Source organism: Lampris incognitus, chromosome 19, assembly GCF_029633865.1.
Source record: "Lampris incognitus isolate fLamInc1 chromosome 19, fLamInc1.hap2, whole genome shotgun sequence".
Taxonomy (NCBI): Eukaryota; Metazoa; Chordata; class Actinopteri; order Lampriformes; family Lampridae; genus Lampris; species Lampris incognitus.
In genome coordinates, this window is record NC_079229.1 from 12,220,768 (window position 1) to 12,292,856 (window position 72,089).

At 44.9% G+C, this 72,089-nt stretch overlaps 2 protein-coding genes across 3 annotated transcripts; both read right to left on the reverse strand.

The window, feature by feature from the left end:
* Positions 1–9,922: 9,922 nt before the first annotated feature.
* Positions 9,923–27,857, reverse strand: cnn3a (calponin 3, acidic a). 2 transcript variants are annotated; one of them, XM_056299154.1, is made up of 7 exons: positions 27,600–27,857; positions 15,334–15,455; positions 14,740–14,806; positions 14,321–14,458; positions 14,066–14,182; positions 11,766–11,912; positions 9,923–11,109 (listed from the first exon to the last, which is right to left on the reverse strand). In XM_056299154.1, exons 1-7 carry the CDS (start codon positions 27,654–27,656, stop codon positions 10,768–10,770), a joined length of 990 nt encoding a protein of 329 aa, XP_056155129.1. In that variant the 5' UTR covers positions 27,657–27,857; the 3' UTR covers positions 9,923–10,767. The 2 variants fall into 2 exon arrangements, with proteins under 2 accessions (XP_056155129.1, XP_056155130.1); XM_056299155.1 differs by lacking the exon at positions 27,600–27,857 and adding an exon at positions 26,557–26,686.
* Positions 27,858–37,131: 9,274 nt separating this feature from the next.
* Positions 37,132–53,315, reverse strand: alg14 (ALG14 UDP-N-acetylglucosaminyltransferase subunit). Its single transcript, XM_056299655.1, has 4 exons — positions 53,161–53,315; positions 51,021–51,172; positions 50,013–50,135; positions 37,132–39,024 (listed from the first exon to the last, which is right to left on the reverse strand). The coding sequence occupies exons 1-4, from the start codon at positions 53,303–53,305 to the stop codon at positions 38,794–38,796; spliced, it is 651 nt and encodes a 216-aa protein (XP_056155630.1). The 5' UTR covers positions 53,306–53,315; the 3' UTR covers positions 37,132–38,793.
* Positions 53,316–72,089: the final 18,774 nt, after the last annotated feature.

A 72,089-nucleotide genomic window follows, 5' to 3' on the forward strand; every position in this document is an offset into this window, starting at 1 on the left:
GAACCTTTTGAGGGAGGTCCCATTAAAAGAGTTCATAGGTCAGAGTTGCGACCTTGTGCGAAACCAGTTCCCAAACCAAGAACTAGAACTAGGTTACAGACCACTACACAGCCTGTAGCTGAGGATGAGCCTGAGTCACCTGAGGCTGATTTTGTTATTGTTGAGGAAGTCATCCCTCGCCGGCTTGTGCAAGTACCTAACCTGCCTCTTGCAGCAGAAAGTGTTAGTTTACATGTGACAGCACCCACAGATGAGAGTGACGGTGAAGGACCTGAGGAAGGTTATTCAGATATGAGAAATTGTGGCACAGAAACAGAATGTGTTAATGATGTGCATCCAGACGTTAGCAACAGTGACTTGCCCATTATTGAAAACAGGGACAGGCCCGCACTAACAGATGATGCTGGTGGAGCAGGACGTAGAACCTATGCACCTAAACCTGCCATTAGGAAAAGCAAGCGGAAAATGGCTGGATCTCATTCAAACCCATTTCATCTGCCAAAGTCAGCCTGTAATGCAGTCTCAGTCAGCACAGACATGGTCTCTAAGGTTTTGACAAGCCTGGGTGCTGCTCTCTTTGAAAAGGCCTTGCAGGGAGTATTTGAGTCAGTTCATGTTTCGTAGTCACCGAGGACGTTGACTATATTTGCAGGGGAGTATGTAGCCGGGTGGTAAATCTGTTAAATATGTTAAATGATTTTCCACTTAAATTTAGTATAGTTTAACTGTTAATATATGTAATTGTTACACTGTCAAGCCATGTAAAATGTCATTTGATGTAGTTAAATTGTGAAGCAGATTGTGAGTGTATTTTTATAGTTTTGGTTGTCATTGCATGTTTTGACTAGTAAGTGGCAGTGTTGCGGACTTTTATTGTAACTCCGTGCAAGTTATCCAAGTGCATCTTGGGTATTCTTTTTTTTTTTCTTGTGTGGAGCACCTGAAGATTGCGGTGTGACGGTGCTCTGACTCCGCAGTAAGTAAGGACGCTGCTGGAGTTGATGTTCGGTGATTTTGGGCGCGAGCCGTCGACCACTGTTCGCCATTGCAGGCATGACAAGGTAATGTTGGCGTGAATAAAGCCACACCATGCCATTGTATTTGGGATGTAAAGGTTTTATATGCATTTTAATTCTGTTTAAAGGTAACTGACAGAGTGAGAAGTTGCGCGATCTTCAGGAAGTTCCACATGTCTTTGTTAAACCCTGTTTAACATACATAGTCCACTGCCGTATTTTGCACCGTATGTTGTATGTTGTATTTATTTTCCTTTTAAAATCTTTTCTGTTAAACTTGCCACATCTGTGAACATTTATGAGCTGTTTGCTCGAAAGACACCGGAATTTATGCACTCAGTAAAACGATCTGCATTCGAAGGTTCAAACAATAAAATTAAAGCTACAAGAACCCCGGAAGTCATTGTGTCCTGTGTGGTATCTAATTCCACGGGCTACACATATAACATAGCTGGTCTCACAACCATCTTGTAAACCTTCCCTTTAACTCTTGCTGGTACCCTTCTGTCAAAAATCACTCTTGACACTCTTCTCCACCCACTCCACCCTGCCTGCACTCTCTTCTTCACCTCTCTCCTGCACTCCCCGTTACTTTGGACAGTTGACCCTAAGTATTTAAAGTCATATGCCTTCGTCACCTCCACTCCTTGCATCCTGACCATTCCACTGTCCTCCCTCTCATTCATTCATAGGTATTCCGTCTTCCTCCTACTGATTTTCATTCCTCTTTTTTTCATTGCATACCTCCACCTCTCCAGGCTCTCCTCAACCTGCACCCTACTCTCGCTACAGATCACAATGTCATCCGCGAACATCATCATCCATGGAGACTCCTGCCTGATCTTGTCCGTCAACCTGTCCATCACCATTGCAAACAAGAAAGGGCTCAGAGCTGATCCTTGATGTAATCCCACCTCCACCTTGAACCCATCTGTCATTCCAACTGCACACCTCACCATTGTCATACTTCCCTCATACATATCGTGCACCACGCCTACATACTTCTCTGCAACTCCCGACTTCCTCATATAATACCACACCTCCTCTCTCGGTACCCTGTCGTATGCTTTCTCTCAATCTACAAAGACACAATGTAACTCCTTCTGGCCTTCTCTATACTTCTCCATCAATATTCTCAAAGCAAACATCACATCTGTGGTGCTCTTTCGTGGCATGAAACCCTACTGCTGCTCGCTAATTGTCACCACTCCTCTTAACCTATCCTCTATTACTCTTTCCCATATCTTCATGCTGTGGCTGATCAACTTTATACCTCTGTAGTTGCTACAGTCCTGCACATCACCCTTACTCTTGAAAATCGGTACCAGTAGGCTTCTTCTCCACTCCTCAGGCATCCTCTCACTTTCCAAGATTGTGTTAAACAATCTAGTTAAAAACCCCACTGCCATCTCTCCTAAACATATCCATGCCTCCACAGGTATGTCATCAGGACCAACTGCCTTTCCACTCCACATCGTCTTCATAGCTGCCCTCACTTCCTCCTTGTTAATCCACTGCACTTCCTGATTCACTATCCCTACATCATCCAACCTTCTCTCTCTCTCATTTTCTTCATTCATCAGCCCCTCAAAGTACTCCTTCCACCTTCTCAGCACACTCTCCTCACTTGTCAGCACATTTCCATCTCTATCCTTGATCACCCTAACTTGTTGCACATCCTTTCCAGCTCGGTCCCTCTGTCTAGCCAATCGGTACAAGTCCTTTTCTCCTTCCTTAGTGTCTAACCTGTCATACAACTCACCATACTACTTTTCCTTTGCCTTTGTCACCTCTCTCTTTGCTTTATGCTGTGTCTCCTTGTATTCCTGTCTACTTTCTTCATCTCTCTGACTATCGCACTTCTTCTTTGCCAACCTCTTCCTCTGTATAATTTCTCTGTCCAACCACTCATACAGCTCGCCATATGGCTTTTCCTTTGCCTTCCCCACTTCCCTCGAATCTCCTTGTACTCCTGTCTGCTTCTTCATCTCTTTGACTATCCCACTTCTTCTCCACCAATGTCTTCCTCTTTATACTTTGCTGTACTTCCTCATTCCGCCACCAAGTCTCCTTGTCTTCCTTCCTCTGTCCTGATGACACACCAAGTACCTTCCTAGCTGTCTCCCTCACTATTTCTGCAGTGGTTGCCCAGCCATCCGGCAACTCTGTCTTAACTCCTGCCTGAACTCCACACAACAGTCTTCCTTCTTCAACTTCCACCATTTGATCTTCAGCTCTGCCTTCACTCACTTCCTCTTCTTGGTCTCCAAAGTCATCCTACAGACCACCATCCGATGCTGCCTAGCTATGTTCTCCCCTGTCACCACCTTGCAGTCTCCAATCCCTTTTAGAACATGCCTTCTACATAATATATAGTCCACCTGTGTGCACTTTCCTCCACTCTTGCATGTCACCCTGTGTTCCTCCCTCTTCTTGAAATATGTATTCACCACAGCCATTTCCATCCTTTTCGCAAAATCCACCACCATCTGTCCTTCCACATTTCTCTCCTTGACACCATACCTACCCATCACCTCCTCATTACCTCTGTTCCCTTCACCAACATATCCATTGAAGTCCGCTCCAATCACCACTCTCTCCTCCTTGGGTACCCTCTCCACCAAGTCATCCAACTCACTCCAGAATTCTTCTTTCTCTTCCATCACACACCCAACTTGCGGGGCATATGCGCTGATAACATTCAGCAATACACCTTCGATTTCCAGCTTCATACTCATCACTCTGTCTGACACTCTCTTCACCTCCAGCACACTCTTGACATACTCTTCCTTCAGAATTACCCCCACCCCATTTCTCCTCCCATTCGCACCATGGTAGAAGAGTTTGAACCCACCTCCGATACTCCTGGCCTTACTCCCCTTCCACCTTGTCTCTTGCACACACAGTATGCCTACCTTTCTTCTTTCCATCATATCAGCCAGCTCTCTCCCTTTACCAGTCATAGTGCCAACATTCAAAGTTCCGACTCTCAACTCCACACGCATACCCTTCCTCCTCTCTAGCTGCCTCTGGACATGCCTTCCCCCTCTCCTTCTCCTTTGCCCAAAAGTAGCACAGTTTCCACCGGCACCCTGCTGGTTAACAGTACCGGTGGCGGTCGTTGGTAACCCGGGCCTTGACCGATCCGGTATGGAAATCTTATTTATGATCCGCATATTTGATTTGGCAAAGATTTTACGCCGGATGCCGTTCCTGACGCAACCCTCCCCATTTATCCGGGCTTTGGACCGGCACTAAGAATGCACTGGCTTGTGCATCCTCAGTGGCTGGGTTAGCTTAAAATGTAACTCTAGGTCGTAATAAGCTGCTTGTACAAACGACCTATGGGGTTAGTTTTTTGTTTGGGTGGAGGACAGTCTCTACAATCATTAGCAAACGTCGCCTTCTCTCACCCACTGTCCACATGCACTGGAATAATAGGGTGTAATAGAGACGGTGAAACAAGTCATTTTAAGATAGTGGAGTGTGACTTCCACCTAAAGGACCAGCAGGTTTAGATCACAGCGGACTCTGACCACAAAGTGAGAACGCAGCTGAGTAGGTATGTGTAAAGCCTGGATAAGATTGGAGAAACATCATTTTACCTGTGTCTTCGAGCATACCTTTGGTAAACTGGTATGAAAATAAATTCCAGAGTTTTCCTAAGGCACCTTAGAATGGTGAATGGGGAGGTGTACAGTTCCACAATCCATTAACACCTCTGCACAACACAGTAGGACACAGTAGGCCCCTGTGAGCGGAACATTGCTTATGTCACTCTACATCCACCCCTATCTATGTCCCGTTGTCATACAATACGGTTTTGTACATGTTTATGTTTTGTTTGGTTCGGTTTTTATTACTTGCGGTTTAACAAGTGCATAGTATTGCTGAATCACGTTTATCTCCAGGATATCTCAAGGAAGATGGCGGCCCAAATTCACGTTTTTAGCGGCCTCACCCAGTACCATCCATGCAGTGTCTTTGTCTACATCTGTGTTTAAGTTTTGTCTTCGTTTGATGTCTGGGAGAGCTGGTGCTGGATCAGCTGGGAGAGCTTGGTCTGCTGCATCCTGTGGGCCCAAGGACCACGGCCCTGCCTGGAGCTGCGCCCGAAGAGGGAACACCAAGGGCGGTCTGACAGGACGTGGAAGCGGGGCAGGCTAAGCTAACTGCTAGCCCATGCAGACTGGCAGTTCCGATAACACCGAGGGTGGTCTGGCAGTGGCCTCGCCTGGCGTTGACTTTGTTTTTAGTGTCGTCGTGTGGAGTGCAGGGAGGTGTGTCGTAGGTGTCTGGCTGGGAGAGCTAGCGTAGGATCGGCTGAGGGAGCCTGGTCTGCTGCGTCTAGTGGGCCCAAGGAACACGGCCCTGCCTGGGGCTGCGCCCAAAGAGGGAACACCGAAGGTGGTCTGACAGGACGCGGAAACAGGGCAGGCTAAGCAAACTGCTAGCCAATGCAGACCAGCAGTTCTGACAGTCATCCTGACTGGCGTTCGTTCTCTTGGACAGTGATTTTTTTTTTAGATATATGTGTTAGTTTGGATATGTGTGTTCTTGAAGTTCTTGTAGTTTTTTGGATATGTGTTTTTGGCTTTGTGTTAAACTGCTGTGGGCTGGAGGAAACGATGTTTCGTTTCATTTTATGTACTTCCGTACATAAAATGAAATGACAAAATGTTCCTGATTCCTGATAAGGGCTTATTAAAAATGGGATTTAAGTGCACCAAGAGTCCAAAAAGGAGTAAATTGTGCTTTAAAGTTCAACAGACCGGATATATTTCCATGCTGGGATGGAATAAAAAAAAGTGTAGACACCCCTGTAAGAAACCATTACCTTTTCCACATATAAAGTCAAGTTAATAACCTCGTACAGCCTTATTAAAGACCCGGGGTTGGTGAAACCGGGTGGCCATTTTGTGTCAGAATGCAGTCGGTTTGAGATGGAAGCTGTGCCGAAGCCTCGCAGCTCGCTCCCAGCACCCCCACTGCTCCTGGACAGGGGCCACATCTCACCCAGCAGGGCTTGTATCTCAGGATGATCAGCGGCCTGTCAGCTGCAAGAAACCCCACACCACCACCACCCCTCTCCATGTGCCTGCCAGAAGCCCCTATGCACTCCCACCCATCCCCTTGAAAACACACACACACACACACACACACACACACACACACACACACACACACACACACACACACACACACACTCCTCCCCGTGCAGAGATGCACTGAGCTCTGGCCCGAGGAGGAGAACTTGAAAACTCACAGCTGCTAATAGAGTCCAGGCCTCCCCCAGCTGACAGTGTTTCCAGAGACACTGGATGGCTGGTGGGGAAGGATTTGTGGATTTATTGTCTGTCGCTGAGTCCGAGCAGTCAGGATCCATCGCTGCAATAAAAACACATGTTGCTGACAAATGATGTTGTTTTAAGTCTCATAATGCTTATTTCATGATATCGCTGGTAAGATTTTCATATCCCACTGGCAGATATCATCACCAGATAGCATCCGGATGTACGGCACTGATGGCCTTCTTCTAGTCCTGACAAAATGGATGTGAGGCTGAAGTGGCCCACATGTATAATAGCAAATATAGCCCAGATATGCCAAGTCAAATGTGGGCCTTTTTTGGAAAAGATGCGGTGCTCTCAGCAACATGTAATCTGGATGTGACCCTGAAGTGGCCTGTGTGGTAAATGATGAATATGGCCCAAATATCACAAAACAAATATGGGCCACCTTTGGCAAATATGTGGCACATGCAGCATTGCTATGTTTGGTTCTGGCCCAGAGCTGGCAAACAGGAGCAGACTGCCCAAGTGCCATCATTCCACGTGGTATGTGGGCCGGATGAAAGTGTCGGGAGGGACGGGTCCGGGCCACAGTAATTTTGCTATCTGGGGGGGGGGACTTAAAAAAAGAAGCTTAATTTGAGGTCATCTTTCTGTTTTTAGAGTAAATTTCTTGAAATAAGACCCATAAACACAAAACAAGTTCAATTTTTCAAAATGAGCAATATTATCTATCACTGGGGGTAATAGAATTTTGTGAGGAATATCTCAAAATAAGCATTATGAGACTTAAAATGACACAAAATACCTAGATAAGCTGATCTTTCTTGGAGTGATCAGGGGGACACAGTTTTAAAACCCTTCCACATAGTATGTGGTCATCATATGGAGGAACAGTCCAAACTCTGGGTGTCTCTATAGGAGGGGAAATTGTACAGCAGCTATTGTGGTGTGAAACATAGCTCACAATGTCAGCACAAACCGTCAGACCCTCAGACTTTCACCTCATCAATCTGGTCCACATGGAGCCGTGTTATTAACTGTTTAAAGCAGGGCAACCTGACTCCACACACATCTCTGCCACCGCGCTACAGCTATCCATTACCATAATGAAAGTTATACGGTGCATCGTTTATCAAATGACTTTCACACAAACACACACACACACACACACACAAAAGGCTGTCTGACATGTTTTTGGCCCCCGGGTGGCATTGTGCTGTGCTGCGGCTGCTGGGAGTGGGTGGGCATTAGTGGGTTGATCTCTGGTTGCAACACAACCACGCTTGCAAGACGGATTGGCTTTTGCCTTCCCTTTAAAAAGACCCTGCGTGGTTGCTGCGGTTGCCCTCGCTTTTCTGGACTCGCTCTCTATAATTGAGTCTTGCGTTTGTCAGCCTGCATTCCACGGGGCCCGCACAAAGCAGTGATTATTCCTAAGCAGTGGACTGGATTGGGGGAGGGGGGGGGGACAAGCTCTTGAATGAATGCCATGGCATTCTCATGAATGCCATTGGTTGCTCACTCGCTGTCCTCGCTATTGTGAAATCCCCTGGCGCTGCGACTGAACAGACGCGAGCTTGTCTGATCGACTCATCACATTACACTCCCCAACGAGAGGCGACCAAGTTCAACCTCCAGGTTGCCGTGCCCCCATCAGCAAAAAAACCCTCGATCAGAATCAACACTGGTTTTTCTGAGCTGTAGGCCGAACAGCGTGAAAGATCAACAGGCCCTATAAGGCAACAAAACAAAACATCTCGACATACCCCAGATACATTAATCCTGTTTCTGTGCCAGAGAAAGAAATGGTTCGATGGCATGATGTAGTGAGACGAGTTTCGAGGCCGCAAAATGTCAGTGAACCCTTTCGCAACTCTTAAAATTCTTCCCTGATTGAGACCTTGAGTTGAGTTATTGTCGCTCCATGGCCCGTGTCCAACACAAACGGAGGGGCCCTCAGAACTAGCTCAGTCATCCATCTCAGTAAACAGTGTTGGGTTTTCTCAACACAACTCCTCTCTCTGACCGTTTGGGGAAAAGGACAGAAAAAGAAATTAACTTGTGTGGTTCTGCGTGTTCGGTACAAACAGCATTCAGGAGTTCAGCTGGAACGGTTTAAGTGCCGTTCCCAGTCTCGTAGAGGCTGAGGCCTGTGGAGGCCTGCAGGCCTGCTGCTGGGATGAGGCGCAGTACGGGTGGGGGGAGCTGCAGGTTCATTAGGTACAATAGATGCATTGTATCCCTTTTTAGATCCAAACGGCTTCGACTGATGTAACCGAGACACCTGTTACAACAAATAGTCACACAACATTTTGCGTCAACCGTGATCGTTCACTGAAATGGTAAAACTGAAATCAAAGTCTAGCTGATCTGGTGTTCATTTATATGCTGACACCATGACAAAGAGCCACCTTTTGACTTTTCCGTGCACTGGAATCTCACAGCAAACGCTGTCATTTATTTTCCAGTGGCTTGTAGATGTAGAAAGGAAATAAACAGAAATTCTCTCCACTTGAATTTCTGTTTGGCCAAATTGTTCCAACTTTCAAGCCCAGTTTAGCAGACGTGTGTTTGAAAAGCAATCAGAGCAGATGGACGTCCGCTAAAGGGCCTGCTGTCCAGAGATGCCTCACATGGGCTCCCTTCCAGATGGAAGATTTACGAGCATATTTCCATACCTACTAAATGGTGTCAGGGGTTTGCTTACCAGGTAAGGCTTCAAAACACCTAATGGCTGTGACACTGACATATGTGCTATCTGCCAAGAAAAATTGTTCTCCATGATATCCTCTTACCCATACAATGACAATGTCAGCGGTGTTACCCACTTCCTGAGTTTCACCCAGTTGCATTTGCAAAATAGCACAAAAATGTAGTAATCCACTATAACGCAGTGTGACATGGGGAGTGTTGTATAGATAAGGCATTTTCTTTTCTTTTTTTTCCTCCCTTTTTCTCTCCAATTGTACCTGGCCAATTACCCCACTCTTCTGAGCCGTCCCGGTCGCTGTAGCACCCCCCCTGCTGATCCAGGGAGGGCTGCAGACTACCACATGCCTCCTCCGATACATGTGGAGTTGCCAGCCACTTCTTTTCACCTGACATTGAGGAGTTTCACCAGGGGGACATAGTGCGTGGGAGGATCACGCTGTTCCCTCTCCCCCCTCAAACAGGCGCCCCAACCGACCAGAGGAGGCGCTAGTGCAGCGACCAGGACACACCCACATCTGGCTTCCCACCCACAGACACAGTCAATTGTGTCTGTAGAGACGCCCGACCAAGCCGGAGGTAACGCGGGGATTCGAACCGCTGATCCCCATGTTGGTAGGCAACAGAATAGACCGCTATGCTACCCAGATGCCCGGCATTTTCAAACAGCCATGTAACATCAATTCTATTTGCCCCATACCAGATGTTAAAATACACTATAGTTATCATAGTACTTCCTGGTTAGGTTTTGAGAGTAAAGATAAACACTATGTGTGGGTAGAGGAGTAACTGGTTGTGACAGTTAAGACCCCATATCAAAAGCATCTGTGAAGGTGTGCACCCATGTACACCCAGCATGCGGCAGTGTCTGGGAGACATATATACTGTACAGACATGCTTTGAGAACAGAAACTTAAGGCTTTATTCATAACATACACATGAATCCCAGAAAGAGACACTGGACAGTGGACTGGTTCAGAATAAGAGGCATGGCAATAAATACAGTTTGGGAATGCAAAGGGATATGATCTGAAAATATAACATGAGACGCTACAGATTAAACAAGACTAGCCCTTGGTGATGAAAAGCAGAAAGGTTTAAATTGCTGTTCTTGGAACGGCCATCAGGAAGTACACGCTCTTCACTTCAGGAAATGTAAAAAAAAAAAAAAGAAAAAAAAGGCAACTTTCCAGTGACATGGAAAATAAAGATGTGATGGCCACTGGTTCAACCTAACCTGACTCTAGAGACACATCAGAAATTATGGAATGAAATGGGGGGGGGGGGGTAACACATGATCAGTGTAGTTTGCAAAAAGTTGAGGATTGGTACATGAGACTTTAACGGGGATGAGTCGTCGCAATGTAACTTAGAATAAAAATGCTGGATTGTAAGTTTGCTGTCGCTAACGTTGGTCAGCAGTTATTGCTACTTCAGTGTCCCGTGATTTATTAAGACTTAAAAAACAGATTTAAAAAGGAATGTTCTCATGCTTTAAAAAAAAAAATCTTCAACACTTTATCTCACCATCCTATGCTTATTACTACCACTCATAACCATCGCTGCTCATATGGAAGAGTTGGAGAGGAAAAATGCACTCGAGGTGATATTTCTCTTTATGCTTTAATTAATAAAAATAGATAGACTAGCAAGGATAGCAAAAGACTTGCTCTGTTGTGTTGTCGATAAAATACACTTGTTAATACTGCTCCGACTAGCGGTAAGGTAAGGGTGGGGACGCGTGGCTGCTAATAGTCAATGCCCTGGTCATTGTAATGGGCGCTGTAGTCATCGTGGTAGCTTCCCTGGTATTCCTCCTCTTGGAACTCGGCCTGATAGTCACTGTCGCTGATTTCTGAGCCGTTGGTGCCCGTGCCCTGGCTACCATTTGCGTGGATAGTGGGCTCTGTTGGGCTGGCGCAGTACTTGGGGTCATAGACCTGGCGGCCCAACCCGTACACGCTCATGCCCTTCTGGGATGCCACCTTGTTGGTGCCCATCTGGAGGGATATGGTAGAGTTGTCCAGAGGCTGCACGGCCACCTTCTGGTCAAAGATGTCTCTGCGGGTACCTGGTGCGGACATGCCCGCCTGTAGGAACAAGCAAAACAAGGCACTTTTAGGAATACACTCACGCACACAAGCATTTTGAGAACAAGTAAGTAATCACGCTTCGGTTCTGTTAATTGGTCCAGTTACATTCAAAGTGTGGAATCCTATTAAACAAATAAAGTGTCTTAGACTTAAAATCAAGAGTCAACAATTAACTCTAAATGCAGTTAGCGATAGAGTAAGACATAACATTCCTTTTGCTTTTGAAAGGAGCTTTTCTTGACCATGTCAGAGCAGTTTAGGGCCCAGACACACCAAACCGACTAGCTGCGAGCCAACTTGCGTCACCTCACGTCACCTGCTCTCTGGGCCAAAAAGTAGCACTTGAACACACCGCAAAGACTACAGCCGATGGCCAACTAGCATGTATGTTCTGCACTGATTTGCTAAGCTGAAAAGCCAGTCAGAGTGATCTCTCTCACTGACGGGCTCCGCTGATTCAACATGCTTAATCGGCCGAAAAGCTGCCGACAGGGGTCCAACTAGTGCGGGACACACCGCAAAAACTAGGGTCACAGACGCCCACTGACGGCCCAGCATTGGCTGACGGCCGACCGTCGGCTTGGTGTGTCAGGGCCCTTAGGTTCACTGTGTAGGGAGGAGCAGTCGGGAAAAAAAGTAGAACTGGCTTTCACCTGGCTGGCTCCTTTGTTGGTACCCATCTGAAGGCTGATGGTGGTCTGGTCATATGGTCTGTCCGTCTGTGTCTTTGGGTCGTAAAGATGCCGTCTGGTTCCATAGGCAGTCATACCAGCCTGACTCGCACATTTGTTTGTTCCCATCTTGGCAGAAAAGACACACAGTGCAATCTAATTAGTGACAAATCACATGGGAATGGAAACTGGAGTAGAGCAAATACATTTTTTTTAAATAATACTTTAATGCTCCTTAAATTTCTAGAGAAAAAAAAAATGTGCACGCTTGTGGAATGATTCTCCTGCTTGAATGATGTAAACTGGATTTGAGAGCTTTGACGAGTTCAAGGAATCCTTGGCAAAGGCATGCGTGCAAATAAATAAAACATTCGAATATATTGTAGAGAGGAAATGAGCATCTCCAGTAATGACACACTGGTGTTTAGTGTGGTTGTGGCAATTCTTATTTTTAGGAAGATGATAGTACATCATAAATAACAGCTATATTTAACACTAGAATGACCGGGATGTCACTCCTACCTAAAACGCCCATGGGCCATCAAAATGACGGCCAGTTTTTATTAAACTCTATATTCTGTCAAGATAAATACACAATTGAGACATTAATACACTGCATGTTAGTATGTCTGTTAGGAAACAACTGACACCAAAATTAATATTTTAACAATACTATTTTTCAAACAATTTAAAATGGTCGCTGTCCAACGCCTGTAAATACTGCAATGCCTCGGTGGTAGTCATGGTGCGTCTGTAACGGCGTCTGTAACCAGACATGTTGACAATAATCAGAAATCAAGTTTAGACTATTACTCTGCACTGGAGAACACTAGTGTGTTTCTACGACAGAGCAATGAACTTCACGAAGGAAATGACACGACCAACACACTTCATAAATAGTGACATGACGCACACGATCACGCGCAAATTAGAAAGCGGTCATTTTGACCACTCATGGTTGTTTTAGGGTAGATCTTATAACTTTCGTGCAGTTGATCCAAAACTTGTTTTAAATGCAAATATATGGAGAATTCAGGGAGTGGCAGGTCTGTATCTTTTTTTTTTCTTCACAAAATTATTAAACTTTGAATACCCAAAATGATCAAAATGACCGCCATGGTGGTTCTAGTCATGCCATACAACACACATAGTAGCAAACATACACACAGCTCCTCCTCGCTCCCTCTCTTTGCTGTATACACATGGAGATAGTAGGTCTGTGCATGTCATGCAGGTCTTAGCAGGTTTTGGTGTCACAGCTGTGTTGAGTCTGCTCAGAATGAGTTTGGACGGGCGGTCTCCGGGATGCAAGAATGAAATATTGAGCCCTCTTAACAAAACATCAGTGAAAGGGAAGTGTCGACTTGGTAACCCCCAATGACATGGCTGCACTCACACACTCAACCCCAACTGTAAAGTCACACTGGAAGCATCAGAACTGCTTGTCACCACTTCCACCTGCTACTGTCTGCCATCTCTAGGGGGTCACCTAGTTGACAGACATTACCTGTTGTATAATTTCATGCCCTGTTAAATAAAATAAATGAAAATAACCTATGTGAGATCAACATCTAACCAAGAGATATTCATGGCATGTAGATAAGATCACGCTGCACGTCATTTTTTTTTTTTTTACACAACAGACATCTGGCATTTTTCAACAAACAACTTTTCTATTGTCTATGTCCCTGTGCATCTGCAGAAGTGAGTCATACCGCTTGGGAAACTCGACATGGTTCATTACTTTCTCTTTCATGATGCTGGGAATTGGCAAACTTATGGTCAAGTCAGTTTTATTTGTATACCCCAAAATCACATGGTAATCGCCAAGGGCTGCGTGCCAGGGAGGAATTTTCAGGGCCGACCTTCCCCCGAAATTTGATTGGGTGTCCCCAATTTGAATGTCTCACATGGCAGGGTCAAAGTTCACCTTAGTTCAACTTTTACGTGCCGCACTGCCAGCCTGCGCATGCTGCCAGGTATCCCATCATGCACTGTGCAGTGGTTAGCTGCCTCTCTTTCAAATTGAATGGAGGCAGCCATTCACCGCTTCCAGTGTACCATCACCACAAGAAATTGTTGAGACAGCCGAGATGGTTTAGTAAACGGGGCTGCCCGTCAGATGGACCTATATATTTGTAACTGCATAGCCTGGAGTCTTCGATGTAAAACACCTTTGAGCTGAATTTGATTAGACTTTGGTATGAGACTTTTGCCAGGGGTAGGGCTCAAGGACCTTACTTCAATTCCAGTGCATTGCTGGGCAAGTGATCAAGACTTACCTGTAGTCCAATGACACACTGGCCGGCCTTGATCTTCTCATCGTCAAAATTTCTGGCTTGTTTGTCTGCGTATTTCACACCGATATCAATCTTTGTGTCAATACCTTTGGTCTTTGCCTTAAAAAAAAACAACAAACAAACAAACAAAAACAAATAAAAAATGCACCTAAGTTTTTCACAGCTCTAGTGTGACAACAAATGACTTGCTGCTAAGTAGACAATGATTTTCTATGTGGATGACGAGCCGCTACATACCATGCTTGCCAGTGCTAGCAGTGTGGTCTGGACTTGAGTCATGTTTCCATTTTCAAACAGGTCATTGGCCTCAAAGATGTCATTGGGTTTTAGGCCATAGGCCAAGATAGCTTTGATGAAATTCCCAAGGTTTTCCAGCTGGAGAAAACAACAAAAATGAGTGAGGAGGTGGAGCTTCCTCTAAGACTCACCAGGGAGCAGTAATGGCGTAAAACCAGGCTGTTACTGGAGTGGCGAAAGCTTAATGAATGAGTCCATTTCATCTCAGCGCCCGACATGCTGCGGCAGGTCTTAAATGGAGTGAATATTCCCCTTTATGACGTAGACTTAGTGCCGTCTCTGAGAATTGTGCCTGTTATCAGTGCAGGGTGTGAATACTTGTCACTTTAAGTTGGTTTAGTTCTGAGAACAAGGCTTACCTTGTGCCAGTTCAGTTGCGAATTGTTGATTTTCTTCACTGAACCAGACTGCAATTTGTTTATCAGCCTGAGAGACAGAAAGAGACAAAGAGTGAGAGAGAGAGAGACGAGAGACAGAGAGAGAGACAGAGACAAAAAGAGACAGAGACAGACAAAAACAGAGAGAGACAGACGGCAACAGAGAGAAACACAGACAGACACAGAGACAAAGAGACAGACAGACAAAGAGAGAGAGACAGGGAGACAGAGAAACAGACCGAGACAGACAGAGAAACAGACCAAGAGAGACAAAGAGAGAGAGACAGACAGAGATAGAGAGGGGGAGAAACACGCCACAAACCGATACACTGTAATCAGTGAAGTATATGGTGGATGGTTTCAACAGAAACAGGTCTAAACTTTCACCAGTGTGATATAAAGTCTTATCACAGAGACAAAGCCTGCCACAGATCTCATGAGCAACATACACGAATGTCAGCATCACCTACACACCTGTGTACAAGGACACACACCTCTGCAATGTCACATATTTACACTGTCAGCATATGCAGTCCCCTGGGACACACACACACACACACACACACACACTCTTACTCGCACAGGATGACTCCATCTTTCAAGCCTCTCTGGAAGTTGTCCCCGATAGCCATCCCTGTCACCTCCTCGATCCAGTAGCGAAGCTCCTCCTCCTTGACCAGGTCATATTTCTGAGCAATCTAAAAAGACAACACACCACCATAAAAACCTCATCCTTGAAAAGTCTAGAAATGTTGAAATAAGTCCGGCTTGACCCACTATTATGGTACTTTGGTCAATGTCCCACAGCTACGGAGCAGCTGCCTGCACCAGTCTTCTACACGTTTTCTTGTGTTCGAAGTGTTAACCTTATTCATGTTTGATCTGCATGTGATGGCACAGCATTACACTAGAAGTTGCATAATGGTATCTTGTCAAACTACACAATCAATAAAATAAATAAACCTCAAAATGGTTTGAAACATGACATCAAAACAACTTGTTTTTAGAGTACCCACAGTTGGAGGAGTAAAAAGGAGGGGGGGGGGACTCAAAACAGTTATAGCACACAATTTACAGCGTGAATACGGATCCATGACTTTTGTTGGTTGGAATAAAAAGAACAAGGGCATCTGGGTGGCGCGGCGGTCTATTCCGTTGCCTACCAACACAAGGACCGCTGGTTCAAATCCCTGTGTTACCTCCAGCTTGGTCGGGCGTCCGTACAGACACAGTTGGCCGTGTCTGTGGGTGGAAAGCTGGATGTGGGTATGTGTCCTGGTCACTGCACTAGCGCCTCCTCTGGTCAGTCGGGGCACCTGTTCGGGGGGGGGGGGTAGCGTGATCCTCCCACGTTCTAGGTCCCCCTGGTGAAACTCCTCACTTTCAGGTGAAAAGAAGCAGCTGGCGACGCCACATGTATCGGAGGAGGCATGTGGTAGACTGCAGCCCTCCCCGGATCAGCAGGGGGGGCGGACCGGGATGGCTCGGAAGAGTGGGGTAGTTGGCCGGACACAATTGGGGAGAAAAAGGGGGGAAATTCCAAATAAAATAAAAGACAAAAAAGAACAAACAGATTTTGTTCATTGTCCAGAATCCCATCGACAAAATGAAAAAGTTGCTCCAACGGTGAAGAAGATGAATGAAAAGAATAGATTGAGCTTTGACCCGGTACCAACATCTGCTGCTTTAATCTGCTCAACCCAGTCATTTGTTACCCAACCCACACTCACATAAATCTTGTGTAACCGTGTGTCAACTCTTGGTTGACACACAGGGCTGCACGGCATTATGAGAAGAAGCATGTGTCAAACCGAGGTTGATTGAGAGACCTTCTATTGCTGCTCAGGGAGCCATTTCTCAGATGTTTTGAAATCCCTTCTTTACCTTTTGCAGAACCCACCCCTTCCGTTCTTTTGGCCCCAACATTCCTCCTATTGTGATGGGAAGATGAAAAGGCAGAAGCCACACCTCCATCCACGTTTCAAGCTTTGGTTGAGCAGGCAATGATCTCATCACTGTGCATGTACTTTCTCACGTGGACACCCCAGGTGAAGTTGTTACACTTTTGATGACACATTACGTGGCCTGCTGGACCCCTGGAACATCTCCCCTTGACGCAATTTAAAAAAAAAAAACACATCTGTACTGAAGCCCATACACAGAGAGCTAAATTTAGCAGATGCAACGCCACTAAAAAGGCGACCACATCAAGATAAAACGGTGCCGGAGAGCTTTCCCAGCCTGTCAGTAGCAGATAAAATGAGCCGGTGTACAGCGCTGTACTTGACATTCACTGGCTCAGCAGCTGCAGACTCCCCCATTAGCTTGTTGGCCATTGTAAGCAACACTTGAGTATTGGCAAACGCAGTATAAACATGCCGCTTTAACAAGCTAACTCCACAGACGGCTCTCCTCATACCGAGCAGGACAAGCCCAGCACTATGAGGATGCAGTTGGAGGGGGAACACCGCAAGAGGGATAACATCTGGAGTGGACTCCTCACCACAGTCTGGTCTTTGTTTTCCAGAGATCAGGCTTGCACTGTGACATGTTAACCCCGTTTATTCCAAAATATGACTGTTCTAAACAATTTCCCCAGTGAAAACTCTGCTTACAGCTTAGCGGCGTTTTGGGGGGACCCTGGCCTTTAAAGATCTGTCTCGGATGGTCACATCAACATCCGGTTTGCATGGTTCCTGGTAGTCGTGCTTTGTTCACGCATTTCTAAAATGTATCTAATAATGAATGATATTGAGGAAAAAAAACACAACCTATTGTGATTGTTTGGGGGTTTTTATGATAGTAATGCAATATTGAAAGAATAAAATAGTGACAATTTCCCCAGATATATGCAACCATCAACTTCACAACCACATAATTTGTCACTCGGAATAATTGGGGTGATTTTTAGAGGGGAAATAAGGCAGTTTTCCAATGCTTTGTGTGATGCACTACAATTAGGGATGGAACAATACTGATACTGAATACAGGGCTGATACCAGTATAAAATGGATTATCTGTATCTTTTGGCACATAGAAACTTATATTTCCTCAATGACAGGGAAAAGCTGAATCTGTTTCAGTTATTTTGCCCATTGACCCCAAAGTAATGGTTTTAGTCTGCACTTTCAAGCAAGTGTAATGGATCAGTACTCGATACCGGCAAATACTTGAAGATTCATACTTTGAATGAGTATCGGCAGTGAAAAAGTGATATCGGTGCATCCCTAACTGCAATATTTTTCTTCAAGATTACTCATAAAAAGCAGACCTTGCTGAATTTTACTTGCCTTTTAGCAGCAACGGTTGGAGTCTAACTTGACTGACGGGCCCAATTTGCCATACACGGCATCCTTTGCGGTGTGACCACTGCACATGTGTACAATGAGATATAGATTGTGAAACAATATGTTGTTCAGCCCTACTACCTAAGGCTAAACACAAATATTAAGTCATTGATGGTTTTACACATTATTTGTAGTGGAAAAGTGAGCGCACTGTAGTAAAACAGTCTATTAAACTGCATATATATATATATATATATACATACACTACCGTTCAAAAGTTTGGGATCACCCAAACAATTTCGTGTTTTCCATGCAAAGTCACATTTATTCACCACCATATGTTGTGAAATGAATAGAAAATAGAGTCAAGACATTGACAAGGTTAGAAATAATGATTTTTATTTGAAATAAGATTTTTTTTACATCAAACTTTGCTTTCGTTAAAGAATCCTCCATTTGCAGCAATTACAGCATTGCAGACCTTTGGCATTCTAGCTGTTAATTTGTTGAGGTAATCTGGAGAAATTGCACCCCACGCTTCCAGAAGCAGCTCCCACAAGTTGGATTGGTTGGATGGGCACTTCTTTGAGCAGATTGAGTTTCTGGAGCATCACATTTGTGGGGTCAATTAAACGCTCAAAATGGCCAGAAAAAGAGAACTTTCATCTGAAACTCGACAGTCTATTCTTGTTCTTAGAAATGAAGGCTATTCCATGCGAGAAATTGCTAAGAAATTGAAGATGTCCTACACCGGTGTGTACTACTCCCTTCAGAGGACAGCACAAACAGGCTCTAACAGGTACTATTTAATGAAGATGCCAGTTGGGGACCTGTGAGGCGTCTGTTTCTCAAACTAGAGACTCTAATGTACTTATCTTCTTGCTCAGTTGTGCAACGCGGCCTCCCACTTCTTTTTCTACTCTTGTTAGAGCCGCTTTGTGCTGTCCTCTGAAGGGAGTAGTACACACCGGTGTAGGAAATCTTCAATTTCTTAGCAATTTCTCGCATGGAATAGCCTTCATTTCTAAGAACAAGAATAGACTGTCGAGTTTCAGATGAAAGTTCTCTTTTTCTGGCCATTTTGAGCGTTTAATTGACCCCACAAATGTGATGCTCCAGAAACTCAATCTGCTCAAAGAAGTGCCCATCCAACCAATCCAACTTGTGGGAGCTGCTTCTGGAAGCGTGGGGTGCAATTTCTCCAGATTACCTCAACAAATTAACAGCTAGAATGCCAAAGGTCTGCAATGCTGTAATTGCTGCAAATGGAGGATTCTTTGACGAAAGCAAAGTTTGATGTAAAAAAAATCTTATTTCAAATACAAATCATTATTTCTAACCTTGTCAATGTCTTGACTCTATTTTCTATTCATTTCACAACATATGGTGGTGAATAAGTGTGACTTTTCATGGAAAACACAAAATTGTTTGGGTGATCCCAAACTTTTGAACGGTAGTGTATACAGTGCACCCGGAAAGTATTCAAACCCCTTCACTTTCCCCACTTTTTGTTATGTTACAGCCTTATTCCAAAATGGATTAAATTCCTTTTTTTTCTCATCAATCTACATACAATACCCCATAATGGCAAAGCGAAAAAGGTTTTGTAGAAATCTTTGCAAATTTATTAAAAATAAAAAACTGAAATATTGCATGTACATAAGTATTCACACCCTTCACTCAGTACTTGGTTGAGGCACCCTTGGCAGCGATTACAGCCTCAAGTCTTCTTGGGTATGAAGCTACAAGCTTGGCCCACCTATATTTGGGGTATTTCTCCCATTCTTCTCTGCAGATCCTCTCGAACTCTGTAAGGTTAGATGGGGAGCGTCGCTGCACAGCTATTTTCAGGTCTTTCCAGAGATGTTCAATGGGGTTCAAGTCTGGGCGCTGGCTGGGCCACTCAAGGACATTCACAGACTTGTCCCGAAGCCACTCTTTCATTGTCTTGGCTGTGTGCTTAGGGTCGTTGTCGTGTTGAAAGGTAAACCTTCGCCCCGGTCTGAGATGCTGAGCGCTCTGGAGCAGGTTTACATCAAGAATCTCTCTGTACTTTGCTCCATTCATCTTTCCCTCGATCCTGACTAGTCTCCCAGTTCCTGCCGCTGAAAAACATCCCCACAGCATGATGCTGCAACCACCATGCTTCACTGTAGGGATGGTATTAGCAAGGCGATGAGAGGTGCCTGGTTTCCTCCAGATGTGACATTTGGCATTCAGGCCAAAGACTTCAATCTTAGTTTCATCAGACCAGAGAATCTTGTTTCTCATGGTCTGAGAGTCCTTTAGGTGCTTTCTGGCAAACTCCAAGCGGGCTTTCATGTGCCTTTTACTGAGCAGAGGCTTCCGTCTGGCCACTCTACCATAAAGGCCTGATTGGTGGAGTGCTGCAGAGATGGTTGTCCTTCTGGAAGGTTCTCCGATCTCCACAGAGGAACGCTAGAGCTCTGTCAGAGTGACCATCGGGTTCTTGGTCACCTCCCTGACCAAGGCCCTTCTCCTCCGATTGCTCAGTTTGGCTGGGCGGCCAGCTCTAGGAAGAGTTCTGGTAGATCCAAACTTCTTCCATTTATGAATGATGGAGACCACTGTGCTCTTTGGGACCTTCAAAGCTGTAGAAACTTTTTTGTACCCTTCCCCAGATCTGGGCCTCGGTACAATCCTGTCTCGAAGGTCCGCAGACAATTCCTTTGACTTCATGGCTAGGTTTCTGCTCTGACATGCACTGTCAACAGTGGGACCTTATATAGACAGGTGTTTGCCTTTCCAAATCATGTTCAATCAATTGAATTTACTACAGGTGGACTCTAATCAAGATGTAGAAACATCTCAAGGATGATCAGTTGAAACAGGATGAACCTGAGCTCAATTTTGAGTGTCATAGCAAAGGGTGTGAATACTTATGTACATGCAATATTTCAGTTTTTTATTTTTGATATAATAATAAGAATAATTGGCAAAAATGTCTACAAAACCTTTTTCACTTTGTCATTATGGGGTATTGTGTGTAGATTGATGAGGAAAAAAAAGGAATTTAATCCATTTTGGAATAAGGCTGTCACATAACAAGATGTGGGGAAAGTGAAGGGGTGTGAATACTTTCCGGATGCACTGTAGGTATGTATGAATGTATGTATGTATATATATATATATATATAGTTTTTTTCTGAAACTGTCAATGGTGTTGTAAGTGCTCAACTAATGAGGAGCGGATGTATGAATGTATGTGTGTGTGTGTGTGTGTGTATGTATATATATAAAATAAATAATAAATCAGACTTTTATAGCGCTTTTCTAACACTCAAAGTCGCTTTACAATAAAACATATATGTACGTTAATGGTAGCTTTTCCAATCTACACAAAACAAGCACCAAAGACAACGGATTTCATTGTTTTCTGTACTCCTGGCCTTCATAGCAGGGAATGGATGGATTTATTTCCACAGTGCGCCATCACTCCTCTCCTCATACTATGGCCTGTCAGCTACACAAGGTGAGCAGTCACACCATGAAAGGGTCTTTTTAAAGTACTTTGTGCCGTTTTCAACAGAGCGAGCCAAGTTCAAAAACTACGGACACGTCCTCATTCCCATAATCAATGGACAATGAAGGAAATCCTCAAATACAATCCTCCTCATCTTGTTAAAGGGCAAAGAGGATGTTGTGTTCCAAAGTATGACTCAATGGGAGGTTGGGCTGAAAAGGTTAGAGTGGAACTTTTGGGTTCATAATATCAGGCTTGAAGGCACTGTCATTTAGGAATTAATCAGAGGCTTTCTGTGTCACTGGAGTTTTGAAGCCATCTCTAGGAACACAGAGAAACCACAGAGAGACAGATAGAAGCCTACGATGATTAGAGAGAAAAGATTTTTCTCTTTTCACATCCCCCAGCAGTTACTTTCTAGGGAAGGCTGCCAAGAACTCCCCCTCTGAAAAAAAAAAGCAGACATCAGGAAAAAAGGATCCAGTTCACTTCATCTTGATGGAGTCATTAAAATGAGCTTCTGAGGGGAAAAACTTTGGACAGCTATGGTTAAACCCCACTGGAACTGAACCCCAGACAAATGCCCCCCCCCCCCCATTCATTTCTGCAGCAGAAAGCATTCCCTGATGACAGTGCAAAACTGCAAGCATTTGGCTGTCAAAAAAATAAATGAATATTTTTAAAAAATTCTGACAACCCAGTGGGTACAAACAAATGCACAACCACCCCCAAACCTAAGAATTCAAGGCATCTAACACCTAGTTACGAAAATATTCAATGTGATACCAAAACTGTTTGACTACACCGCCGATCACCTTCACACTGATTAACCATTAGTTGAATCATACACACGGCCGGGTACTGAACCAAGGCTGAGCAAACAATCCAGCTGGTATTCACTAATATTTAACCATCTCTTGGCTTGGAAGATGCTCAGCAGTCCACATAATGCGGTGGATTTGTCCTGGCATCAGTGGGAAGTATCAGTATAAAATCCGTTGGCAGGTGAGAACAGCAAATAACCATCGCAGTAAACGTGACTTTCAGGAGCTCCGTGCCAAAAGTATAATTAAAGACATGAAGATCAAATTAACTTGGTTACAATCTCTATTAAAGTTGGTAATGTAAGCTGGATAAAAGCCTAGCTTAGAATTCTGTAAAACCAAATATTCTTAGTTCATTAGTCAAACAGCAACTTCAGATGGCATCACATAATCTTAAATAGTTAATTTTAAGACAAAAACAGACTTTCTGTGTTCTTTGAACGCTGCCAGTTAGTGATTGCAATGTTTTCAAATCAATGTTGACTTTGTTTATAATGGAGAACTTAGCAAAAACAAATGCAGGTATGATTAACGTTCCTCTGATTCTGGGATGATGGACCACCACACCAAACAAAAGAAACCAGCAACGGCCTTGTTAAAAGAGCTGCGGTGGAAGAATAGGACTGATGACCCTACCCGTATCTTGCTGGAGGCGACAAGATGAGCTGAACAATAGTATCAGGAAGGTAATCCTTCCTGCCCATCTAAAAATGGAAACCTTTGGTTAACCACAGAGAAGAGTTTGGGAATCACAAGGGACTAAACCAATGCTAATCTACTGGAACTCAATGCCATCAGCACTTTGTATGGGAACATGGCATGCATCGCCTCCCACAACATGCGCCCTATCTGGGGGAGTAGTACTGTAAATACAGCAGGTTGAACAAGGCACCAATACCTTGCATGGTAAGAGCACACAAGTAATCAGCTTGACTGCACAAGGCTGCCCTGTTCACCCTCTCCCTGGGTAACCTCGAATGAAGCATCAGCCATCAAGACCCCAAGCTTACCCCCAGAAAAAAAAGACACCCTCCCCCTCCAATTCCCAAAGTTTAGAAACCCTGTGAATGCACACTCCAACTGGAGATGGCTACCGGCTGGCAGAGTCAAAACAAAATCAAATAAATACAGTATCGTAATTTATTCTTCTAGGGGTGAAGCAAACACTGAAAATTATCCCCCACAAAACCAACAGGGCAAACACCTCCGCGATGAGAACATCATCTTTGGGACAACATGGAGAAAACCACAAGACAAGGAAACCTGCATTTGAGAAAAAGCAACATTAAACTACCTGGCTGAAATGGTGCTTTAGCCAAACAGCTGGGCTGATCTGGATGAGACCACACAAGCCAAAATAGCATGCTATAATCAAGCCTATAGAAAGTATGAAACCCCTTTCCTCTGGGGGTCACTGACACTTGGCTTGTGTAAATAAACATGAATACCCTCCTTTGTCAACCTGGTGATGCTCCTGCCATTAATTTGCTTCATAAATCGTTATCTACACTTGTGAAACACCTGTCATTCAGGATGAGACTTGTGGTCATGGTTCACCACTGAGCACTGAAAGCATAACACATTTCCTATTCACAAAAATTAAAATAAAAAAAAATGCCCATTGGTGCATTTTTTGGCATTTGATTACACTGCATCTACCTCTGTCCTGCCCGTTTCCAAAAAAATCACATCAGATTAACTATTTTGGGCCCAGAGCTCCAGGTGGAGGGATTTCCTGGGGTTGGTTTGCCAGGCCTGGTTTGTATACGTCCATCATTTGGCTTCAATTGGATGTCTGCCTTCATGCATTCCTGTCTACCAACTCTGCAGACACAAACACAATCAATCTCTGTTTGCTTGATGCAACGGCAACACGCCTACCGCAGGGCAAGCTAAACATAAAGGGGGCGAAAAACAAACCAGACTGAACACCCTTTAGGATCATGACCTTTGGGGGGAAGATGATGAATGGAGTGGCTCACTATAACGGTTCTTTACTAGTGTGCCTTGGGGCAGGCTCAGGTGTGTTTCGTGATTTGGTTGAGCGAATGAGAATATTCTCATCATCAACGTTAAACTTGGCTCGTGTTCACACACAGTTTTCCGACATTTACATGTGCTCCTCCCATTGCAATAAAGCTCGAGTGACATTCTCCCCGAACGCCAATATCAACATGCTTTATTGGCATGATAAAACTGACATTTGGGTTGCCAAAGCATTTGAAATGCATTTATTTGAGAACAAAATCATGAGAAGGCAAGTAAAGTGATCTGAACATTTGTATAATGGGGGACTACATACACAACTTATTCTTTCCAGTGGGTGAGAAGGAACACCTTGAGAGGATGTGACAACTTTTTTTTTAAGACTTACATTTTGTTTACCATATGATGCTCAATCATACAATATCCACCTGCAGAAACACACACACACAGACAAGCATGGTGTAGACCAGTGAGGAGTAAATCCCCGTTTCTTGGTGAAATGACCACACTGCTGTGAAATGGAGGAGAAGGGACTGGGGCTGTAGCCTTTTACAAGTTTTTGGTCAACATCCATTAGGAATGGATAATTACATCCATAAGTAATTATGAAGCTCATGTAAACAACTTTAAAAAAACACTGCACTTCAAAAAAAAAAGGACCTTGTGGCCTACAAAAGGTTGAGATCTTAAATCTCTCTTCACTCAATCTGCTAGAGAGAGAGAGAGAGAGAGAGAGAGAGAGAGAGAGAGAGAGAGAGAGAGAGAGAGAGAGAGAGAGAGAGAGAAAGCACTTCTATGAAGCCTCAGAGGAAAGTGGGATCAAATTTTAAGTAGGTGATTTTATCTGTTGGTCTTGTTAGACACCTTGTTAACATAAGATTCAGTGATTCTAAGTAGCATCAACTGGCAGAACCAGAAGAACAAGCCATCAAAGTTCACCCCTGCAACCTCCAGACAAAAAAAAGGGGGACTTAGCATTCCTACTTGGACACCAAGGGAGGTTGCTTTCTAGTCACCGATCAAAGATCTTGAGAGGGCTTGTTGGTTGGCCTGACTGCAAGGATCTACTTATGTTTAAGGTTTCCCTTTTCCTTTCCAAAGGAGATGTCTTGTTTTTCCCGATGACCTTTGGAAAAGCCAAAGGTCACCATAAAGATAAGACAACCAGAGGGATTAGCAGGCGTTGAACGGGAAAGCTTCAGGTTTAGGAATGGTACAAGGGACAGACACGGAGCTGCAAATGTTTAGACTTTGACCAAACGTCGACCCTTTAAAAATGCTGCCGACTGACAGCTGGCGATTATCTTACGAGGTTAATAAGCAGATACAATGGAAACCAAGCTGTTTCCATATCCTGTCAAAACCTCTTGGATATGGATTGCGAGCAGTCCAATAACAGCCTGGGTGTTGGCAGTCGCCATGGAAAAATAAAATAAAAAAAAAAATAGACCGAATGCGACTACCAGAATTATGAGCATAAATATTTTCGTACTTTCTTGGCTCTGCTTCCAAGGCCCGTCTGCCCTAGCTGCTCTGCAGATTACCTCACAAGAGGTTTTTCCACACCAACATGACAAGGAAAAGTACAAAAGCAGGGAAAGAATAAAGGACATTGAAAATAACCCTATCCTGGTAAAAATTAAGAGCATCGGGTCCTTGACATCTGATGCTGTAATTCCAGTGGTCTGGAACCAGAAGTCCCACAGGAGATGAGACAGACCCTGAAAAACATGGCCATGTATTTTAACAGATTAACTTTAATCCAAAACTGGTGTTCCCAACTCAGTCTCGAGAATAGCGGGAACTATACTCAACTGCAAATAAGTGTAATGGGAATTACAGCGGGTAATTTGTAAACTTTATTTTGAGGCCGAGAAAGACTGAACCATTAAGAGACAACACGGTCAAATGTGGGGAAAAGGGGATATCCAAGACCCACAGAGGAAGGGCTCTTCATCGAGGGATTCTGCGGTGGAATTCAAAGCATTTAATGTATGCAGCTTACAGCGTATAGCCTTCAACACCTTCAGCAAAACAAGAGGAGCCCAGATGGGCCCCTACACTTCCACATTCTTTTGTTCATGTGCAATGTCTGACAAGTCAAGTTTAACTTTAAACTGAGCCTCCACAAAAGGACAGTAGGACAAATTGAAGAGCTGTCGCCTTTAAACAGGCGGACAAGAGCTGATGGACTGTTGGGTGGAGCAGAAGTACTTACCACAATTACTCAGGTGTGATTATTTCAGAGTTGAAGTGAGGGTCATGTCTAGGGGCCAAAGGGAAACTGTTTGGACAACGGGGAACGCTGCATCAGTCTAGTTATTAGGGATCAGAGGAGGGGGTATACTGGGTGATGTAAAGGCACACCCGCAGGGGGAAACATTTCGCAATCGAAAGACTTAAAAACTCTGCGTCCGGAGTGACATTAACCTCGACGCGAGGTGGCCCCGCGCAGTGTCCCCAATGACGTCATAATTGAGCTAGTTTCTACCCCAAACAGCAGGAAAACGCCAAACTGTTTGTAGGAGGCGACGGGGCCTATCTAACGAGGGTCTTCTCTCCACGCCGCCGATTAAAAAAAATGTGCGCACATTCAAAATCAACCACCCCCCCCCCTTCAGAAACGGAGTGCAATCGTGTGGCGCGCTAGTGTTATTTTGCAACATGGCGTATTTCGTTTTTGTAAAACCGTAAAAAAAAAACTCCACTTTTAAAAACACTTAAAACCCGCGACCGTTGTGCAGACGCGCCGAGGATGAATGAGTCAATGGAAACTCCTCCGCAGAGACACAATGAGTCGGTTCGGATTTGCATCGGATTCGACCTCTTACTTAAAAGCCTCGCTGAACAAGGTTCTTCAGAATAAACTGAACAAGGTTCGTCATAATAAACGCCATAAAACCAGACGTCGGCCGTTTCTCTGCATTATAAAAGGGGAAGGGACGCGGGTTCGGACAAAACAAGAACGGATTTAGTCAAGAGTTTACCATCGTTCAAAGAAAAAAAAGTGCCACTAGTTTAAATGGGGTCTTCATTTAAGATTAAAATGTAATGATCTCTGAAGGGGTCTCAGAATGGTGTAGCAACATTGCTGTTTTGAGATAAACAATTTTGCATACTGTCCATTATGAATGTGACAAAAATTGTTTATAAAATGTTTAAAATGATAATTTCTCAAAATCAGCTGACAAAATGTTCAATTTTATGCAAATCTGATTTCCAGTGAGTCTTGAATAGGAGGAGGGGGACTCGTGGACTTACTTTGCTTTTCACCTCTGCTGATAATCCATAGGCTGGTCCCTTATTGAACTGAGTCATCTTTGTTTTGGCGTCCAACAAACGAGTCTCTATGCTGGACTACGACGTAGCGAAAGCGGTTCCACGGCGAAACTCCGTATTAGACCACAAACTGCCGTTTTCGGGAGTCCTGTAATACGAAGGCCGGGGGAATAAATCCGGTTTTATGCGGTGTGGGAAAGTAGAGAGAACTTGCAACCAGATTCCAGAAACAACTCGCCTCAAACGTGTTATTTGCAGGGGGGGGTGGCTAACGTAATGATTGACAGATGATGGGAACCAATCAGAGCCGCCTCCTTCCCGCGGGCTACGCCTCTCTCACCGCAGGGTGCTGTGACGTCCTAATTTCATGATGGGAATTCTGGTGCGGCCTTCAGAGACAGACATCTACCCTGGTAAATGACCCTTTCCTTCTTTCAGTATAAACCTTTAATGTGTTCTTTTTGCACGGATTAAACTGAAACTGCACACCAATTCTGTAATTGTTATCCAACTATCAGTCTGTTTTGGTCAGAACCAGTCCAATGGGACTATGGCAGCTGCAAACTTTACCATAAAACATGTCATCTTTGGCAACAAAGAAGTCCCTACACTGTAAATTCTAACTTGAAAAATAAGGAAACCGGTTACACTTGGGAAAAGTAAGTAAATGAACTTGTGTCAAGTTATGTGAAATGATTTTTATGTGAAATGAACTTGACACACTGTGATGGACTGGCGGCCTGTCCAGGATGTCTCCCCACCTGCTGCCCAGTGACTGCTGGGATAGGCTCCAGCATCCCGCGACCCCAATTGGGATAAGCACCTTGGATAATGGATGGATGAACTTGACACAATTAAGTTCATTTACTTACTTTTCCCAAGTGTAATCAGTTTCCTAATTGTTTTAAGTAAACTCAACTTTTAGAATTGACAGTGGTGTATAAATACAATAATCATCCTGGCAAGATGATTGGTTCACGAAGCCATTATTCCCCCCCCCCCATTCTCTATCGTCAAGGAAGGACTTCGTGTATTTTGTAAATTCCACTTTTATACAGATAAAAATGGCACATAAACTAGAATGTACGGTGTGGCCTGTTTGAAACAACCCCACAGATGGCTTCATATGAGTCAGTATTTAGCATATTTAAAAAACAAGTCAGTCCTGAAAAAATTAATTCACAGTTTTGAAACTAGTGACAGCCCCTACCTACCCCCCACCCGGCCAATAAAATACCTTGGCCTTGTTCCATGGGTCTTGTAGGTGAGTTGTCGCCTGAATAATATTACACCTGTGTCGGCAAAAGGCCTACATGGTTCCCTGGCCCGTTCAAGGTGAATGGAAGTTGATGCAAAGAAAGAACAGCAAAGTCAGCTCGTGTGTGGTAAGACAAGTCTCCCACATCTTCAAACACTGCTCAGCTATCAGTTTCAGTCTGGTCTGTAGACTCATCACCTGCCTTATTTACTGCTGCGTTCGTGGACCTTTACACCATGCCCGATGGTCACTTTTTTTTTTAAAGTGTATGATTATGTCATGTTAGGTATCAACATTTTTACAAATTAAACACTCCACTGATCTACCTTTATGACAGCGAACGTTTTGTTAGACAAAGTGACACCTTTCAGGTGTCTCAGGGAATTCCTCATGCTAAAATGAAACTATACCTACAAACATGAAAGCTCAGTACGGCCTTGGTTCAGTTAACATGAGCACGGAGGAAAATGAAACCTCTACAAGAAACCTCTGAAGAAAGAGGTTTCCTCAGTATTGCAAAATAATTCATCAATATTCATCGTACTTTGCAGAAGTATTCCCAATTTTCCTCTAAGTCTAGAACTGTGTTCTCTTGAACACAACTAATGTCCCCCCCCCCCCACACACACACACATTTTGTCTTACACATATTGAGTGTGGCGGCACGGTGGCGCAGTGGTTAGCACAGTCGCTTCACAGCAAGAAGGTCCTGGGTTCGAGCCCCAGGTGGTCCAAACCTTGGGGGTCATCCCGGGTCGTCCTCTGTGTGGAGTTTGCATGTTCTCCCCGTGTCTGCGTGGGTTTCCTACGGGGAATCCGGTTTCCTCCTACAGTCCAAAGACATGTAGGTCAGGTAAGTAGGCCGTACTAAATTGTCCCTAGGAATGAATGTGTGTGTGTGGGCTATGTGATGGACTGGTGGCCTGTCCAGGGTGTCTCGCCACCTGCCACCCAATGACTGCTGGGATAGGCTCCAGCATCCCCTCGACCCTGAGACCAGGATAAGGGGTTGGGATAATGGATGGATGGATGGATATATTGAGTGCGGTTCCCTCAAATGAAGCGATGAAATCTGAATGGATCAGAAACACTTGATACGTTTTGATGAAGTCAATTATAAAACATAGTCTTATTAATTCAGACCTGCAGTGTAGCCAGTTGTAAGTTGGTTTTATATACAGGAAGTCCCCGGGTTACGACCGAGTTCCGTTTTTGAGTCTGTTCTTAAATCGAATTTGTATGTAAGTCGTAACAGTTACGTACAGTTCACATCTAGCGTGAGTTAGTCAAACATTACCCTCGTGTTACCTCCAGCTTGGTCGGGCATCCCTACAGAAAATAAATAAAAAAATTTAAAAAGGGTTTGCATACTGTGACTTAGTAAAAGGTGCTTTTAGGTTGGTACGAATGAATATGAAGGCTGCTCTCTAGGGTAGACTGGACACCCACCTCACTTGTTAGACAGTCTACCTTGCCAAATCAGGAATCCATCAACAGTATCTATCCATCCTCTACACCCGGTTAATCCAATTTAAGGCTATCCCTGCAGATACTGGACAGAAAGCAGGGAGACACCCTGGACAGGTCATCGGTCTCTCTCTCTCTCTCACACACACACACACACACACGCACACAAAACCAGAGGGGGCCGTGCCTATAGTCCCCGGGTCCTATATTCCCCGGGTCGGGGAACATAGGAGCCTTTCGAAAAAAAAGGGTCCCATATTCCCCGTTTTCCCCTAAAAAGGTCCTATAATCCCCGTTGCAATAGACACCGGGGAACATAGAACCCTCTTTTGGAAAAAGGGTCCTATATTCCCCGCTGTTTCCAGGGGAACATAGGACCTTTTTCCAAATAAAGGGTCCTATATTCCCCGCTATTGCCAATCGAGGAACAAACCGGGGAACTTAGAACCCTTTTTGCAAATTATTTCCTTAACGGGTCCAAAATAATAAAAACTGGGGTCATGGCTGAGTTGTAGGCTACGATAATCTATTCCTCCGCTGATTAAATTAGGCCGTATTACCATTGTTGTATATCGCAGGCCACCTTGAGTGCGTATCCAAATTCGGCCTAGAGGAGGCTGTAATTTGCTTTATTGTTATTTCTTACCAATATTTACTGCAGTAGGCCTAGTTAGTTGGCTCTCCGGCTCAGCATGGACAGTCGGCAATCAACGCAAGTTTGTCTTGCAGTAGGCCCGCCTACCAGTATAACCTAGCCATTTCCACCTTCGCTCAAAGTTCAATTTGCACAGCACTGGACACTTCAGCCACTTTCTTGTTACTTTGCAGTTCGTTTTCCATATTACATCACTTGGCAGACTTTCTTTCAAAAAGACTTTAATGATGAACTTTTTAGGCAGAGAACTTAGACCAGGACTTGGGAATTTAGGACCAGCACAAAGTATCCATCAACGGGGGCCGCCTACCTTACACAATAGGCTAATTGCCTAATAATAATAATATGTGCTTCTCAAAAAACTAAAGGCTTGTGGAGGTGCTAAACCAAAAACATGAATCAAACACGAACATCAAAGGATGTAAGGTAACACTCACCAAATGGTAAAAAAAATAACACAGGCAGTCCTCTATTTCACCATTTTATTGTTTGGCATCAGTCATTAAGGTTTCTGAAGAAGACCACCCGGCCAAGTTATTGACTGATGCCAAACAATGAAATGGTAAAATAGAGAATTGTGTCTTTTTTTTCATTTGATGAGTGCTACCTTACATCCTTTGATGTTCTTCTTTAATAATAATAATAATAATAATAATAATAGCCTAATTATAAAAGAGGCCTAATAACAAATAACAATTACAGGCATAATACTATCAATAGTAACACTGATAATAGGCTATTAATAACAAAATGCTTCTAGTAAAAGCTTGGCTGAAAAAGGGTTGGTCTATGGCAGAAGCCCCCCAGAAAAGACATGGTCTAAAACAAAAATCTCCAAGGCCTAACTAGCCTAACGTTAAGGCTTTTTTCTTCTTCAAAAAAGCAAAATGAGTAGTCCTAGCCCATTAGGCTACTCAACAAAGAGGGGCTAAAACCTCTACTCAGCCTATCTGAAAATGTGGTGGCTTACAGCCCTCCAATATGATTCCAAATCTCTGTGACCAGCATCCAGTTGACCCTTGAGCCGCAGGAGACGGGCCTCCAACCTCCTCCACTTGGGCTTCCGCCTTGGGGGAGCATCTCCTCGCTCCGCTATCTCCAGCCTTTCCTCTGCCAGGGTTTGCTGGTCCTTAATGTGGCGCAGAAACATCCAAAGGGATGGGTGGCGCACTTGGACCGCATCATTTAGAGTGCGATGATAAGCTACAAAAACAAAAACAAGAGGTTATTCATGTAAACTGTTAAAGAAATGTGAATATGCTGAACACGTTGACAGTGGCTTGATAAACATGAATGCATAATACAGCTTTAGGACTGTAGGCCTTTGTGTGATGTAGACCTCCAAAAATTATGCTGGATTGTGTTAAACTGAGTTTTAAAATGAAAGTTAAACACATAGCCTATGGTGAATTCCACAGCTAATTGATGGAAACAATGTAGATTCATCAAGCTTTAAGAGTATCTAAAGCAATGGTTGACTGTGAGTCCTACACTGATGCTATATTATTTTTTTAAATAATGATACAAATAATCGACTAAAAACAGTATAGCCTAATTTACACAACCATAATCATACAATAGGCCTACGTTATCATAGCCTGCACGCTTCTGTGGTGTCACATGAAAATGTTAAGCGTGTTATGGGCCACACATCAAAAATAAAGTCTGTTCGCTGATTATTCAATAAATCAGAAAATAAGTCTTAGTCACTTACACTCAACGTGGTTGTTGGTCCTTTGCTCCATGTTGCGTGCATAGACGTTCCACATTGGATGTGGGAAGAGGGCTCCATCGTGGACGTATGTGTTCCCGACATACTGCAGGAAGTCATGCAGCTCTGGATGGTCCCGCTGGACGCGCCTCGTGTCTGGGTGGTGAACGAGCAGGGCGAAGTTGCCTTGAACTGTGTCCAGTGGTAGGTGGCCGAGTGCCATCACCTTGCGGATGACTGCTGCCAACTGAAGGTCATCCCGGAATGCAGTAGTCAGTCCAAGTCTTTGCACCCTCTTCCACAGGGCTTGACTGAAATGGAAGTAGCATCCACTCACTTGTGCCCTTGGAAGTTCTGTTTCCAGCGCATTGATAAGCGCCTGTTCAAAGTCGCATATGACCTTTTGAGGTGCCCAGTGGTGCTGCGTAATCCTCCTGGTTTCCCGTTTGATGCAATTTGAGCACCTGCCGGTAGTGCCCAATTGTGCGCTGGCCCATCAGCGCATGCACAAGAGGGATAACGAAGCCATGCATGTTTCCAAGTACTGTAAAAACTTGGCTGAAGGGGCGGGGGCACGTTCTGAACGTTGCATCCATATATATGGTTCCACAGCCTCGCAGCTTCCTGATGTTTCCCTCTGTGGCAAACACAGCGATAGCCCACTCGTTGTCTTGGTGCAGGAGGAACTGTTCCCTGTCCCATGTTTCAGCCCATGTACCTTCGATGACGACATCCTCAAGTGTAGCTTGAATCGGGGGCGTGACTGCTGCGCGTGCTCTGGCCATAACAGTCCTTACAGACTGGAATCCTTGTGTTGGTGGTCTGTCGCCGCCACGTTGGATTTGACGTTGCCGATGCTGCAGGACCCTTTGCGCATTATAGATCCTTCTGATTGGGACTGTTGGCTCCCTCGCAACTTCTGCACGGTGCACCATTTCTCCGTCAGGGGGATGCACGTGTTCCCCAACATCGTGCACAATAATGTTAGCATCCACGTCCTCCACTTCAAATCTATTTGTGATCAGTGGCACTCTACAGTTCCACCTCCAGCACCTCCATCTAATGGTGTCTTGATTTGTGCGGTGCTTCTGATATCTGAAGTTCTCATGTACCAACACTTTGCCCCCTCGATCACCATCCATAACTATCGCCATTGTTTGTCTTCTTGTAGGCTAGTAAGCACATGACAGTGAGTCCACGAGTTATCACCGATAACAACCGATTGTTGCAAATTGTTGCAAGTTGGCGAGCGGTTTAGACATTGGTGAATTTTGATCATGTGGTTTAGAACGCCAGGAAACTTGCGTGCAGATGACCACACATCCACGACAAGTTTTAAATATTTCCAAACTCGAAATCATGTGTGCATTTGGCTATTTATAAATTATTTTTCGAGCAATATGTGTTTTGTGATTCAGCTTTAGCGTTGTTGATTAGCCTTTCATTCATATTTTGTCAAAAAGGCGTATTCATTAGCCTAGGCCTATGTCCCGTTATTTCTGTAGCATACAGCATCTTAGAATCTTAAGAGACCAGGCAGATATTGTTATTATTTTGTTATTACCATGCTATATTAGCCTACTTTATAATTATAAATATTTCAATTTTAATTGTTATTATTATTATTATCATCATCATCATCATCATTATTATTATTATTATTAGGCTATTATTATTATCATTATTGTCATTATTATTATGTTATTATTATTATCATTACAATTATGATGCTTAAAGGGCCTTACTGAGCAGATGGTTTCTATCTAATATCTGTCAGATGCTTTTCCCAATAAGCTGATGTGGTTATGATGGGAACAACGGCTTTCTAGCGAACATAGAAGAAGTGGGTCGGAATTGGCCTATTGTCGATATCAGCTAGCTTTCGCAGGAGTCTATCCCTGGTACAATGCACTAGACCTCTGGGAGATGGACTGCTGAGGACGGAACACAACACCTATCCTCAGCTCCCAGCACTTCTCGCACAATGTGCTACTCATACGCTGAGTTGGCGGCACCCGGGATCGAACTTACAACCTTGCGATCCATAGGCGAGAGCTCTACCGACTGAGCTATGCCCGGGTACAGTTGCTCAAGGAGCATAGGCTTACTATATTACATTCAGACACAGACGAGCCAGCTCACCTACTCGGCGAGGCGCATTTTCCTCGATAAGTGACACATTTCACGCATAAATATCAGAGAACTACCGGGGTGGGTTATGCGCCCAAATATAGGCTATAGCCTAATAAGTTGAAATTGGTTTAGTGTCGAAAGTTTCCACATACTTTAGCCAACCTGGACTTTGTGAATTCGTTTTTGTGATATAAAAATAGAAATCGTATGATTCATTGTCTTCTTAATAATCTGCCCTAAATAATGCATCATTGAAAATGCACTTTTTGCGCCAAACAGCGTCAAACCTGCTGACCGGGGAACATAGGACCTTTCTTTATAAAAAGGGTCCTATGTTCCCCGGGTGCCCTAGGGGAACATAGGACCCTTTTTATAAAGAAAGGTCCTATGTTCCCCTGCACATACAAAACGGGGAACATAGGACCCTTTTGGGGAAAAGTTGGGAATATAGGGCCCTCTGTATACAAAAAGGTCCGATATTCCCCGGTCTCATACAAAGCGGGGAACATAGGACCCGGGGACTATAGGACCCGGGGACTATAGGGAGGACCCCAACCAGGGTACCTGGAGGAAACACATACAAACAAGGGACCATCCAAACTCCACACATATGGACTGGTCTCAGACCCTCTTGCTGTGAGGCCACAGTGCTAACCACTGAGCCGTTCTGCTGACCAGTGATACGTTCTCCAATATAAATGCAGTGCAATTCATGACCATCTTGTCATGTATAAGCTACAACCTTTGTAGTGAGGGCAATCCAGCCTTTGCTTGTTGAGACAATGACACAGAGCCTCATCTAGCACTGGCCTTGGCATGATTCCAACCTCATCCACATGGTAGATGTCTTCTATATTCACTAAGTTCACCTTCCCTGTTGGAAAACTGCCATGGTGGGGCTTCGGTACTCCTCAGCTCATTCCCATCAATTTAATAAATCATGGGAGATCGCCAAGATCAACAGAAGGGCCTCGCCAAACAGCCACAGATGAGGGGTTGGGTGGCCATCGTTGTGCGCCTGCAGCCCGAGTCCACGCTGGTTGTGCTGTGGTACCAGTTCATTGCATGGTAAATGTAGCCCTGCTCTTAGGAAGGGTATCATTTATGGTTTTTTACGGGATCGGGCTGTGTTCATCCCGCTACAAATGTTTTCTGTGAACTCGCGTCCCATTCCCGCGGACTACGCTTCGGTTGGGTTGATCATTACCACACAGCAAAGGCGTGCTCATCAAATGTAAAGTAACATGTGTGCCCAAATTTGTAAAATTAACCGTTCAGTTACACGGAGGCTTCAGAGGGTGTTCAACCCCCACTGATCATCCCCACTGATCATGTCTTGTTTTGCTGCGCTGCTAAGAGAAATATGTTCACAAGAGATTTCTTTTGGACTCCTGCAGAACTCACTCTCTGTGTCAAAAACCAAAACCTGACAATTAAACTTGAAAAGTATTCACTCCCTTTGCATTAACAACTTAAATTGAGCCAGGTGTGGGGCGTCCGAGTGGCGTGGCGGTCTATTCCGTTGCCTACCAACATGGGGATCGCCGGTTCGAATCCCCGCGTTACCTCCGGCTTGGTCAAGCGTCCCTGCAGACACAATTGGCCGTGTTTGCAGATGGGAAGCCGGATATGGATGTGTCCTGGTCGCTGTACTAGCGCCCCCTCTGGTCAGTCAGGGCACCTGTTCGAGGGGGAACTGGGAGGAATAGCGTGATCTTCCCACGCGCTACGTCCCCCTGGTGAAACTCCTCACTGTCGGGTGAAAACAAACGTCTGGCGACTCCACATGTATCGGAGGAGGCATGTGGTAGTCTGCAGCCCTCCCCGGATCGGCAGAGGGGGTGGAGCAGCGACCGGGATGGCTCGGAAGAGTGGGGTAATTGGCCAGGTACAATTGGGGAGAAAAGGGGGGGGGGATCCAAAAACAAAAAACAGTTGAGCTCTGTGACCTGAAAGCAAAGCAGTGTTTGGCACAAACCCAGGTCGCACCATCCCTCCCGTCCAACATGGAGGCAGCATTGTGTTATGGGGTTGCTGGGGAGCTTGTCACCATCAAGATGAATGGAGTCAAACACAGGTAGGTCCTTGTAGAACCTGTTTCAGTCAGCAACAGAGCTGTTTTTAAGATGAAGATTCACGTTCCAACAGGAGAAATGACCCAAAAAGCACACACAAAAAACTACCACGCCAAGGCTTGAAAACAGAAAGTTAATATTCTGGAATGGCTTAAATCACACCAAGTCTGTGGTATGAACTGAAAACTGATGTCAGCTGACACATTGCATTTTAATTTGGCACAGTTGGAACAAATGTATGTGATGATGAAATAGGCAAAAATTCCAGTCTTATTGTACAACGCTCACACAGACATACCTGAGGAGACTGGTGGTGGCAACTACTGTCACTGGCCTGTCTTCAAGGTATTTAATCCATGGGGGTGAATACGTTTTTGTACATCCGAAATTCTTTACTCTGCTCATTTTTGAATAAACAAAGTTATTGAATAAAGTATTTTTGCTTCTAATTTGTCTCAAGTGAAGAAAAAAAATCCCTCAATGCATTAAAATCTGAAGGTGCAACAGGGAAAAATCTTTGAAAAAGCACGAGGGGGTGAATACACCCTAAAGCCACTGCATTCAAGGGCATCCGGGTAGCATAGCGGTCTATTCCATTGCCTACCAACACAGGGATCACCAGTTCAAATCCCCGCGTTACCTCCGGCTTGGTCGGGCGTCCCTACGGACACAATTGGCTGTGTCTGTGGATGGGAAGTCAGATGTGGGTATGTGTCCTGGTCGCTGTACTAGCGCCTTCTCTGGTCGGTCGGGGCGCCTGTTCGGGGGGAGGGGGAACTGGCTACGCCCCCCTGGTGAAACTCCTCACTGTCAGGTGAAAAGAAGCTTCTGGCGACTCCACATGTATCGGGAGAAGGCATGTGGTAGTCTGCAGCCCTCCCCAGATCGGCAGAGGTGGTGGAGCAGCGACTGAGATGGCTCGTAAGAGTGGGATAATACGCCGGATACAATTGGGGAGAAATGGAGGGGGGGCACTCACTGTATTCCAAAAGTTTACAGCACCTTTGTAAAATTGTGAGGCAGATGCAGCATGTGTGTGGGTTTCTTACCCAGATCCTCAGAGAGCAGTCTTATAAATAGCCCCAGATGTCAGGCCACAGCACAAACTTTTGCCCTTTTCTTCCCCTCCTTCTCTTATTGGTGCAGTTTTAAACAGTTTGCCCTCCATTTAGACCATGTTCTTCCTGCCTACTGAGCCACATCCAGGAACAGGACATGGATCACAAAGGAAACATAAACAGAGGGGTAACAATGCTTTGTATTTTACACCCAATCTGCACCCCCCTCCCCCCCGGGTGACTTTTACAAACAAAATATATGTTACCAGACCAACAGAAACAACATACCACCAGCATCATGGAATACTACCTTTTCTCTAATGCAAGGGTGATAATTAAGAGCACATAAAACATTCTGACAGGAATTCTTTAGCACCTTGCTATTTGCTGACGACACTGTGCTATGTTGCCCGTCATTACTACAACCCTGCTCGAAAAGAGACAACTATCACATGTCCATGTGACACGTGACCAGCGTTTTGAAGGCCTTGACATTCAAGCATGGTTTGTTTTCTTCTTTACCTTGCCATGTGACTGTTTCAAAGTTTCTATGGAAAACTGGAAAATCAAGTTGATCTAATGCTAGGAACATTTATTTAACTGTAGGTTTCATACACAGACTCTTGCCAGGTGAAGAAGGTTCTCTTATGCGGAAAGTTTTTCTGGATTCCTGTTTTTGAACAGCTCTTGCATGGCAGAAGCTGCTTTCTTTACAGTCCCTACAATAACAAGTTTTGTTTTTTTTGCAAAGTAATTTCAATACGTTGTTCCCTTCCAAACACTGTTCCCTGTTGTACCATTAAGGGAAAAAATACATGGTCAAACTATTCTTCCAAGGAAAATGGATTTGGGGTATTTGTCCCTCAGAGCTGCCCACTGCACAAAGAAGTAGGTGGAGAGCGGGTAGAGGATCTTTCCAGAGAGTGACAGAGTCTCTACTCGACATATGCTCTCAACATAAACAATCAGGACTTTCTTCAATCCCAGAATTCCGAGTAGGAGTCCTGCGGCACATATGGGGATGCAGGTCCCTGGGCCGTTGCACAGCACCTAAAACAACACACAGAAAAGACACATTCAGAGAGGATGGGTGGGCCGGGGGTGGGTGCGTAGCACATATACAAGACAGCGAGACACCCCAAAGCTTTTCTTTTCACAAGCGAAGAAGATCAGCAGGCTGGGCCTCGGCTCAATCGCTCTCAGAGAAAAGGAATGTGCTGAACTCTGCTGGGCCTGGATAGACAGTCTGAGGATAAAGGGAGGGAGGGCAGCGAGACAGACACAGGAAAAGAAAGAACCGTTAAGAGGGGATTCACAGCGAGGGTACAAGAGGTAAGGCACAGACCAAGGGGGTAGAGGAAGAAACAGAAGGGAAAGAAAAGGAGAGGAGAGCGATCCTAGAATTTCCAAATGCCTTCTGGGCAGAAAGAGTGCGAGGGAGTGGAGGTGAGGGGAGTGGGGGATTTACGGGAAAGCAGACAAAAACGGCTGTGGAATTGTGGGTCCACTGGGTCTGGAGAAGTCATCATAAAGTCGTGCCATACAGACGCAGCAGTCTGGACACACACGCACACACACAGACAGACACACACACAGTAATGTCCTCTCCATGCTGCTCTGGAAATTAAGGTATTAGGCTCCGTAGAGCGTATGGAAAAGTCATGACACTTATACAATTCTCGTACGGAGTCAGGAAATATAAATAGGTCGACACTTAAAATGTAGAACAATCATCCAACAGCCAACAGAGTGACTGCGGGAATACGGAGAGTAAAAAAGAGCAGGCAGACAGCCTTGCACAACAGCAGAAGCTGGTGGTAGTAGTTATTATTGGTAGAAACCACAGAGCTCCCCCAACCACAATAATATATTTTGAAATTGTGTTAAAATGTAGTTATGTCCAAAACTTTTGACACAGTTAAGGGTGAAAAGGTTAACACTGGTGGTGAACTGTGGGCAGCTAAATGTTAAAAGGTGGCAAAAAGGCATTGTATGTCACTCGGGTGTCTGCTGTTCTGTTAACCAACAGGTTGTGTCAAAGTCACCCCTCAGATACAATTAACTGCAAAGTTGACAAAGTAGGGGCGTCCGGGTAGCATGGTGGTCTATTCCGTTGCCTACCAACATGGGGATCGCCGGTTCGAATCCCCGCGTTACCTCCGGCTTGGTCAAGCGTCCCTGCAGACACAATTGGCCGTGTTTGCAGATGGGAAGCCGGATATGGATGTGTCCTGGTCGCTGTACCAACCCCCCCCCCCCCGGTCAGTCAGGGCACCTGTTCGAGGGGGGGGGGGAATAGCGTGATGCTCCCACACGCTACATCCCCCTGGTGAAACTCCTCACTGTCAGGTGAAAAGAAGTGGCTGGTGACTCCACATGTATTGGAGGAGGCATGTGGTAGTCTGCAGCCCTCCCCGGGTCGGCAGGGGGATGGAGCAGCGGCTGGGACGGCTCGGAAGAGTGGAGTAATTGGCCAAGTACAATTGGGAGAAAAAGAGGGAAAAATACCCCCCCCCCAAAAAAAGAAGCCTTATTTTGCTCAGCCAATTGATCGTTCGCCTACTAAAGTAGGATTAGGCCTCAGAAGCGGTATGAGTATGGCACCAGGAGGCAACAGCCACACATCAAAATGAATTGTCTCATATCAATTGTTGATATTTCACATATCACTGTCGGTCCAGTTCCTGGCGATGACACTGTTGTCAGCTACCAGCAGAACTGTGCCTCTTTGTCCCTACGGTTGCACTTTCAGCAGCCACAGGGTTTTTATGGGACGCCGTCTGTTTGCTGCCTGGTTCTAACCAGAAAGACACAGCACCCATCCTTCTTCGTGCAGGCGCTGAAACTTTTCCCACACAAAGTATGCTTTCAACACAGAATAAATCACACAGGTACACATAATTACTGCTTAGCTGTACAGTGACTTCTTTTTTTATTGTTGGATCTCTCTTATGGCATGGTGGTGCAGTGTTAGCGCAGTTGCCTCATAGCAAGAAGGTCCTGGTTTCGAACCCCGGGGTAGTCCAACCTTGGGGATTGTCCCGGGTCGTCCTCTGTGTGGAGTTTGCATGTTCTCCCCGTGTCTGCATGGGTTTCTTCCAGGTGCTCCGGTTTCCTCCAACAGTCCAAAGACATGTAGGTAAGGTGAATCGGCTGTACTAAATTGTCCCTAGGTGTGAGTGTGTGTGTGTCGGTCCTGTGATGGCCTGGCGACCTGTCCAGGGTGTCTCCTCACCTGCTGCCCAATGACTGCTGGGATAGGCTCCAGCATCCCCTCGACCCCAATTGGGACAAGCAGCTTGGATAATGGATCCATGGATAGATGGATGGATGGCTCTCTCTTGTCTCCGGATGGCATGGTGTTATGTCATTGTTAGGACGGTGCCATGTCCTGGATGGCCTCACAGGCTGGGCTGCATTCAGTGCACTTGGCAGGGTTTTTGTGTTCAGCTCCTGAACATTGTTGTGTGGTCTTTTCTGTCCCCCTACCGTTGCATGTTATGTGCAGAGGAGCCAGAGAGAACTGTTTGTCAGCTTCAATATGAGAGTGTTTCAAACAAAGCAGACATGAAACACACAAACTACTTTTATATTTACTTTATAATAGTGGGTAGGTAACATTCTTTATATGCTCAGTGACATACAAGCTGGTCAACAGGTATCAGATAGATATATATATATATATGTATATATATATATATATATATATGATATTTGATATATATATAACAATTATATATATGATATTTGATATATATGATATATATTATATCTATTAAATATAATATTCAATATATGTATATTTTATCCATATATATAATATATATAACAATAATATATATAATACATAATAGATTTTATATATCATATTCACGATTTTTTTCAGCTTCTTCACAGATCAATGAAATAAGAAGTTGAGTAGTAGTTTGCAGATAGCTGATAACCATTTTTTAAAAATAAAATTGCCCATGTTACCAAGCACAGTGCCAATATAAAACTGGCTGCTGCTCTGGTATAGCCGACTGCTGTTTTCTCCTGATTTCCTACATTAAATGCACTTATTGTAAGTCGTTTTGGATGAAAGCATCAGCTACATGACTGAAATGTAACGTAACGTAATGTAATGTAATGTAATGTAATGAAACCCACGTTTTAGTGGTTTGTGATGGGTGGGGACAAATCCAACTTTGCCACACAAGTTCATTATTGCACCTTGTCTATAAAACATGCAACCTGACATACTGGTCGGCAGTTTAGTTTGTCGTCTCTCGTCAGTACAAAACAAGTGTACAAGCTGAAGAGCGCTTTTTTCCCCCCGTGTCCTGTAAAAAGCGGCGTTTTGTGTAAAGCCGATCTTTAGCGTCTCTGCATTCATAAACTTGGCTAGAACATTCCTGGCGTGCCTCTCCTGGCACTCCCTCCATGGTAACGTATTCTAGCATACGCTGACAGACCACCGCCTATCCCCCTGCAGTTTTCCACCATGTGTATGTGAGCGTGCCCTGGAGAGCCGCGACGACATCCAGATCACCAAAGCCCTCCATGTGTGTGTGTGTGTGTGTGTGTATATATATATATATATATATATATATATATATATATATATATGAGGTTAGAGACGGCATTGGAAAAACTCATTAATGAACACAACACACACACACATACACACACACAAACACAGTCCAGGCTCTCTATTTTATCAGGAGTGGAAACCAAGTAAGGAATGATGCTTTCTGGGAAGATGATTGCCATGTGTTTTGAGGATTCATCAGCCAGCACTCCACCAAAATAACAGGAACCACGGCGGTGCCAAGGCTGCGGCTTTGACAATCCCCAAGTCCGCCTCGGCACACTGAAACATCAGTGGAGGGAGATCAGACGATGACGTCCACCCTCAACGTCCACAATGGCTAAACTCAAACCAGTGAAACGAATCAACCGACCAGGACGAGCAGCCTGGGTGAATGTGAATCTATCAGCAAGCAGCCCCCACCCCCACCCCCAACACACACACACACAGCAGCCACCTACAAGCTGAATCACCATCACTCAGCCGGCTGAACGGCAGGTGTTAAAGAGATCAGCTCAGGCAGGGGGACGTCAGCGCTGCAGGAAAACAGTTTGGACTCAGAGCCACTTTCGACAAAGGCACCTGAGACGGGAACAGTTAAGAAGGAAACTCAACGCAGACACTTAGTGTGGGCAGGCGGGTGGGTGGGTTGCTTGTTTTGGCACCTTCTTATACAAATGGACTCTTAAAGTTGTCTTGATGCATGCTCAATAATCCAGGTGAGGAAATCACAGAGAGTTGAATCAGTTCATCTGAACACAACGTCCGAGGGAAACAGTTCCTCACTCATCTAGGTGACCTCTTCCATTTGAACCGACTGCAGGTATCCCCATCCTTTAACAGCACAACACCATCCTCTTGGCCAACGTCTGTTTGGTTTCCCCGATGTACAAGTCAAGTCACGGCAGTCCTCCCATACACTATATTGCTCCATTTATACTGGCGGACCTGATCCTTGGGCGGACCAAGTTCTGACAACTCTCATCATCCACTGGAGCACAAACTAGGAGTCATCAGGATGCTGTACCACTGAGCTGACAATGTCCCCACCGACACAGCGGCTGGGGAAGGGGAGAAATCCCATATTAAACAGGCCCTGGTTAAGTGTGGTTATCCTAACTGGGCATTTGTCAAAGCCAGGAAAACGTCCAAACAGTGCACCAGCCGATCTAAGAGGAGAAGGACAACAGCTGCCTAAGAGTAAACCAGTGGCGATTCTGTACGTGGCGGGAGTGTTGGAACAGTTGAGATGCATATTTTCCAAACACCGCGTCTTAGTTGCTTTCAAACTCCAAAACACACTGCACAAGAAGCTGGTCCACCCCAAGGATCAGGTCCCCCGGCACAAACAGAGCAATATAGTGTATGCTGTTAAGTACCAGGAGGATTGCCATGACTTGTACATTGGGGAAACTAAACAGACACTGGCCAAGAGGATGGCACAACACAGGAGAGCTAAAACATCAGACCAGGACTCCCCAGTCTACACTGTCTACAGTCTATACCATCTATAGGCCAGTGGCCACTCTTTCAAGGATGAGGATGTAAACATCCTTGATAGGGAGGAATGCTAGTTTGAACAGGGAGTCAAAGAAACCATCTATGTGAAGAGGGAACGGCCACCCCTGAACCGGGGGGGGGGGCTGCTAAGATAACATCTGTCGCCATCTTACAATGCTGTGATTGCAACTATTCCCCAATCCTCTGTGAATAGTACACATGGCCGTTGCAACTCTCGTTAATGGTCACAGTAATTTGCATATGAAACTGGTCGTTGGTTTGGGTCGTTATGATACTGTATTGTTTATAAGGGTGGGCCATCTGCAGTCAGTTGAGACTGAAGAGGTCACTTAGATGATGATGAAACGTTTCAATAAACTTGTCCAGATGAACTGATTCAACTTTGTGTGATCTTCTATGGTTGGTTTTCATTTTGCTGCGGTCCGTTTGACGGTGCACCTGCACTACTGTTCTGTATGAAGGTGAACTCTCAGGGTACATTCAGCGTTTCTTCAGGTTCCACAGGAATATGAATTCGCCGAGAGAGCGTTTTACGAGGAGCTGACCCAGGTTCAACTCGTTTTATTTGTCGGATCATTCAGCAAGCATACTTACATGCGTGAGGTGGGCACTTCTGCTGAAGAACCGGTGGTTAGCACAGCTGCCCCCCCCCCTCCTGACACAAACATCTTGTTAAACGTGACAGATTCTGAAAGCTGAGACTGGTCTATGGCTCTGGATACAATAGAGGTGTCTGTTGAGACTTTGTTGAAACTGATGGCATGATAGAGACAAAGCCCCCCCCCTCCCCTCCCACTACCCTCAGTGTGAGGGGGAGATGACGCGAGTGACATTTCTTCAGCGACGTCATTTATCTGGGCCTGTTTTCCATTTTTCCCTACAGAAAAACTCAAAAAGACTAACGATCAGGTGTCCGGGTAGCGTAGTGGTCTATTCCGTTGCCTACCAACATGGGGATCGCCGGTTCGAATCCCTGTGTTACCTCCAGCTTGGCCGGGCGTCCCTTTAGACACAACTGGCCATGCGGGTGGGAAGCTGGATGTGGGTATGTGTCTTGGTCGCTGCACTGGCGCCTCCTTTGGTAGGTCGGGGCGCCTGTTCGGGGGGGGGGGGATAGCGTGATCCTCCCACGTGCTACGTCCCCCTGGTGAAACTCCTCACTGTCAGGTGAAAAGAAGCGGCTGGCGACTCCACATGTATGGGAGGAGGCATGTGGTAGTCTGCATCCCTCCCCGGATCGGCAGAGGGGGTTGAGCAGCGACCGGCACGGCTCAGAAGAGTTGGGTAATTGGCCGGGTACAATTGGGGAGAAAAGGGGGGGGTTCTCCCCCCCCCCAAAAAAAAGACTATCGATCAAATGAGAGCTGAGTTGACGGTCTTTTGACATCCACAAGCAAACACAGATGAGGAACGTCCTACTTGCTCCAGCGCCAGTTTTAACATGTTTTTTTAAACACTCAAACCCTGTTACGTGATCACAGTCGTTCTCTATGAACCACGAGGGCGACGAGTATGAGGAGGGGAAGGAGATCATATTAATGATCAGAATCTGGCCCTCGCTGAGTAAACAGGTCACTCCATTGTGCCGCTGCCTGATTGCTTAATAAAGTTAAGGTGAAACAGATGGTGGAGCCCTCCTGGAGCCTATGAGGGAAGTTGAAAACACAGCCGGGCCTTGCCCCAGAAGACACCAAGACTTGCACAGGACTATCTGAAGCCTGGGATCGGGCCTTTACTGTAAAACCTATGTTTGCCAAATGACTCACAATGTGGCCGACCGCTTTGTGTACACAGATCAGCCGACAGGTATCTCCATCTCTGAACAGTTATTTGTTTGACCTGTGTGACGGGACTGGAAACAGGCGAGTATAAGTGGCCAAATTTTGTGGCCAAATTTTACAGGACTGACAAAAAAACCCGCCCATTACTTTGAAATGTTGGCATATAATTTGGACGTTTATTTCAACTTGTATTGATGTCAGAAACTTGCTTCCGGCCCTATATATTGCAAATCAAAATCACTGACAAGTTTTGTAAGAATGAGAAGATTCAGCAAGGTGATGTTCCTCAAAACTGAGGTGACCAGCGAAGCGTTCATCCGTCTGGTCATAAATGATGGCCGGCCACATTTTAATGAAGCCTACGTTAAAAAATTGTGACTCTCTACAGCCTCGGTCTTTCTCTAGAGGACCAAGAAAAGCTGAAGTTCTGCTCTGGCCAGATAAGTAGGTTACTGGGCTACGAGACTGACCCACGGGAAACCTTTTGCGTTGACACATCTGGAGTTAATGGTGGTGGTGGTGGCTGGTAGGTAGCAGCGGCGGAGGGGTGGGAGGATGCATGCTTGCGTGTGAATGACTAAGTGTGTGATCTCACAAATGCCCTTTTATGGCTAACACACGCCTGAGAACCCCCCTAATCCAACCCCCACCCCTTCCCTGAGTCCCTCCTCCACTTTCCCCCTATTCCTCCAATCTCTCTGCACTGCCCCAAGCTATTTGGGGGGGGGAGTAATGTCTTCCCCCCCCCCCATCTCCTGTACCCCCATCTCTTCCTGCACAAACCCAGCCCAGCGGCACAGGCTACCCTGAAAAACACCCTGGTGGTGCTCTAAAAAAACAATAAAACAGTCAGCTCCTCGCTGTTCGAAATGGGAATTTGGAGTTGAAACGTCAACAGGCTGGGGTTATAGTAGCGCTGGAGGCGGTGGAGGTGGGCGGGGGGGGGGTTGCCGAAGAGCGGGGAGACAGAGAGCTTCTGCACCCCTATGCCGTCCTATGAAAAAAAAAAATCCAAACCACCATCTGCAAATGAAAAAGTAGACAGTGTTTGCCTCCAAAAACATAGCCTGAGATAAAGTCCACCGGGCAATAATAAAGGCGGGGGGGCATCTGGAAACTACCACTTTCAAGGCATACATTTTTCTCTTGGCAAGTTCGGGACTATGATTCTAAAATCTTGTAAAGAGTGGGAAATGAAAAGTGAAATGCAGGGTTGCTAGAAGAAGTGAGGGTCGACAAATGGTTAAACCCCCCCCTCCCTCCCTCCCCACACACACACACACACACAAAAAACAGCCCGGGGGCAACATGCCGCAGCCCAGTGCTATTATAATTCCAACAATATTACATTAATACTGTTTATTGCACCTCTTCCAAGCTACCGCTGGTCTGTAGTCAGTCCAAGTGGTCCTGCTACGCCCCACTTTCACTCCTTCCCTCCTCCTCCTCCTCCTCCTCCGCAGTACTCTCCCACAGGATGGAGTGGGGGGAAACCTGATGCTACAGCTCCTCTCTCGCCCCCTCTTTCTCTCTCCCTATCCTCTGTTTGTCTGTCTCTCTTGGCTGGGAGAACCAGTCAGGCCCTGCCACATCCTGCGAACAAGAGCCTTCTCTCCGGCCCCCGGCCTCGCACAACAACAGCAGAAAGGGGAGGACAGTGGGAGTGGAGAGGAAAAGAGAGGAGGAGGGAGTCAGGGGGCCTGATTTCTGTTCACTCCCGCTGAGGCCAAACTCATTGTCTCGCTCTCGCTCTCTCTCTCTCTCTCTTTGTGGGAAGTCAAAATGGAAAATATGGTGGCCTCACTGCGGTGCGCCGCCCAATATTTCAGCAGACTTCCCTGCTGCCATCTGATCTCGACGTGTTGTTAACTTCATCTTTCACAACTGCGTCCTACCCGGCGGTCCCCGGGCAGGAATCTCATTCTGCGTATTTGCACACACAAACTAATTGAAAACTGCGGGGGAAAATGTGGGGGTAACTGGTGGGTCCCGGGGGAGCCTGGCTCTGGAAATTGTCATGACACTTTACGAGTCTGACAAGGTACCCGGCAACTGGATTCACATGAACACTTTCTCTTCGCTGTTGTCGTGAAGTAGTAACCGGCATGATGCGCCGTAATGAAAGCTCAGTGTGACTGTTGCACACTTCAAGAAACGCCGGTTTGCATCTGCAGAACCTGCACTTTTGTCTGCAAATCCACCCTTCGCCTACCACCGGCATGACAAAACCGGTGGCATTTCTTACTTAAACAGAAATAAAGATGAATAATGAGTGGGGGGGGGGGGGCTAATATTACCAGCTGCGGAAGACATTTTGCACGCCGGGTCCAGAAGACCTTTTCACACTAGGCGAGAAAGCAGATTTATGGTTGACACAGTCGTAATCATTTAGCAGTCCACTGTCACTGACACAGAAGGACCCTACTCACGCAAACCCACTCGGTGACGAGCAGCGGCAGCCCGACACATTTAACTTTTCACATTGTGTGGATACTTTCATCCAAGTGACTCACAATAGAGTCAACAAATAGATATAATTTGGTGTCAGCTTTTAGCCATCTAATAGCTATAAACTGTATTAGAAACATATCATAGCAAAGACTGCATGTCACGGACAGGGAAAAGCGGCATCATTGGGGTAAAGGTTTCAAACTACAAACAGGCTGGACAACCACAAACCCGTGTAACAGTCAAGCTCTGGGACCACCTGTAGCCCTTTTAAGCTTTTGTTGAACGAAGCATGCAAGTTCGTAGCCCTAATGTGAGAAACGTTTGGCCTGGATGTCCGGGTGGCTATTCCGTTGCCTACCAACATGGGGATCTCCGGTTCGAATCCCCGTGTTACCTTCAGCTTGGTCCGGCATCCTTACAGACACAACTGGCTGTGTCTGTGGGTGGGAAGCTGGATGTGGGTATGTGTCCTGGTCGCTGTACTAGCGCCTCCTCTGGTCAGTCGGGGCACCTGTTCGGGAGGGAGCGGGAACTGGGGGGAATCCTCCCATGCATGATCCTCCCATGCGGGGGGAATCCTCCCATGCATGATCCTCCCATGCGCTCTGTCCCCCTGGTGAAACTCCTCACTGTCAGGTGAAAAGACGCGATTGGCGACTCCACATGTATCGGAAGAGACATGTGGTAGTCTGCAGCCCTCCCCGGATCAGCAGAGGGGGTGGAGCAGCGACCAGGACGGCTCAGAAGAGTGAGGTAATTGGCCAAATGCAATTGGGGAGAAAAAATCCACAAAAAAAAAAAAAAAAAAAAAGTTTGGCCTCTCTGAAATGGACACAGGTAGTAACCTTCCAAAATGGGTGAGCGGGAGTGTACATGTTGATATGGACTTGCAGGCTGACTCGGAGCAGTCCCTTAACTCACCTGGAGAGCCAGCAGCAACTTATTGAACTTAATGAGCATAGCACCCGGGACCTGGTATGTACGAACACAAAGTGAGGCCAGACATGCACATCTTGGCAGGCTGAAAATCAAGAGCACCACATCATTCTAGATCTTTTGTGATGGCTACCTTGCACTGGCTCGGGAGACCGGCGAGACACTAAAAGGGGGATTAGTAGAAGATAGAACAGAAGCTGATGGTTCAGTAGTTATTCCAGCAGGCTGCGGATGAATAACTCCACACTGGCTAAGTAAATCTGAACACCAACAACAGCCAGGGCGTTTTGGCAAGTCGCTGAAACCCCAAGTTACAAATTCCAGTGGGACTGCTCACCGAGCCACGGTGAAGCGCTGGGGTGGTGCACAGCAGCTCCCAAGTGTGCATGCTTGCAAGTGTGTGAACAAGTATTAAGCAAGTATTGAGGGTCAAATATAGCATACGCATGCTCAACAAACAAGTTAATAGGATACAAAATGAAAAATTATTCAAAAATACTGAACCCTGTACACACAAATACCGACAACAATGTGTATGGTCACATTGGCTGTTTCCCATTAAATATACCCACCACTACACAAAATAATGCAACCATTATTTTCGTATTATTGCATGTGTGTTCGCCAGCTATGTGAGATTCAACGGCCAGTTCCAAATGCTTGTAATATGGAGAGATTTAGCCAAGATTTATCTAATCAATCCATATCAGTGAAGATGCAACTGAACGTGCTGCAGCTGGCTGCCAGAGGTCACAGGGTTCACCCTCTGGCCAACGTACCATGTCTGGCTTAAGTCTGAAGACCAGGGGGACAGAGTAGAGCAGGGCGTTCAGGGTGCTCGCCACGGACGACCTCCAAGACTGGCACACTTCGCGGCTCCGCGGGATCCGATGGATGGTAAACTGGGTGGTGGTGGGGGGCAGGGGGTTACAAATGGCACATTAAAGAATTAGTTAACACCGACTGCCTAGTTTTCAAAGGCAAAATGTGTGATAAAGAAATTCAAGCTGACATCAAATAAGGAAAAATTATGCGCTTGGACTTTAAGTTGAAGCAGAAAACTAACAGTATTTATTAACCCAGACAAAATAAAAACCTGCCATCTGCTGGGGAAAGCTATGTTTGCTTCACAGACGGCCATATCAGCACACATTGACTTTTATGCATTTAGAATCTGAATCTGTTCAGTTAACCAAGTCAGTTTGCACATAAGAAGAATCTGCTTACATTAAACACCCAGGATGCAACATAATATAACATGAAAAGTAGCATATCTAAGACTGGTTCAGGGATGTGAACTCCATATAGGAAATATCAGGTCTCCTCCATACAGTGTGAAAACAACATCGACAGAAACAACAATTAGTAGCCCGTGAGTGTAAGAGATATTATCTAACAAGTTTACAAACTGGAAAAAATAAAATGGTAAAAGTGAGTAATACTGCAGTGGTGAGACACATTAACTGCTAATCACACAGATCTGGGGACTATCCCGTGTCAGTAGTGTAAGTACAGTATTTGTCGGCCAACTAAATATTCAGTAGTGAGGTAAATGTGGGATAAAAGCAGGAAACTATTCATTTGATGTCCACTGATGCTCATTGTTGTGCAGTAGTGTTGTGTGGAGGTTAGGTTATTAGGTTTTTAATAAGTTTCCTTTATTAGTCCCCTTGGGGAAATCCAGTTACTGCAAATTAACCCATCCTGGCTGTGATCTGTGGGCTGGGTTATTGACTAGCCCATCAATAAACCTACATGGTGCTACATTTACTGAGCAAGACCGATACCTTCGACTCGGGGTCTGCGTGTGCTTTTGTGCTTTCGAAGGTGCGGATTTTCTCCTCGCTCATCTTGTCGGTGTTCGCGATGACATAGTGTCGAGGGCTGTAGGACGGAGACAGGCTGTCCACTAGACGAAGTATCTCTGTGGTGTGACCTCCTTAAAAAAAAAAACAACAAAAAAACCCCACAAAGCAAGCCTTCCGAGTCAGCTGAAATGAAACACACATCAATGGTGAAGTCAAATGTAGCAATGTGTGTGTCTGATCACAAGTCTGGTTCTCATCAATCCCAACAAGGCATTCAGAATAGAAATCCCACTATGATCTCATGTCCTTTTCGCATCTTTGATTAAATTAAATAAGATACTTGGGGTCAACTGTCCAAAGTAATGGGGAGTGCAGAAGAGAGGTGAAGAAGAGAGTGCAGGCAGGGTGGAGTGGGTGGAAAAGAGTGTCAGGAGTGATTTGTGACAGAAGGGTACCAGTAAGAGTTAAAGGGAAGGTTTACAAGATGGTTGTGAGACCAGCTATGTTATATGGTTTGGAGACAGTGGCCCTGATGAAAAGACAGGAGGCGGAGCTGGAGGTGGCAGAGTTGAAGATGCTAAGATTTTCATTGGGAGTGACAAAGAAGGACAGGATTAGGAACGAGTACGTTAGAGGGACCGCTCAGGTTGGACGGTTTGGAGACAAAGCAAGAGAGGCAAGATTGAGATGGCTTGGACATGTGTGGAGGAGAGATGCTGGGTGCATTGGGGGAAGGATGCTGAATATGGAGCTGCCAGGGAAGAGGAAGGCCAAACAAAGAGGAGTTTTATGAATGTGGTGAGGGAGGACATGCAGGTGGCTGGTGTGACAGAGGAAGATGCAGAGGACAGGAAGAGATGGAAACGGATGATCCGCTCTGTCGACCCCTAACGGGAGCAGTCAAAAGTAGTAGCAGTAGATTAAACTGAATAATATGCAACAATACGGTTTTCATTGATATCATCCGATTTCATCACAAATTATCCCGTTTCCAGAGTAAATCTTTTACATTACTATTAAAATGTGGAACTAACTATTCTAAATTACAATTTCACATATCAAAACCCCTTCATCATGATAGATGAATGGAATTGTGTAAGAAGTACTTTTACATGTGACAAAGGAAATGCTGATATCTATGACTGAATTACTGAGATTTGTACATCGGCAAGAACTACTGAGAGCGCTGCTCTGAAAAGACACGGTTGTTGATATCTTCACTGATGATTTTAACTAGGCACAGTGTTTTGCTGCTCAAAATGCGACTGACGCAACTGACTGAGGGGTTCTCGTGGGGCGAAACTGTGAAAACTCTCCGCTAAGTTACGCAATCTTACATGACAAGATGAACCTGGTCAGATAAAAAGGATGGTGGCTTAGGGTTCACCGAGATGTGGCCATCCAGATCTGTCTGCTGTCTGGAGAGATGACGTAAGAGAAGGCGCTGAGTTTGGCGGCGTGTGTTGCCGAATTTTGCATATCCACAATAACATGCACCCCATCTAATCCATGGTATCACGGGAACGCGCATGCGTTCACTTAAAGCGGAATTTGGCTATTATAATTCCATCTAACGCCAGGAAAAGAAAGACGGCAACATACAGATTAGTTGCGTTTTTGCACCATTTTTCGATCATCAACGTGGTTTTACGATCAAAGCGTCATGCCGAAAGCACAAGTGTTCCCGGTTGTAATTCGCCTATTTTCGGTACACCACTTTGTTTGTAACCATATTATCAAGGAACGGAGAATTTATAATCTAAAAATGAAAGGGAAAAAAGATCATATTTGCTATATATCAGTGGCACCGCGGGAACGCGACATAAAACAAAGAAGGCATGGCACATACACTTAGGCACTGCAAGAGCTACAGCTTGTATTGATTTACAGGTGTACACACACCTGTGATCACAAACATACCCATTTTGTTGCTTTCTGTCCTCATGTACACAGGAGGTAAGTACTATTACAAATCATTTCAATACCCGTTATAACAGAGGTAATCTCAAACTGTGATACGGATTGTCATAGTCATATGCGCAAAGTGCCACAGTGCTAGCAGGGCTAGCCTGAATGCTAGCTGGCAGGACAGGTATGGAGTAGTAAATAGTATTGTTACCCGATCCAGCGACGACAAGCGAACACACGGGACCTTTCGCTCCGGGTCTGAACGTTGAGTCACTTTTTACAACAATGACCAACCGCAGAATAATCAAAAAGACAGCGAGTATAATGCCAAACAAGATCCCTGTCAGTGGAGACATGTCTGTGGTTACGGTAGCTCCACAGGACAGAAAGCTTGTTTTGTGACGGCTAGCAAACAGATTCGGCGGCACATTACCGCCACCTCCTGGACTTGGAGAGAGCGAGCGAGCGAGAGAGCGAGAGAGAGAGAGAGAGAGAGAGAGAGAGAGAGAGAGAGAGAGAGAGAGAGAGAGAGAGAGAGAGAGAGAGAGAGAGAGAGAGAGAGAGAGAGAGAGAGAGATAGAGAGAGCGTGTGAGCGTGAGTGTGTGTGTCCTCTTCTTCGTCTTCTTCATTTTTTTAAGGTTTATTGGCGGTTGCAAATGTGCAGAACTGTAGCAACTACAGAGGTGTAAAGCTGATCAGCCACAGCATGAAGATATGGGAAAGGGTAATAGAAGCTAGTAATAGAACCTGCCACACAGTCCAGAGCTTCTGGTTCTCCTCTAGGTTAAGAGGAGAGGTGATGATCAGCAGCAGCAGTATGGTTTCATGCCAGGAAAGAGCACCACAGATGTGAAGTTTGCTTTGAGAATGTTGATGGAGAAGTATAGAGAAGACCAGAAGGAGTGACATTGTGTCTTTGTAGCTTTAGAGAAAGCATATGACAGGGTGCCGAAAGAGGAGGTGTGGTATTGTATGAGGAAGTCTGGAGTTGCAGAGAAGTATGGAGGAGTGGTGCAGAATATGTATGAGGGCAGCGTGGCAATGGTGAGGTGTGTGGTTGGAATGACAGGTGGAGGTGGGATCACATCAAGGATTGGCTCTGAGCCCTTTCTTGTTTGCAATGGTAATGGACAGGTTGACGGACAAGATCAGGCAGGAGTCTCCGAAGACGATGATGTTCACGGATGACATTGTGATCTGTAGTGAGAGCAGGTTGCAGGTTGAGGAGAGCCTGGAGAGGTGGAGGTATGCACTGGAGAGAAGAGGAATGAAAGTCAGTAGGAGCAAGATGGAATACGTATGTGTGAATGAGAGGGAGGACAGTGGAATGGTCAGAATGCAAGAAGTAGAGGTGAGGAAGGTGGATAAGTTTAAATATTTGGAATCAACTGATCAAAGTAATGGGGAGTGCACAAGAGAAGTGAAGAAGAGAGTACAGGCAGGTTGGAGTGGGAGGAGAAGAGTGTCAGGAGTGTTTTCTGACAGAAGGGTACCAGCAAGAGTTAAAGGGAAGGTTTACAAGATGGTTGTGAGACCAGCTATGTTATATGGTTTGGAGACAGTGGCACTGACGAAAAGACAGGAGGCAGAGCTGGAGGTGGCAGAGATGAAGATGCTAAGATTTTCATTGAGAGTGACGAAGAAGGACAGGATTAGAAATGAGTATATTAGAGGGACAGCTCAAGTTTGACGGTTTGGAGACAAAGCAAGAGAGGCAAGATTGAGATGGTTTGGACATGTGGGGAGGAGAGATGCTGGGTATATTGGGAGAAGGATGCTGAATATGAAGGTGTCAGGGAAGAGGAGAAGAGGAAGGCCAAAGAGGAGGTTTAAGGATGTGGTGAGGGAGGACATGCAGGTGGCTGGTGTGACAGAGGAAGATGCAGAAGACATGGAAACGGATGATCCGCTGTGGCAGCCCCTAACGGGAGCAGCCGAAAGTAGTAGTAGTAGTAGTAGTAGTAGTAGTAGTAGTAGTAGTAGTAGTAGTAGTAGTAGTAGTAGTAGTAGTAGTAGTAGTAGGCGGTTGCAAACAACGATTTTGTACATTTGGTACATTTGGTACCAATTGGAATGGAGAGTGGTTTTACTTAGTTAATTAAACAAAAGAAAAAAACAACTCATGTCTTCTCAGTCAAGCTAGTTATTTCACAGGTTTCTGAAAGGGACTAAAGGCCTCTCTCAGCAGCTGCTGCACACCTTCTCCAGAAACTCCTGTGATACCCAGAAATGTCCTTGCTGCATCTGCAATTGTGTCAGTTCTCTGATTCAAGACCAGCAGTGCAATGTTTAAAGCCACACTTAAACATTACAGGAAAAGTGGTAGAGATTCCAGCCTCCACCATCCCCGTATCTCTGAGTCGGACGTTGAACTCCCGTTGTCACGTCGTATCTACGGAACTGGCATATTGAAACCGGTTTGTAAATGACATACACTAGAAGAAGGTCTGGATGCTTCCACATAATCACAAATAAGATCAAAGAGGAGTCCTTTAAAATCCTTCATAAATATTATCCTGCCAATCACTACATGAAGAGGTGTAAAAGAGGTGTAAACACGAACTGTTCTTTCTGTGACGACCATCCAGAAACAGTGTTACACTTATTCTGCCACTGTTCTCACACCAACACATTCTGGCAACACCTTGGCAGATGTGTCATTGATCATCTTTTCAAAGACTTTGTTTTATTATGGGAGAATGGAGTATTTGGTTTCTTTAAACGCCCCAAAAAGTGGTAACAAATATTTTTTCATAATAAATCTGTTAATAATACTGGCAAAAAAATTTATTCACAAAAGCACATCCACAAACAAAAATCTTTTTTTTTGTTTTCTTGAAAGAAATTGAACAGCATACAAAAAGGCTGTCAACACTTTTGATTCATTTCTGTCTTTTAATATCTTTATGTAATGTACCCCTGGCTCCTTTGTTTATGTTTGTTCTTTATACTGTCCTCTGTATACTAATAAAGAGTTGTGTTTTGTTGTGTTGTGTTGTTATCTTAATAAAGGTTTGTCCTGTTAACTGAAGTAATGAACAACGTTTCCACTGCATAAGGACCTTATGGGATGGTAATGATTGTTCCAGGTATTAGTCAAACCCTCATGTGTTACCAGGGAAAATGAGTTAAGGCTTGTGGTTTGGACTTTGCTTGCAAAACGCATGAAAATATAAATTAATGGTCTTGATTTTTTTTTTCTTTGGCCAGTGGCCATGGTATAAGCGGCATAATGCCCTTTGAGGTGTCCATTATCAGGAAGTAATACACGACGGGGACACCAGAACATATTGTGACGTGGTCAAATAATGGACTTCTCAGCAAACCTTTCAGAGTTAACAAGCAAGCTTTTAATGATCGCAAGCCAAGCTAGTCATGACAAACACAAGTTCGTATTGGTCTCAGCTTAATCCTTTTCTTGGCCACAGAAGCGACCTTATCTATTTGCCTACTCTTTACCCTCATGGTGGGAAATAGCATGTTGTCTAATACAATTTCTCTCATAACGTCCCCATTACCTTCCACCACATCCCCGCTATCTGTAACAGATATGCCCGTTTTTAACATGTTCAATATCCCACAACATAACCAAAACAGCAACACTTCAGTTGCATCGTGGGTAATATGCAAATGAACTTGGAGCAGGAACACTCTAGTAGAATTTGCCACACTGCCCCCTTCCTTGAAAGACCAACGTCCCGTTTGCCTAACCCAAATCCCATGTGGATGGGTCCATCCACCATGAGGGTTTCTCCCGCCAAGCACCTCTCCCATCCCGGGCTGCTCCTTGCCGCGGGCTGCTGATGGATGACGGGGGCGGCTCTGCATCCGCTGGGTCTGAGCCCCCCCCCCCGTCGACGTCGACGTCACCGCTGTTTCCATTCGTGGCCCCGCCCCCTCCCTGGCCTAAAACAAGGTGCTCTAATGGTAGCTCCTTGCTGACATCCAGGGAGGTTGGCTCTGATCCAGCAGTGTCCTTACCCCCTCCCTGGACCCCGGTAGCCTGGTCTACAGAGGAAGAGAAGTCTGGCACCCCACCTCCTCCCACCGCACTTTCAGTCCCGGCTTGGTCGCTGTCCCGGCTTAAGTAAGGTGCCAGGCGATCTTGGTGAAGGATAACTGAGGGCGGCTGTGGAGCGTCACTCTATAGGTAACCTCTGAGATCCTCTTCAGGATGAGGCAGGGCCCCTCCCAGTTGCTGTCCAGCTTTGGGGACCGTCCCTTCTTTCGCCGTGGGTTATACACCCATACGTTGTCCCACTGCTGGTACTTTTTGCGGTGGCAACGTACATCATAGGCTCTCTTCTGCCTTTCCCCTGCGGAAGCCATATTCTCTCGAGCCAGCTGATGAGTAGCCTCCATCCGGTCCTGTAGTGCGTCTTCATAGTCCTGGCCCGACGGCCCTCGTACTGGTGGGTTTGACGGCTTGCCAAAGACCAGATCCACAGGCGTCCGTAGCTCCCAACCAAACATTAGTGCAGCTGTGGTGCACCCCATAGACTCCTGAATGGCCGACCGGTATGCCATGAGTACCAGGGGCAGATGGCGGTCCCAATCCCTTTGATGCCTCACCGTGAGCATGGCTAGTTGTGTGACCAAGGTCCGATTGAACCGCTCAACCAGGCCATCACTTTGAGGGTGTAGGGGAGTGGTCCTGGTCTTCCACACCCCAAGGCGCCGACACATCTCCCCAAACACCTGGGATTCAAAATTGCGCCCCTGGTCACCGTGCAACTCATCTGGCACCCCAAACCGGGTAAACATCCTCTCAATGAGGCAGTCTACCACCGTGGCTGTAGATTTGTCAGGGATGGCATAGACCTCGGGCCACTTGGTAAAATAATCCATAACTGTGAGAATGTAACGATTACCATCCTCTGTCACGGGGAATGGCCCAACCACATCCACTCCAATTCTTTCCATGGGCGCCCCCACCCTGTATTGCTGCAGGGGGGTGTGGGATTGCCCAGCTGGCCCCTTCTTTGCATTGCAGGTGTTACAGTTACGGCAGAACCGCTCCACGTCTCGCCAGCACCTCCCCCAGTAGAATCTTTCCTGCAGCCGCCACAGAGTTTTGGTAATGCCGAAGTGTCCCACTCCAGGGGGGCCATGAACTGTGCTTAACACTTGTTGTAGTGCGTGGGGAACAACTAGTTGCCAGGTACTGCCTCCCCTCCTTGGCTCTTCCCACACGCGATAGAGGCAGCCCTCATGAAGCATGAGTGAATTCCACTGCCCCAGCAATGCCTTGGTGGTGGGGGGGTGGGGACCTACCATCTCTCTACTTGGGACATGTGCTAGCCAACGTATCACAGGTCCCAGGTGGCTATCCCGACGTTGGAGTTCCCCTATCTTAGTTGGTGACATCTCCTCCAGTGGCGCACTTGGGACCACAAGTATCCGCACTGTAACACGATTCACCCATTGCTGTTCTCAGACTCCAACCGGCTACAATGGCGGCAGGCCTGATCAGAACAGGGGCGTCTTGAGAGAGCATCAGCATTGTTGTGTCGGCTGCCTCTTCGGTGCTCCCTGGTGATGGTAAATCCCTGCAAGGTCTCTATCCATCTGGCTACCTGCCCTTCTGGTTCTTTGAAGCTAAGCAGCCAGTGGAGCGATGCATGGTCCGTCCTCAGTAGGAAGTCCTTTCCATACAGGTAAGGCTTAAAATGCCTTACGGCCTGTACTACTGCCAGGAGTTCTCTCCGAGTCACACAGTAGTTCCTTTCTTCCTTACTCAAAGCTCTACTGTAATAGGCCACCACTCTTTCCCCTTCCCCACTGGGCTGCGACAGGTCTGCTCCCACACCTACATCACTGGCATCAGTGTCAAGTATGAATGGCCACTGCCTGTCTGGGAGGGCTAGCACTGGTGCTTGGGTCAATGCTTTCCGGAGTATCTGAAAGGAGCTCTCACATGCTTCAGTCCAGTGGAACCGTCGTCCCTTCTCGGTGAGCTGGTGGAGCGGACGGGCTTTGTCTGCAAAGGCGAGCACGAACCGACGGTATGATGCCAGTCCCAGAAAACTCCCCACCTCCTTTCCTGAGGTGGGCGTTGGCCAATCCCTGACTGCAGTGACCTTGTCAGGGTCTGTGGACACACCTCCGGCCCCCAACACATGTTCAAGGAACCTTGCCTCCCACTGCAATAGATTGCATTTTCTCGGATTCAGTCGTAGGTTGGCTGCCTTGATGCGTTCGAGCACCAGTCGAAGGTTGGAGAGGGCCTCAGTAAACGTAGCTGCATGCACCAGGAGGTCATCCAGGTACACCACGCAGGCAGAGCGAGGGATGGGGCCAAGGACACGCTCCATGAGGCGTTCAAATGTGGCCGGGCTATTACATAAGCCAAATGGCATGACTGTGAACTGCCAGAGTCCTTGGCCAACGGTGAAGGCAGTCTTTGCCCGGGATTCTTGGGCCATCTCTACCTGCCAGTACCCACTTCTTAGATCCAGGGAGCTGAACCATTGGGCACCTGCCACACAGTCCAGAGCTTCGTCGATGCGGGGGAGTGGGTACGAGTCTTTCCGGGTCAGGTTGTTTAGTCGCTGATAGTCCGCACAAAATCGGAGGGAACCATCCTTCTTGGTAACCAGCACGGCAGGGGACGCCCACGGGCTATCCGCCCGTACCACCGCACCAATGCCTCTCAAAGCATCCAGTCCAAGGATACAGCCCTCTCGTATGTTTGCTAGCCAAAAGTCTTGCTGTACCTCCATTTCTCCCATCTTAAGGGTCAGTTTACTTCTCCCCTCCATTCTAGCACACTGACCTGTAACTGTCTCCATCTTTACTTCTGTCGGCATCCACTGTACTTCTTCTCCTAGGACCCCTGGACTCACCAAGCTGATGGTGGATCCGGTGTCAACCAGGGCAATGCAGGGATTGCCATTCAGCTGACAGGAGACATGGAGGCTGAAGCTAGCGCCAATCCGTCCAACGACTCTGGGATTGTTACTCCGGGGGGAGGTTGTGTGGGCCGACCAGTCCCCCTCTAGGCCGACCCTTGTGTAGCATGGTTAAAAATGTCATAACCAAAATATGTTGTATAATTACACAAAGTATCACCACATGATTATTATTATTATTATTATTTTTATTGCTAACATTATTATTTTATTTTATTATATCATCAGGAAACGCTTATAGTAGCCCCTCCCTGTTGTGACCCCATTTCCTGTTAGTAGCCCCAAAACGTATGTTCCCCCTGACCTCTGCCTCTTTCCCGCTCTGGACATGTAGAAAGAGGTATGTGTTCATTTTTGTCTGCCCCTGTAATTTATTTTATCCATTCCTAATGTGTCATATGTCTAATGTGGGTCCCAATTCTTGCGTAGGCTGCAGTAAGAGCTGATCTGAAGCTTCCTGAAACCTGTCCCGTTTTGTTTATATGCGACAGGTATGTTTTATTTCTTTTTGTATAAAATTGTGTCGCTAGCTGCGCGCTCTTTCCCGCTCTGGACATGTAGAAAGAGGCTACAGTAGGAGCTGATCTGAAGTTTCCTGAAACCTGTCCTGTTTTGTTTATATGCGACAGCGACAGAATACAGATCTCATGCATGAGAGAAGTTGTCCTGTCTTTCCTACACAACGTAACTGAAAAATGTACACCGGTCATCGCCGATGAGAGAGCATCGCCACCTGCTGCAGCCGCCGTCTTCTCTCAGCCCGCCCCGCTCCATTCATGGTATCAGGGTTAGCCTGCTATGCTAATAGTGCTACAGATGCTAGCTAGCTAGCTAAGCTCCGTGTTGAATGGTGACGACTGTGTGCGGGGGAGGGGAGATCGTATTGGGAGGAATTTTTTTCCGCAAATTGTGCTGGCTAGAGCTGTGTATGTTTATTTATGGGGAAAATAGAATTCGTTTTGTTTTCGGTAAACAATATCCTGTGATCTTGTTAAGGAATTTGAAGCCATAGGCTAGATGTTTTGATGCTGTGAATTCGTTTGCTTTTGTTTCATTTTGTTTGTTTATGCACTGTTATAGCCTAATTGAGACATGTCTAGCAGAGATATTTTCAATACACCTGTTAGCCCTTCCTCTGATGGGCATGATGATACTAATGGTGTGGGAAGGGGACAGTTCATTCATGGTATGGGAAGGGGACAGTCCACTAGTGTGGGTAGAGGGCAGGTAGTATTGCCAGTTGGGTATGGGAGAGCTAGGTTTAGGTCTGTGTGTCCTGTTGTGGGCGGCCTTGATCAGGGGACTGATGAGTCACTGTTTAGGGTGTCAGGTCCCTCTGCCAGTTCAACACCTATCGTACACGCTCCCCACCTGTCTCAGCAGACTTCCCCCCAGGTTGTTGTTACTACTGAAACACTGAGCAGTGTTATTACTGATTTAGCCAAGCAGATTAGTGACAATATCGCTGCTAGCTTCCATGCCATGCACCTGCCCAGCAGCCCCCAGTCTCAATCCCAGCCTCTAGACAACCAGAATCGATCCCACACAGTTTAAAGTCGTAGTCCAGTCAGAGTCCAAGCCCCCTCCCTTTTTTAAAGGTGACAAGTCTGAGACATTTCCATTCATGAGTGGGAAGATATGATGAGGAGATACATGAGCAGGATGGCCTGCGGCTCAGATGCTGAGATGTCTGACCTGATAATGAGCAGGTTGCTGGTAAAGCTAGTGGTGAAAGTGTCACTCCGTAGTTGTCCTCGAATCAGTCCAGCTGAGCTTCCTACCACAATATTTGACATCCTCAAGCGCAATTTCAGCAAGCTCACATACTCCAGCATGCCTATGAAGGACTTTTATGGGACTTTGCCGCGCGTGTCAGAGAGTGCAATGGATTATTGGATCCGACTGAACAAAGCCATCGATGTTGCTGATGAGAGCCTCCGCAGGCGACACAAGAGTGTTGAGGATCCGAGTGCTGAGGTAGTCATGATTTTTATCACTCATTGCCCTGACCCCAGCCTGGCAGTGTATTTCCAGTTCAAGCCCGTGGAGCAGTGGACAGCAGCTGAAGTCCAGGAAAGGTTGGACGATCATGTGAGGAGTCTGAAGAGCACAGCTGCCCATCCCCAACACGCAAACGTCTAAGTCTGCACATATGAATGGATGGTGCCAGCCCCTCACTGTGGCACACAGCACCAGCCTGTCGTGGTAACCTCTCCACCGGTTCCGTCTGCACCTGCCACTGCATATACTCTTGTTCCCAGTCAGTCTCAACAACCCTCTGTGTTGGCCACTCAGTCTCCTCCTATGCCTACTGTGCCTGTTACTGATGCGAACGTTCAGCAGGTTACCACCCTGTTTGACAGGGTCCTGTCTCTGTGTACAGCAACGCTAGCTACCTCGGGCCAGGATCTCACCCAGTCCCAGCACTACACTGTAAAAAAAAAAACATAGTAAAAAAACGGTAATTTTCCGGCAGCGGGGGCACCAAAAAAAATACCGTAAAATGACAGAAAATTACTTTCTCATAAAAATACGGTTATTTTCCATAATTAAAATACGTTTTATAGTTGTAATTTTAACAAGATTTTGTCTTATTTTCAGGTTGTTTTTAACGTTTAATTACAAACATTTTACGTTTTAAAACAATGAAATTACCTATAAATATGGTGAATAAACATTGTAATACGAGTAATAGTGCTTAAATTTACAGAAATGTGCTGTTATTAGTTGGTTTAATGAAATTATTTTATGTAAAGAGGTTGTATAATAATTTATATTTGATGTAATATAACAGTATACGTCACACAAAATGATGTGATTCATCTTTCAAAACATGTCAAAAAACTGTTGAAAAACTAGATATTGGGTTTACAATTGCAAAAAATTACTGTTAATTTTAGATCACATCAAATGTGTATTTAGCTATTTTACGTTGTTTTTAACGTTTAATTACAAACATTTTACGTGTTAAAACAATGAAATTACCTATAAATATGGTGAATAAACATTGTAATATGAATAATAATGCTAAATTTACAGAAATGTGCTGTCATTTTATGTAAAGAGGTTGTGTAATAATTTATATTTGATGTAATACAACAGTATATGACACAAAATAATGTGATTCATCTTTCAAAACATGTCAAAAAACTTGAAAAACTAGATATTGGGTTTACAATTGCAACAATTCAGTTTATTGTAAATTTAGTTTTTTGTGTTCGTTTACATAGATTTTCTGAATATTTAATGGACTTTCAACTTAAACAACTATGCTCACCTATACAATTACACCAGACTTATTTTAATTTTAAATGGTTTAAACTGTTTTTTGGCCAGTGGGAAAAGGGGCTTAAATGAATTGTTTGAATGAGACTAAGCTGAACAAGAACAGCTACAATTTCCCGTTCTCAGTAATTTTATTTAACTTAACGAGTAACCATTATTACAGCAAAATTCAAAAATAAATTAAATTAAAATGACTGTCTGGTTCTGAAACAAAAAAAAACAAAAACATAAGCTAGCTATTAAAATTCAACTGAATTGGAAATGAAAGAAAAAAGAAAAAGGTAAAAAAATAAATAAATAAAAGTTGAGTTACCAACTTGCAGCAACATTCAAAGCATCCATAACAACATGGATTACAAACTTCGTCAAACCTCACTGGTAATGACTCTATACTCTATCCATGGCAAGTAATTATACATCTACAACATTGATAACAAAGCTACATAACAAATAGCTTACATGAAACCTCACTGGATATAACAGTCTATAACTTGGACAACATATCCATAACTTGTGAGCACTTATTCCCTCCACTCGTAGTCTGCAATGTTGGTTATCAGTGTGAGAACCTTTGGACTGACAGCTTGTTTTTTGGTGGCGTTCCACTCCACTTTTGATCCCTTGCCTGGATTTATCTTGAAGAGGCACCTGTCAAATGAAAAAAAAAACAACAACTTTAGTGACTGTGGACTGTACTTTAATGTTTTCATACATTTGCAATAAGTTTACACAACAGTGTAGAAAGAGTGTTTGGACATACGGGGCACTGTGGAACAGAGATGTAATGAAAAGATGTGAGTATTGTGTATATGTATTGTTTATGAATGTGTATGAATGTTTGGTGGTGGTCAGAGGGGCCGTTTGGCGCAAAATGGCAACTTCGCTTCCGTCAGTCTGCCCCAAGCCAGCTGTAGCTACAAACATAGTTTACCACCACTGTTGAGAATGTGTATGAATGAATGGCGGTCTTTGTAAAGTGCTTTGGGTGTCTTGAAAAGCACTATATAAATCCAAGCCATTATCATTATTAGTATTGCAAATACTATTTCAGGGAGAAGAACGTAACTTCGGTCAGGAGGATCTGCTACTCAAAAGGTTTCTTGGGTATTTGAGTTTTGTTTTGTCATTATTTCATAAATAAGCATTAACAAGCACCTGTTTCTGTGACTTGACATAAGCATGAATAAGGATAAATAAGAGACATAGCCAGTCTGAAAATCTGAAAAACAAAAATGAACTCTCAGGTACAGTTAGGACCATTTTTCACTAATTTTTTTTAGTCATAACTCTCCCTTGTGATATCAAATGATGTAAATTACATAAATTTACATAAATTCTTGAAATTTTATTATAAAAAATTCAAAAGGTCAGTAATACATTGTCCTACTCCATGTATGGGTCGATCTTTCATTATTGCATTTCATAACCAAATCAGAAAAAGAGAAAAACAAGGTTGTTTTTCTCTTACAATAAAAAAGAACATTAAAATTAAGTTTTTGATTTTATCATTTTGTTATTGTGATATTTGGATAAATTCAGGAAATGCTTGGAGACTTGTGGAAGTGCAGGTGCTTTACTTTCAGCCTACATGCACAGCAGAAAAGCCTGACCAGAGATCTGCCTGCCGACCAGCACTCACGGCAGGAGACAAGTCACCCAGACCGGGCGGCACCAGCACCATCTTCAGTCATGTCCCTTCAGCCTCAGAGGTTAGTAACATTATCTAACAGCTGAGCCACACAGGAAACTAACTTCAGCCCACTGAGAAATATCCACAACACAAGTCCATCTTCAGCTGGTGGGCGGCCTGTCATCTCGGCAGCTCCATGCTGCTGCTCTCCGCGACCCAACTCCACCTCCTCGTGGCAGTGCTGACTCCTGACCGGTCTTAGTGACTTGTCTCCTGGCATGAGTGCTCGTGCGCAGCAGGCGGTCAGGCTTTCCTGATCTGCATGTAGGCCTAAAGTAAAGCACCTGCACCTCCATAAATCTCCAAGCATTCCCCAATTTATCCAAATAAAAAAAAATCGCCCAAAGATGGATCATGAATTGAAAGGTGTGTGAATGTGCCACATTGTGACCAACAAAGCTTCCTATTATGACCAACACCTGTGAAGTGTGCTGGGAGAGCTCTGGTTTCTTCTGGTTTCATGAAGAACCAGGAGAGCCTGTGGCTGCTCCTGGAACTCCAACGCTGAGGTGATACTGTCAGAGCAATAAAACTTTAAGAATAAAAAAGCTAAATATTCACCAAGAACCATAGAAGGAGATTTAACTATGATAACAGATGCAGATGCCTACAGCTGGGTCATCCTTCTCACTTCAGGTAGTAATCTGATATTTTACAGATGACCATCTTTACTTTGAATAAAATGTAATAATAGAATGGTGTTTCTGGAAAGGGAAAACAACAACAATGTAAATCAAACCATACTGTGGATTAGTGAACTGTCCCACCATCAGTGGACATGAAAGTGAACTCATCCTCCCACACTGAAGACATTCCCTGGTTTCTTCAGGATTCAGTCAGGATGCTCCATGAACAGGCAGGATCAGCATGCTGCGTTAGTGACTTTGGAGCTTCCTGCTACTTTCAGTTCAGTTCTGAATGTTTTAACTTTATCATTAAGATTAAAAAAAGTGCACTGAAATCGCATTATTAGGCCTCTGTATTGTTGATGAGGGCAGAGGTGGACTGCAAAAAAATTTGAGATTTTCGAGTGGGCCCTGAGTTGACTAAGTTTGGGAACCCCTGTACTAATCATTTCAGCACTTGAGCAGTGCTCAGTTTTTTGTGCATTATATATCTTATTTTGATGTATTAAATTGACTAGTGCTGTCTTACCTCTGTAAGAACTCCAAAGTTGATGCTTGGGCTGCTGGGTAAGATATGTTCATACAGTAGTACGAACCAAACATCAGCATAAGAGCATCACTGAAGACTCTGATGTGGCCATTCACAATGGTCTGGTCTGCAGACAGCATGAAATTCTCCGCTGCCAAAGTCGAGTTTCCTGTTGTGTACAAGGACAAGAGAAAAGGGGAACATTTTCGTTACAAACTGAGCCAAAAGACCATAACTCCAACAACTGAAATGTTGTGCTGAAACACTGAAAATTGCTGAGTCCAGTACAACAATAACAATCAAAGTAATGGTAATAGTTTTCTGTTTTTTTGTTTCAATATACTGTGGTTTGAAGTATTATTAGTTCAGTCAGACAACTCTGAAGTGTGAAAAATAAATTATTGAGCATAAGCATGGCAAGCTGAAGCACAGCATAGGGTTCTTGAACATGGCTGCAGCAGGTTTGACATCAGGCTCTGTCTCAGTTTATTCATTCCCTGAATAATGATCTGCTTGACAGACATTACAAGGAATGAACAGCAGACCCCACAGAGGATCATAGAAACAGAGCCCACAGGTGGATGCTGGGGAGGTGCAGTACCTCAGGAGCAGTACAAGCAGCAGCAGCAAATGCAATAGCAAAACAGAGGCAGCAGCAGAGCAGCGGTGACAGCAGCAGCAGAATAGCCAGGAATGAGCAGGTAAGCATGCGACTGATCAGCTGATCAGGATGCGTGCAACTTGAGTAGTCTGCCTGAACTACAGTAACTCCGCAGGCTTCACATCATTAATATCAATGCATAAACATATTTCAGGATACAGATGCAGTAAATGGGGAAATCTTGGGGATGGTCTCAAATACTATGAAGCCGAGAATAGCTACAACCACAATAACAGCCAATCAGACAATAACCCAATCAAGAAGTGTAAATTCAAAACTTTAACTTTCGATACTATAAAGAGTTATGCACAGAAAATAAGCTGTTCAGTAAAGTTATCACAATACTAAAATAACAGTATCTTAAATGTAAATAGAATAGAAAAAAACAAATATTCATACCACACACAACAATACATGGTGTACTTGGAAGTTCAGCCCAGTCCACTTCAGAGGGCACGGTTGTTTGATCCACTTTGTAGAACATCTGTTCTTCTTCTTCATTGAAGTACTTGAGGAGCAGTGGAAGAAACGCTGCAACATTCACATCTGCAACATTTTTGCTTGATGTTTCCATTTCCTTGAAGATGGTCTCCATCTTCTCTGTCTTGTCACTAGATTTAAGAAATGAAATAACTCTGGAACATTTATTTGCTATGTTTATGTCTTCGATGTCCACGCCTGTAAGCTCTTTAAAATGAGTCTTCATGCCAGTTGTCTCAAACAGATATGGCCACTCCTTTTTCAAGTCAGAAGTGTCAGTCCCACTGATAATGTCTTTTCTCTGAGTGAAGAAAGTGGCTCTCATCATTTTCTCAATGGCTGTGCTGTCACAGCATCTTTCTCTCCACATTTTTTTTAACTCTTCTTGTGCATGTTTCTGGGATTCAGGGGTTTCACCAGTTGGCAGCCATGTTGGTTGCCAGTTTATACACCCATAAGTGTCTAGTCTTCTTTTCTGAGGTGGGGTATCCTCTCCTTCACTGCTGCTAATAATTCGTCTCTTTAAGGAAAGTGAAGTGTTTCCTCTCTTCAGGTTATCCACTCTGCTGACCATCTGTTTGGTGAGTGAGTCATACCCACTGCCTACAACTTCACCTTCAATGACATCAGTAAATGCCGCAGGGTAGGCCTTTGTCATCTTCCTTGCTATCTCACCGATATGTTTCTTCCCAGGTGTTGGGCACACGGTTAAGATTTCACTGACAACAAGCCGTATGATTTCAAGTCTCTCACTTTTTTTTGGCCGCTTTCTTGTTTCCAGCTTTCTGGTGATCTCAGATGGAATTTTCTGCCAAGGAATTTGAAATTTAAAATGCCAGCTGTTGTCATACAGTCGACGAGGTGTGATATCCATACTTGAACTACTTGTTGACCGCGGTGAACTTGCAGTTGCTGAGCTGTAACCACCTGAAGAGTACACAGAGAACATTAGTAATAGGTGGGTTTTCACGCAGCCTTTTTCCTCTTTCGGGACGCTGGTTCGGGCCGAAACTATATAGAAATGACTTGGGTCATTTTTCTGGCCGTGTTCAGGCAAGGTTTCTTTTGCTAGTTACTGATTTTAAACAGAATTTGCTGTTCACAATGAATTGTTTTTCATGGGGAAAATGAGGTGAGTCCCTGGGACGCATGGATAGTGAGTTTAGTGAGTCCTTTCAGATTTTAATGCATCAGAGACGCAGGACGCAGACCTAGCAACATCACTGGTTACAGGTAATTACATTATTTTTCAGCCCATCTAACCCAAAAGAGAGTGATTCTGTGCAACAGAGGCATGTACTCACCAGAAAGGGGCATCTCATCAGACGGTGTTACTGGACTTGCACTGGTACTGGCTCTGCTGAAATGTTCGTTGCTTTGGTAACTTGGAGGACTGTCCAAGACATCTTGTTGGCCTTAATAAAGAACACATAGTAGTAATATTACCATACAGACATCACATAGCTCGATCTGGGTATATTAATAACTAACATAATTATATACTCAGTAGCCAATTGGTACATTTCAAAGTGTTCCTTTCTCAATATAATGCAGTACAGTACACCACCACTACCACCCACTATGGAATCAATGATGAATAAGATATAATTTATAGTTATCACCTTTTTGAAAACAACAAAAATGTAGAGAAGATTCTTGCAAGTATAATTCATAGTAGAGCTGCTGTATTGGACTGCATTAATTTGAACAAGTGTACCTAATAAGTATATTTAAAATATGCACATTTTTCTGATGTGAAAGTTTATTATGTACAAATTGAAACACATACTTGTCTTTTTGAGCAGTGACAGAAGTTTCCTGACTTCAATTGGTCTCAGGACAGAAAGGAGGCCACTGTCCTGCAGGTAGCTCAGGTCCTTAAGGTCCTCAACTCCTAAAACTTGCAGACGCTCAAGCAAAGGCTCAGGGTCTTTCAGTTTAGGAAGACTTGATTTGATGAAAGACAGAAGTGGACTCTCTGTATCCTTGACTAGGAGGACTAGAAGGGATGAAAAATGCTGTTCTTCAAGCATTACTGTCAGATTTTAATCTCTCAAAATCCAGATTACTCTGAGTCAACAATGCTATGCTTAAATGAAATTGCTCTTGTCCCACAAAGCATGTACACAGGCAAAGGATAATAATCTAGTTTCCACTCAGGCTTCCAACATTTCATGCTCTGCCTTGCTTGTTTCACTTCATACAATCCAAATTCTGGCATATAGGACACGTCATGAGGTGTAACAATAAAGTACACATGCTGATCCTGCGTCACAAGCATGAGCTCAATCTGTCCGAATTCAAGTGCCTCGCCTTGGTTTAGACACAGAAAGAGTCCCTTTTTGTACTGAGTGCCTTTCCACTGGACCTCGGTCGCTGACTCAACATTGGGTTCTTTGACTAAGGTTTCTCCTACTGCAGAGCACACTGCTTTGCTTTGCTGTACAGTTCAGCATGGAAAGGAGTTGAGTTCTTAACCACCAATGAGGGTGCAAAAAAGGAGCCAGAATGTAAGTATGCCTGCAGTAGCTGATGATTCTTTGCAAGTGTGTGCCATACATTTTTGAAGTTTTGTGTCCTTCGCACACATCTTTTGAAATATGAATGTTTGCTCTCGAACCTCATCGTCCACAGCCGAATGAGTGGGCCAAACTTTAGTATTAAGGCAGGGTAGTGGGTGAGGTAATGATGCTTTGGTTTTAGTTTTTGTGAAGGGAAAATTTCTTTCCTTGCTTCTAGATAATCACCAATTAGAACACTGAGCAATACAACCTGGGCTACTGATATAGTAGGGGCACAAATCAATTCCACTAGCTCTTTCAGCTGGACAGTCAGTTGCCATACAGGATCCTCTCTATCTGTGATCTTTTCGCCAATGATAATGGGGAGAAGCCTCAGCAAAGACCAGTTTTCTGTTGCCTGGCCACCTAATTTCACACCCTTTTCTGAAACTTCAGCTGGTTTAGAGCTACCATCAGATCCCTGGTAACTAAACTGTTTGATCCTTTGATTAAGCTGTGAATATGTCAAGAATTTCTTCACCTTGACAAAATGGGTCAGGTAAATGGCAAGGTCAGATGCCACGACACCCTCAAAGAGATCATGGCCAATACAGGGTGGGAGGCCTGGCTGGCAAACATGAAAAAATGTCAGTGAATTAAAGACAGAGTTAAATTTCACACCTCTGACTACACTTGCATCACCATTTTGCAGTTCTTGAACAGTGTCATTGTACTCTTGTACAGTACGGATTGGAGCATGGTGTTCCGAATTATCTAGCTCACTTCTGTTTATTGTGACAATATCGGCAGAAATGTTGAGATGTACTAAAATTTTCTGTAAATCCACCTATGTTATGTGACCCCAAATTGTCACCGGCAATGCAAAAGACAGTTGCCTTAATAGTGTTTCCAGAAATATTCAGTCCATTTGTCTCCAGTTTTCCAAGATCGGTTATCAATTGAGAAAACACTTTCTCGTGGCCAAAATATGTGAAATCAGCTTCTCGGCACAAAAGCAAAAGCTGCAAGTTGTCAACAGTGGATCGATGAAAAGGTTCAAAATTTGCTAGAGTGAAGTACACTCCAAGTATCTTATGTTTTTTCTTTGCCGAGCCGAGGGGATTCACCACCTCAAAAGCATCTTGATAAAGTATTACTTTTAAAGTGAGACCTGACTCAGCGAAAAGAGGATTGGATTTAAATACCGATCCATCACACACATCATTTAAAATATGAGGTGTACTTTCATTCTCAGATGTAGAATCCTGTTCCAGCACATTGGTATGTTTTAGCAGAGTTGTCAATGTATGTTTTATGGGAACATACTGAGCATATTGCTCCTTTCTATTTTCATCAAACCCCCAAAAAATGGGTTGTGGATGCACATATGGAAAATTCTCCTCAAAATACCGTTTTCTGTTGTACTCTGTGGAAAGGGAGGAGCTGCAGGATCCATGGATATCTACATCATATAGGGTATTCAACACATCTTCATTTTCAATCTCAGATAGTTCAGTTTTTGTTTGAAGAAATGCTTTCAGTTGACTTTTCGTGGACTGCAGGCACATTCCATTAAGACTATTCATTTCTTCTACGATCAACTGTATTGTGGAAGAAGGGATAAGTTGTTTGGCCTGCAGTTTCATGTAAAACATGCACAGATTTCTCATGTACAAACTTTTCATTTGTGCAAGGTCTGGGACATCTGCCTCAGGCTCATCATCAGCTGAACCTTCATCTGCCTGGTTTTCAGCAACAGAGGACTGAGACTCACTAGGAACTGAAGGAGGACAGTATGCACCAACGACCTGCAGAGCTGTGGGGCTTTTGTGCTTCCTAGATAGGTTTTTTTTTGTGGGTTTTTTTTATTTAAAAAAACAGTGACATCAAGGAATCAAACTGGCATTTCAGGAGTTAAAATCCTCAGAATAATTAAATATTTGATAATTTTGGACAGAGGAGAAGTGGTTTAAGAGATTTATGCAAAAAAGCAGAAAAAATATTAATCTGTTAGATTTTTAGAACTGTTTTTCAGAGGTGGACATTTTTGTCTGAAGCGGTGAAAGTGTCAGCAAACTGTATTTCACTGTATTCTGCCGCCTTGTTAAAAAAAATCGAAATTTGACTTTAATAGTCATGAGAAAGGCTTCGTTACAAAAAGTTGTGTCACTATCACCAACACAGACAAAAGAGTGGCCAAAAGAAGATGAAAATGTAGCTCAAAAAGAACAAAAATAGCCTCAATGGGCCCTGAAGGTTAAGCGGTAAGCTAGTGGCTGGTCTGGCTGAATACTAAAATGCAGCTTACACTAGCAGACGCCACGTGAAGACGCCGACGCCGCGCCGGCCATGCTTTTATCATTACAGTTAGCTGACATTTCAATTGACGACATGCTAGCGGATTCGGTGCCTTTTGCCGACTAAGTAAACTCAGAGCCATGGAGGTAAATAAAGCT

Bases quoted from the DNA above. Each gene is read 5' to 3' on its own strand.
- cnn3a (XM_056299154.1), bottom strand. From the start codon at position 27,656: ATGACTCAGTTCAATAAGGGACCAGCCTATGGATTATCAGCAGAGGTG. The intron at 14,807-15,333 runs GTAAGAGTGTGT...TCTGTCTCTCAG, and splicing joins GATGGAGTCATCCTGTGCGA to GCTGATAAACAAATTGCAGT. The intron at 11,913-14,065 runs GTAAGTCTTGAT...TTTTCTGCCAAG, and splicing joins AGTGTGTCATTGGACTACAG to ATGGGAACAAACAAATGTGC.
- alg14 (XM_056299655.1), bottom strand. From the start codon at position 53,305: ATGTCTCCACTGACAGGGATCTTGTTTGGCATTATACTCGCTGTCTTT. The intron at 51,173-53,160 runs GTAACAATACTA...TTTTTTTTTAAG, and splicing joins GCTTGTCGTCGCTGGATCGG to GAGGTCACACCACAGAGATA. The intron at 39,025-50,012 runs GTACGTTGGCCA...GTGTTGTTTTAG, and splicing joins TCAGACTTAAGCCAGACATG to GTGCTGTGCAACGGCCCAGG.